This window comes from Pieris brassicae, chromosome 2, assembly GCF_905147105.1.
Source record: "Pieris brassicae chromosome 2, ilPieBrab1.1, whole genome shotgun sequence".
Classification (NCBI taxonomy): domain Eukaryota; kingdom Metazoa; phylum Arthropoda; class Insecta; order Lepidoptera; family Pieridae; genus Pieris; species Pieris brassicae.
This window is the reverse complement of record NC_059666.1, coordinates 11,284,484-11,356,211: the sequence shown is the minus strand read 5'-3', so window position 1 is coordinate 11,356,211 and position 71,728 is coordinate 11,284,484. Positions and strand designations below refer to the sequence as shown.

At 37.3% G+C, this 71,728-nt stretch overlaps 6 protein-coding genes across 11 annotated transcripts; 4 read left to right on the top strand and 2 right to left on the bottom strand.

The window, feature by feature from the left end:
* The first annotated feature begins 431 nt into the window (after window positions 1–431).
* Window positions 432–5,424, top strand: LOC123720106 (G-protein coupled receptor dmsr-1-like). The gene is made up of 3 exons (XM_045676599.1): window positions 432–572; window positions 3,945–4,803; window positions 5,124–5,424. Exons 2-3 carry the CDS (start codon window positions 4,042–4,044, stop codon window positions 5,334–5,336), a joined length of 975 nt encoding a protein of 324 aa, XP_045532555.1. The 5' UTR covers window positions 432–572; window positions 3,945–4,041; the 3' UTR covers window positions 5,337–5,424.
* Window positions 5,425–36,875: 31,451 nt separating this feature from the next.
* On the top strand, window positions 36,876–38,651 carry LOC123720528 (heat shock 70 kDa protein 14). The gene has a single exon (XM_045677177.1). It carries the CDS (start codon window positions 37,197–37,199, stop codon window positions 38,616–38,618), a length of 1,422 nt encoding a protein of 473 aa, XP_045533133.1. The 5' UTR covers window positions 36,876–37,196; the 3' UTR covers window positions 38,619–38,651.
* A 759-nt stretch (window positions 38,652–39,410) lies between these two features.
* LOC123720239 (dynein regulatory complex protein 1-like) lies at window positions 39,411–40,985 on the top strand. Its single transcript, XM_045676778.1, has 5 exons — window positions 39,411–39,644; window positions 39,789–39,891; window positions 40,026–40,132; window positions 40,214–40,327; window positions 40,706–40,985. Exons 1-5 carry the CDS (start codon window positions 39,411–39,413, stop codon window positions 40,967–40,969), a joined length of 822 nt encoding a protein of 273 aa, XP_045532734.1. The 3' UTR covers window positions 40,970–40,985.
* A 1,974-nt stretch (window positions 40,986–42,959) lies between these two features.
* On the bottom strand, window positions 42,960–46,550 carry LOC123720529. 4 transcript variants are annotated; one of them, XM_045677180.1, is made up of 4 exons: window positions 46,231–46,550; window positions 44,523–44,864; window positions 44,217–44,403; window positions 42,960–43,250 (listed from the first exon to the last, which is right to left on the bottom strand). In XM_045677180.1, the coding sequence occupies exons 2-4, from the start codon at window positions 44,782–44,784 to the stop codon at window positions 43,088–43,090; spliced, it is 612 nt and encodes a 203-aa protein (XP_045533136.1). In that variant the 5' UTR covers window positions 44,785–44,864; window positions 46,231–46,550; the 3' UTR covers window positions 42,960–43,087. The 4 variants fall into 4 exon arrangements, with proteins under 4 accessions (XP_045533136.1, XP_045533137.1, XP_045533134.1 ...); XM_045677181.1 differs by lacking the exon at window positions 46,231–46,550 and adding an exon at window positions 45,083–45,345; XM_045677178.1 differs by lacking the exon at window positions 46,231–46,550 and having other exon boundaries at window positions 44,523–45,345.
* Window positions 46,551–46,991: 441 nt separating this feature from the next.
* On the top strand, window positions 46,992–54,503 carry LOC123720526. Of its 2 annotated transcripts, XM_045677174.1 has the most exons (13): window positions 46,992–47,196; window positions 47,273–47,508; window positions 47,589–47,819; window positions 47,947–48,191; window positions 48,274–48,343; window positions 48,488–49,033; window positions 49,115–49,278; window positions 49,606–49,837; window positions 49,938–50,136; window positions 50,219–50,445; window positions 50,523–53,060; window positions 53,130–53,696; window positions 53,771–54,503. In XM_045677174.1, the coding sequence occupies exons 2-13, from the start codon at window positions 47,275–47,277 to the stop codon at window positions 53,960–53,962; spliced, it is 5,445 nt and encodes a 1,814-aa protein (XP_045533130.1). In that variant the 5' UTR covers window positions 46,992–47,196; window positions 47,273–47,274; the 3' UTR covers window positions 53,963–54,503. The 2 variants fall into 2 exon arrangements, with proteins under 2 accessions (XP_045533130.1, XP_045533129.1); XM_045677173.1 differs by having other exon boundaries at window positions 48,274–49,033.
* LOC123720527 (patched domain-containing protein 3) lies at window positions 54,054–71,380 on the bottom strand. Of its 2 annotated transcripts, none has more exons than XM_045677175.1 (11): window positions 71,230–71,380; window positions 61,230–61,506; window positions 60,884–61,101; window positions 60,497–60,675; window positions 59,046–59,389; window positions 57,268–57,468; window positions 57,038–57,175; window positions 56,643–56,956; window positions 56,363–56,575; window positions 56,081–56,290; window positions 54,054–56,004 (listed from the first exon to the last, which is right to left on the bottom strand). In XM_045677175.1, exons 2-11 carry the CDS (start codon window positions 61,504–61,506, stop codon window positions 54,916–54,918), a joined length of 3,183 nt encoding a protein of 1,060 aa, XP_045533131.1. In that variant the 5' UTR covers window positions 71,230–71,380; the 3' UTR covers window positions 54,054–54,915. The 2 variants fall into 2 exon arrangements, with proteins under 2 accessions (XP_045533131.1, XP_045533132.1); XM_045677176.1 differs by having other exon boundaries at window positions 56,643–56,953.
* Window positions 71,381–71,728: the final 348 nt, after the last annotated feature.

The window sequence follows — 71,728 nt, the reverse complement described above, 5'->3', positions numbered from 1 at the left end:
TAAGCTAAGCTTCCTACATTATTAAATATTGTTAATTATTTTATCCAAATGGTATTATAAAGAATAAATCGTAGTATTATCTTATTTTCAAATTGATATTCTGGAAGAGCGAAACTCTATTTTAAAAGATACTCTAACATTCTTTGAAGTTAAGTTAACATGCAAATTGCCTCGGGCTAATTGTGCTTGTCGAGCGTCTTACGAGACTTTACCTAATAAAGGTGGGTTTAAATTACTAACGATATTAATATGTTCAGTGTATTAAAACAGATTTAGTGCTGAGGCCACTATTAGTGGTATTCACTATTAGTGTGAGAAGTTATCAACCGAAAGACAAGTTCACAGCGTAATCCACGCGAAGCTGCTTATGCGTGAGGCGTGTAGCCTGTACTCTCAACTCTGTAGCAGTGCGACCTCAGTCGTGGCTCGTATCAGACGTTTCATTACGAATTTTTTTGTCGCGCTCAAAAGTATTGCTTTAAAAAATGAACTATATTGAAACGGAAATCAAATGTTATCCTATTTAAAGGAAGTAAAGAATGTGGATTAACTCCTTAACCATTCTACGAGAGGTGAGTCGCGGCTCTAACAAATTTAAAGTGGTTTCTGTCATTGTACAGTTAAAAGAAAAGATATATTTCGATGCAAAATGATTATCTCTTGTGTTGGCTTTATCTTTACATGTAAAAATACTATTAATTGCATTTGCATAACATAAAGGCAAACTTATAGTAATTTAACTGATAGATGCACTAAAGCGCTTTTATTTTACAAAACTAAATAATGTTATCACACTTTAAAGTTTTATACTCAATAACGTTTAAGTGAAATGTGAGGCAAATGTGAAAAACTATAATAATCTTATTAGGTTTTATTATTATCAGTTTCTGCGAAAACTATCTACCTATTACGAGCACACCACACACCACATACACTCTTTTCAAGTAAAAAGTATATTGATCTTGGTGAATCAATCCTTGTCAATAATCACATCATCAAACAAAGTCGCCTTTATAAAATGCGTTGAAGGAGAAGTTATTGAAATAGGTCGGTTTTATGTTTTGGCACCAATTCAAAAGTAATCAATATTCTTGGTTGAGAAGGAAAATATTGCGAGACATAAGCAATAAACTGACACTGGTCGTATTAAATCATGGTAATATGCAGTGTTTTGTTTATAAAGTAAGTCGCCTGTATTATGTTTCTACTTAAAATTTATGATCATTCGGTGACACGAGCATAAATAAATTATCAATAAAATTCATTCATTAATTTGTATTAAATTTGAACTGTTATGAACAAACCTAATAATTGTATCAACGAGAGATATTTAGGTGTAAAAGGAGCACATACATCACCCATTCATTAATATGTATGAAACAATCAGCCTGGATAGATTTCTACCTGCATATGGGAAATGTCAAGACTGATTTCGCAATCCCGGGTACGTGTTCCCAGCGCACAGTGTGAATATTATGGTTTTGCACAGTCGTCCACTAACTTTAATTTGAATATTAAGATGGTTTGGTTCTATAAAAAAAAAACATTCTGTATCGTTTCCTACTTTATCCGATTTGCTACGTTGTTCTGAGAGAGATGGTGTCCAGTTTTTGACACATTTTTTGACGATGAAGAAGTTGAAGAATTGCTAAATTGTCATTGCCAGGTTATGGAGCACATCGACCAATAGTATCCGTAAAGTCGTCAAAATCGACAATAATTACAATAGTAGTTTGTATAAGAGAATTGAAACCGTGAATTGAAACTCGATTACAAGAAGTTAGAATCGCTAGATCAGCGTCTGCGTGTTTCAAATGTTTCTTTATTGAGGTGTAATGAGCATGAAAAGGTCCTCTTTTACCCTCATTGATATTTCGATAATGCCTTGCAGCTCCGATCACTGATAACTTGATTACTGACTCTCACCCTCGGAGCTTTATATCAATATTATCTACATTGAAATTGCTTGTATCAAAACTTTTAATAAATTACGGCCGATGAAAATATAAATACTATTTACGCTTATGTTTAAAACTATGCGTTATATTATATTAATTGCTAAATACATGATTTTAATTTGGTGCATAACCAACTAAAGTAGCTATCGACTGCCTGCCGTCCTTCGCATTGCGCAATTTGTTAATGCCCAAAATATGTGGTTGATCTTGTAACTTTGTAAATGTGTAACTTTGAAATGCCTACATCGGTAAGTAGTGATCTTTTATTATTGTTAAATCAGTTATCCTGGCTTTGAATAACTTAAGCATTACATATTATCAATAATAATTCATCAACATCGTATCTAGTTATGATCATTGAGATCTGATGATTGCATAATTATTAGGTTGCTAAAAGAACCCAGTTCATCATCGAAGTGTTATTGTGGTACTAAAGTGTTAATTATTTTGTTGTTCTCGGATGGGATCGGTGAGACCTTCATCAACCAAAAAGATTTTAATATAAGATTGTATACTTAAGTTTTTAATTTACTCAACGTGATAAAAATGAGTAAGCTTAAAATCCTCGGGCCTTCAATCCTAAGGAAATATTTCGTTAAACCTCTTTTAAGTCCGACCTTGTGATCGTCTTTATCTGGCTTTCGACTCCTTTTAGGCAAATTAATACATATCTTTTTTTAAGTAATGGTATATGGTCGTTATTAAAACCCAATTTTAGTATGAAATACATAGGCGGTTAACTTACTTAATAATTCTTCTACCAATCACGATTACTCCAAACACTTTTGTCGAATTTATTATTATCTATAAAATACTTTCTCTCCGAAGCTGTCTTCAACAAAATATAAAGGCAAACTTATATGTAAGTTATTGTTATAAACGCATTTTCACACCCGTGGACTTACCTACCCGTTAGTTTTTCATGAAGATAATGTATCAGACCTTGTTTTTGTGTCGCACCTCGCGAAGTGGCATCGTACATTTCGTCATCGAGAAAGAAAACTTTATCATCATAATGACTAGACAATGATAATCGATTGCCAGCCAAACACAATGTCAATAATATACCTCACTATTATTAATTCTTCATACGATTCCTACTGATACCTTATCCAAATACTGAGGTTAAAACTTTCAGATCTTGACCGTCATGTAAGTAAATAAAATATACTTTTACTTATGCGTTGTAACACAAAAGCTAGCCGGATTGGCTCATTGTACGCACTAGGTTTTGCCAATAAGGCTGAATTAGCTAATAATTAAAATTAATTATTTTAAAGAATAAAAAGAAGTACGATAAGCTGTCGCGTTTGAAACAAACGAAATCGAATACCTACCGAGGTTTTGCAATTTTATTGTAAAATACTTGTTGGTGAATAAAATAAAATAAAAGTTAAACAACAACAAACACCGTCATAAAATCTCGGTTAAAGGTGTCTTAACAATTTTGAGCATTATACAAATTACTGAAGAAAAATAATAATTGAATAGTAAAGTAACAATATAATTGACTGAATAATCTTCTAAATCGTCATTCACTTAATTACAAACTCTTAAGTCTTCATTGCGTTGCGTACAAAGGTATATTTGAGCGTTTTAAAATCGATAATTTTAAACGTTGCTAAGCCCATTATTAGGATGAAGTCGGATCGATACGAGCGAGAATTTTGCGGCTTGCCGATGTACATCTTCTGTCGCCTCCTTTCGGCTAATACATTTTAATGAAGGGATGGGACAGCGGGTCCTCCTTTAATTAAATTTCTGAATTAAGAGTTCATCAAAGACCTGACTCGTGAGGCATACAAGACCCATAAAATAAACCATCCATGCGATCCATGGACCATGCGCGTCTATTATTATCTTAGCTATTTAAAATATTTTTTTTATGTAACGGCTTTGACCTAATTGGCACTACATTGAAAATATCATTTTCGTTGATATGTACCTCTGGTCGGTTACATGTAATAATGTAATATTCTGTTTCAGAGACGACATGTTTTTCAAACAAGTCCCGACGCGTTTATACGCGGGAAGGACCAATGAAATCAATGACTGAAGGCAAAGAAGTCGACAGGACTCGATAATGGCTAATGAGACCGACCTGTATTGTGTGCCGGGAGCGACAAGTTTCAATAAAGTGTACAGCCGTCTTCACGGCTACATCGCCATCGTAATATGCATAGTCGGCTCTGCGACCAACTCTATAAACATCACCGTTTTAAGCCGACGCGAGATGTCCAGCCCCACCAACTCCATCCTCACGGGACTAGCCGTGGCAGACCTGTTGGTGATGCTCGAATACATACCGTATGTGTTGCATATGAATATCAAAATCGGGCCGCAAGTGAATAAAAATACTTATACGTGGACCGTTTTTGTTTATTTTCATTCCATATTCAGTCAGACTTTTCACACGATATCCATCTGGCTGGCCGTTACTCTTGCCGTGTGGCGATATATAGCGATCGCGTACCCCCACAGGAATAGAACGTGGTGCAGTAAGCGAAATACGTCCATCGCCATCGTGAGTGCCTATGTGATCTGCCCCTTTCTGTGTTTACCTATTTATTTCGCAATGCATATAGTGTCGAGTGAAGTGACCGCGCAAAACAATTCCCAGTTCGCGGAGGATTTATCGTTACCGCAAAACCGGACCGTTTACGTGCTAGAAATGTCTAAGAATAAAGAACTGGTGATGGCCATTATGTGGATTTACAGTGTCATACTAAAGCTCGTTCCCTGTATAGCGTTATCGATACTGAGTACGTGTCTCATATCGAAATTGACGACGACCGACAGAAGGAGACAGAAACTACTGAAGCGCTCGAGCGTAGGGCCCAACGAGGCAAGTATTCATTTAATGGTAAATAAAGTTAATAAGGACAAACGATGTACGAACGAGCCGCGGTAACTTCTACAACTTTTCAAATGTTTAAGGGGCCTTGTTTGAGTTGGGTAATCTTTCCGAATTAGAAAACTTGACTTGTTTTTCATAAATGCTGCATATACCTTTTATTTATAGTGATATCATTTTAGCTTGCTAAAGAAATTGTAATATTAATTGTTAAGCGCAAAGAATATTATGACCATGAGAATAGTATAATGGAGAGACGGTATTTGCCGATCGTATACGGAACGCGTACCATAACCATGTTATCTTTACAGGCGGAAAAACAGTGTTTAGCAGAAGAATCAGGTGCAGGGCGGCGTTCGAATCGAACAGACAGAACGACTAGAATGCTGTTGGCGGTCTTAGGGCTGTTTCTCTCAACGGAAGTGCCGCAGGGTTTATTAGGGCTAGTCAGTGCTTTAGCGCCTGACTTCTTTAAAAGTTGTTATAGCATGTTCGGTAAGGGCATTTTTTACAAAGTTTATTAAAATTTATCAGAATACATTCCAAATAATAATTAATTAAAACTTCTTCATATTTAGGAAAAAGTATTTACTTTCAAGTTACGTAAGAGAAATTCTGCTTAACATTTGATTGATGTTTGCTCAAAAGTAAGTATTGCAAGCAAAAGTTTTACGATTTGTCATACTCATTATTAATATATTTCGTCTCACTTACCGCGATAGTCATCTTCTTTTAGTTGCAATCATAATGATTATATGTGTTAGGAAATACATATACCTTAACTATTATGGTTCTAAAATCTAAGATTTCTCCTAGAATTTAAAAAAAATATTTGACTAGCCTTAAGATCTTTCAATGTTGAAGGGTGGCGTCGCATATGTTTGTAATTTATGTCAATTGAAATAATATTGCCCTTTTTATATGGCGCTGAAAATTTTGTCTCATTAATGTCCGTAAAAGCTCAAAACGGCAACGCTAAATAGAATATAAGCAATAAAGTTAGGTAATTGTCGAAACATCAATTGATATCACATAAACAAAAATACATTTGTTGTCGCATCAAAATATGATGCTTTTCTATATTCGGCAACTTTGCAGTTTCCACTCAGTCTGACAGTGTCATTAAATCAAATACGGCACCGAGAAAGCGCCGTTAGGGAAGAACGCATTTTTAGGAGAAATGTTAAGATTGAGGACAACGTGTAGTTACTTTAATCCGAAGGCCTAATCCCTCGGCTCATTTTCTCCGCCGGCTGCCGACAGACACATCTGTAGACGGATCCAATGTAGCGCATGTGGATTACGGGACTACAATAGTACATGTTGAACATTATTGTGGCATATTGTTCCAAAATATGTGAACATACAGTTCGTGTCACATTGCGTAGAGTTAATTATGTTACAGGAAACGGGAAAAGTAGTTTTCGTAATATTGTAATAAATTCGGTCGATTGGGTTGGACGTCCCAGAAAATGTTATAACCGGAGTATTGTTTTTGGATAACATAGCTTTTATAGATTGAAAGAAAACAATTGTTAAAAGTCACCGTAACCACGCACGCTGTTAAGCACGCGAAACGTCGGAAAATTTTAAATTTAAGATTATTTTAAATAATTATAAGTTTATAGTAATACAAATAGTTTTAATCCGATTTAAACATTGTTTTCTTTCAATGTTATATCCGGTTAAATATGTTTATTATTATTAAAAATGATACTAAACTACCTTTCTGCTTACGCCAGTTAAAAACAAACAAATTAAAGAATAAAGATGAGTTAATGGCCAAACTCATCTTTATTCTTCTGATGCTACACTAAGAAGATCTGAAGATTCGACGAGAAAATACAAAATACATTTTAAGAATGAACCGTTAACTTAAAGTCGTATTATAAATATTTTCCACAAGTTGTGCTTAATTCCAACGGAGACGCCTTTTCCGTTAATCAATTTGACGTGTTTATGGATTCTTGAAAAATGAAAAGAATCTTTGCTTTTAGCGCCGTTTACTAAATTCTTTCAACAATAAACAATGCAAAAAGCTGTGCCAAGAAATCGATCATGATCAATTTGATCTACTTTATTTTACACCTATGGCAGATAGGAAGGTTACGAAAATAATTATTACCGAATGCCAGCATTTTTAAAAATACACTCGGAGCCGCTCGTTAGCGCAGCACTAGAAGCGGCTAAAACGATCTGAAAACGGGCGAAATTTCCGCCAATAAGTTAAATTAATAATCTAAATTTTTCCGCGCTATTCGACTGTGTTATTTTCACGTTCACGAGGAAAGGGTTGTTTTTCACATAAACTCTTCCGTAGGTTTTCCTATTTCTGTTGCGTCAGGATTACACATACAAATACCGACATATTTGTTCACTTTGTATGCTAATTTCACTGACGAATATTTTTCTTAACAAGGTGACCTAATGGACGTCCTCGCACTGTTTACTTCATCTGTGAACTTTGTGCTGTACTGCAGCATGAGTCGCCAGTTCAGGTGTACCTTCGCAAGACTTGTTCGGGGTATGATGTCAACCGCTGAAGACTCCCCGAAACTAGCTGTTAAACAGGAACCAACTACACAGGTTTAACTTTTAATATATTTATGTAGTTTATTGGCGCATTAACTAAGCGCATCACCCCATGAAACCCTAGAATTAATTGCATTACCACCTGGATATGCCAATTTGAACCCATGATTTTAAAGAAATATATTTATTTAAACTCGAAAATAATTTGCATAAAAATTCATAAATTATTTCGCAATTGTTGTATTTTCTTACAACTTTATTTATACTTAGTCTGGTCATAAACACAGTTACAATTGAAAATTAACAAAATATTAGGTCCTTACATATGAAATTGGCGTATTTCGTACTAGCCACTTTAATCACGATGTTCTCCTCTTTGGTAAGGAATTCCAAATTCAAATTTGTACAGCGTCGACCGACGGCGTCGGGACGTGACGACCCCATCGCCCACTGATGAAATAACCTGTGACAGAGGTTATTTCACCAGTGCAGTCAGGCAATCCCCTTCCTAGTGGGAGTGCCATGCTGTTGCTTTCGGGCTTCAGCCAATCGGGCAGGCACGACCGGGGCAGTACCACTGTCTCACAGAAAACCGGCGTGAAGTGATGCAATAGGTTCATCTTATTGTACTCGCGTTTCGTGCGGTGAGTGAGACTCCCGGAGCCCATCAATTCCCCCCCCCCCCCCGCCCCCCGAATATGAAGATGCAGTTTAAACAGAGATTACCCCAGGGGGGTACCACACGTTTCCGCTGTGGAGAATCCCCCTCTGAGCGTCCATCATCGGAACAATCAGTATTCGGTGGTGGATGCACAGGCTGCCCTTCGTATTCTGGGGTGGGCAAAAACTGCGCAAAAAGCTATAATAGCTATAATAAACGGAAGAATTTACCGAAGGCATCCCCTTCCACGCTCTCAGTGGACTTTACCAATGTTAGGGGGCTCAATTCTAATCTTAACGCGGTTCACTTTCACCTCGAAACTGCGAAGCCGGCCTTATTCTTCCTTACTGAGACTCAGATATCCTCCCCGGCTGATACTTCCTACCTCTCCTACCCGGGGTACAAATTGGAACATTCATTTGTGCCGCGGGCGGGAGTTTGCGTGTACGTCAGAGAGGATATCGGTTCTCGTCGCCTCGGGTGGCTTGAAGGAAGGGACCTATCTAGCCTCTGGCTGCGCGTAGACTGCGATGACCATCCGCGATTCTACGCATGCCTGTATAGGTCCCATAGCGGAAATACCGAAACTGAGCGACTCATTGAGCATATCCAAATGGCTACAGATTCCCTGCTCGAAGGGGTTCCTACCGCTGAAATCGTGATACTTGGCGATTTTAACGCTCACCATGCTTGTATTCTATTCTCTGCGGTGCCGATCGGTGGCAAGTCACAGCCCTGGTTTAAGCGTTCTTGCAAGGCGGCATCGCGTCGAAAGCGAGAATGCTTTAATGCATGGGCGGAAGCGGCGATATCTCGTGATGCCAATACCAGCGAACATAAAAAAGCATATAACTCAGCCTCCAGGTCCTTCAAACGGGAAATCGCTAAGGCAAAGTCAGAGCACATCGCCAGATTTGGCGAGAAATTAGCCCAACTCCCTTCGGGGACCCGAGCCTTCTGGTCTCTCGCCAAAGCTGTACAAGGGAATTTTTGTCAGCCATCGATACCACCGCTGCACAGAGAGGATGACTCGCTTGCCCACACTGCGAAGGAGAAGGCCGACCTCTTGGGCTGTCTCTTCGCGTCCAACTCGACTTTGGATGACCGGGGGAGATCACCACCGGCGATTTCGCGGTGTGATAACTCAATGCCGGAAATCACATTCCGGTAACGTGCTGTTCGCAGAGCACTATCTTCCTTGGACATTCATAAGTCGAGCGGGCCGGATGGTATCCCTCCAATTGTGCTGCGTACATGTGCTCCTGAGTTGGCTCCGGTCCTGACGCGCCTTTTCCGGTACCTGTACTCGCTCGGCACTGTCCCGAAGTGCTGGAAGACCGCTTCGATACATCCGATCCCTAAAAAAGGCGATCGCACTGATCCATCCAACTATCGCCCAATCGCAATAACCTCCTTGTTCTCCAAAATAATGGAATCCATTATTAATGGCCAGCTCTTGAGTTATCTAGAGGGCCACCAGCTGATTAGCGATTATCAGTACGGCTTTCGTCGTGGTCGTTCAGCTGGCGACCTTCTAGTATACCTTACTCATAGATGGGCAGAGGCAATTGAGTCCAAGGGGGAGGCACTAGCGGTTAGTTTGGACATAGCGAAAGCCTTCGATCGGGTGTGGCACAAAGCACTGCTCTCGAAGCTACCAGCCTACGGGCTTCCTGAGAAATTATGCGACTGGATCTCCAGCTTTCTAGCCGATCGGAGCATCAAGGTCGTCGTCGACGGAGCATGTTCCGACCTTAAACCCGTGAATGCTGGGGTCCCACAAGGCTGTGTTCTGTCCCCGACCCTGTTTCTTCTGCATATCAATGACATGTTGCAACTTAGCAACATTCATTGCTATGCGGACGACAGCACTGGGGATACTCTTTACACTGGCCGGGCAGGTATTTCTCGGGCAGTTGTCGATGAGTACCGGAACAAACTTGTGTCTGAAGTCGAAACTCTACTACGTGGAGTCTCGGACTGGGGTAGACTTAACCTAGTCCAATTTAACCCCAAGAAGACACAAGTTTGCGCGTTTTCCGCGAAAAAAATACCCTTTGTCGCTACTCCTCTTTTCGAAAACACTCTTCTTGAAGCCACAGCCAGCATCGGAATACTTGGCGTTGACATATCGAACGACGTTCAGTTTCGCGGTCATTTGGAGGGAAAGGCTAAATTAGCCTCCAAAAAGCTTGGTGTGCTCAGCAAGGCGAGACGGTACTTCACTCCGGGCCACCGCTTGCAACTCTATAAAGCGCAAATACGGCCCCACATGGAATACTGTTCTCACCTCTGGGCGGGGGCTCCCCAGTACCAGCTCCTTCCACTTGACCGTATCCAACGAAGAGCGGTTCGAATCGTCGATGACCAATCCCTCTCCGAGCGGCTCGATCCTTTGGCGTTGCGTAGAGATGTGGGGTCACTCTGCATCTTCTACCGCATTTACCATGGAGAGTGTTCAGAGGAGTTGTTCGGATTAATACCTGCAGCTGAGTTTCAGCATCGGACGTCGAGGCAAAATACAAAATTCCACCCGTATCACCTCGACGTCCGACGTTCCACGACTGAGCGTTTTTCAAGGCAATTTTTGCCGCGCACCACCGCTATGTGGAACCAGCTGCCCACTGAAGTATTTCCGAACCAATTCGACTTAGGGTCCTTCAAGAAAAGAGCGTACAAATTCTTAAAAGGCCGGCAACGCACTCGCGAGCCCTCTGGCATTGAGAGTGTCCATGGGCGGCGGTATCACTTAACATCAGGTGAGCCTCCTGCCCCCTATTTTATTTAAAAAAAAAAAGCTATTTACTCATGTATTAGTGCTTCGATGACCGTCATTAATTTATTTTTTTCTTCTGTTTTTTTCTGTTTGCGTCACTCATTGTACAAAATGGAAAACTTAAAGTATCGCATTATTTACGAGTACGAGTTCCGCCGTGGCACTAGTGCTGCGGAAACGACTCGAAGGGTGAATGATGTGTATGGCGGTCATGTTGCAAAAGAAAACACAGTTCGTTTTTGGTTCCAACGTTTTCGTTCTGGAAATTTCGACCTGCAGAACAAGCCCCGTGGACGGCCTGAGACCCAAGTTGATAATGAAGTATTGAAGGCTATTGTGGAAGCGGATCCATCGCAAACCACGTCCGAGTTAGCTGCAGGCTGCGGTGTTAGTGATATAAACTGTTTTAATTCACTTGAAGCAAATTGGGAAGATTAAAAAGCTTGAAAGGTGGGTACCACACGAATTGACTGAAGCCAACCGGCAAACGCGCGTCGACTGTTGCGTTACATTACTGAACCGGCACAATAATGTAGGTATTTTAAACCGAATTACATTACCTGTGATGAAAAATGGATTATTTACGATAATCGGAAGCGCTCAGCGCAATGGTTGGATCCTGGCCAGCCAGCCAAATCCTGCCCCAAGCGAAAATTAACCCCAAAAAAGTTACTTGTAAGCGTTTAGTGCCAGTATTGTTCATTGCAGTTTTCTCAAATCTGGCCAGACTATTACGGCTGATGTCTATTGTCAGCAATTGCAAACCATGATGGAAAAGCTAGCGGCTAAACAACCTAGGCTGGTCAATCGCTCCACGCCACTGCTACTTCACGACAACGCTAGACCACACACTGCACAACAGACGGCTACCAAATTAGAAGAGCTTCAATTGGGAAGCTCAATTCAATTCGGACCTTGCTCCAACAGATTACCATTTTTTTCTTCTTCTCCATTTTTTCCATTTTTTTCTTCGGACAACTTCTTGCAAGGGAAAAAATTTAACTCTGATGGGGCAGTCCAAATCGCCTTCACAGATTTTATTGATTTCCGTCCGACTGGTTTTTTTAGTATAGGGATCAATGAACTACCTATGAGATGGCAAAAGTGGATAGAAAACAGTGGTTCCCATTCAAAACGCCAATTTCATATGTAAGGACCTAATATTACATTTGAATTTAGAATCTGTCATTTTTATATTTGTTCATTGGGTATTCTCATTTTGGCGCCAATAGATTTTACAATATTTTGGGATATTAAAATGGAGTGGGCTGATAAAGAATACCGAAACGCTGTGATTGCATTACACAGAGTAGGTATGGAGCCTAATGCAATTTTTAAAACACTCCATACGTTTAAAACATTTTACCAAGGTAAAACATTCACACAAACACAAACATTCACATTCGTCACAGAAAATCATTTTACCAAGGTAAAATGTTTTATTATTGCTTTGTATTAGTAAAATGTTTGTGTACCGGGCTATGAACAGGTCAAAGTAGTAAGTGAAAGAATTCGATGAAATCCTGTCCGAAAGCAAAAGGAGATGAAGTTAACACCTAGAACCATGTCGCGTATTTTAAAAGATCATTTAGGACTTGTAGCCAATAAGAGTCGTACTAGACATTTCTTAACTAATATTTTGAAAAGGAAAAGGGTGGTAAAATGGAAACAACTACTGAAGCGGTACGCAAAGGGACGTCACAGAAAAATGTTGTATACAGATATATATATATTTTTATTATAATTGAGCAACATTTTAACAAACAATATTACCGTATTTATGCTCAAAGCTCGGACGAAGCTTTCCAATTAGTCGACAGAATGCAACGTGGGCACTATCCGACTTCAGTGATGGTTTGTTGGGGTATTAGCTATGAAGGATTGACTGAGCCCTACTTTTATGACAAAGGTATCAAAACCTCGGGACAAGTAAGAATATTCCCATGGAAAGAGTGTGTTCTTCTATAGATATCTCGTCTCAACGTTAAAAGGACTGTATTGCAGCCAATGGAGATCACTTCGATTAAGCTTTTTATATTTTAAATTGTTTTATATTTATTTATTAAAGTAATACACTGTAAAAGTAATAAATGAAATAAATTTACCGTCAAATTTTTCGGTTACGCGTCATCTTTTTCTGGTCCCTACCAAGATTGATTCGAAGAGTACTTTCTCCAACGGAGTAGGGATAGCATGTCGTTTAACAATCATAGTATTAATTGTATTATAATTAATGCAATTCTGTAATAATCTTAGTAGTAATAAGGTAAAATGAAATAATTTTATTATTTGTATTCATTTCTATGATAATAAAAGCCTTTTGTTAAACTTTATCTAATTTTACTTTATTTTACCAATTTCTGAAGAGTTGCATATAGTAGATCATTTTTCGAAAAATAAGGTCATAAAGAAGTTTCACTTCTTACGTGTGTACTAGTACACGCACACATATTTTTTTACTTTGTTTCAGTATTTATGACTAGGTATAAAGCTTTAGTGATAAATACTCAATTAAATAACTGTCTACTGTCGAGTTTTAGCATTCTTCATCTTGTAAGATTAAACTGTAAGAGGAGTTATAAAAGCAAGCTCAAGTGGCAACGTCGGGCGAATAAAAGGAAATGATGGAGTGCGCGGCTTTGATACAAAACCCATATCAACTGATTCCTATTAGCTAGAATGTAATTTTCTGTTTTAGTTATTTTCAAATGAATCCATCATAAGCTCAGTTAACCCGCGTTTTAGCTACCCCGAGATATGTTTCCGAAATATTAGACTACGTTTCTCGAATATCTATGAAGGCAATTGATTTTCAAACGGAAACGTCTGTTCAAAAAGGCTTTTTAAGAGGCTTTATGAATATTCAAATTCAAAAATTAAATGCGGAAATATTTGTAGTTCATACCGAGGTATACACACAATACCAAAACGTCCATAATAGTGTCCATGGGCGGCGGTATCACTTAACATCAGATGAGCCTCCTGTATCATAAAACACCACTGTGTTTGGGTTTTGTTGCATTCTATATAAAGTCGAAGTATTTGCTGCTTTTGAAATTGTCCTTATAATGGACGACCTGTCATTAAGCTCCTTTGTCTCCTGAGCAACTCCTTAAATTTACATTATGCATGCATAAGGGATTCGGTCTCTCAGACAAAAGGAACACTAGCCTCCCTTTCCGAACATTAAGTCAACTTTCCCACTTCACCCTTTTAGGCAGTCGCTCTCCCAGCGTTTAGGGTATTTAAAGCTATTCCACGTAAACAACGTAGGTTTGGTCTAATCGAGTGTAAAGTAGTCATATGTTGGAAAAAGATTTTAGAATATTTAAAGTAAAGTAAATACACATTCGTTGCATAACACATATTTCGAAAGGCAGAATTGTAAAGAATATGAAATTTGTTGTAGGTAACCGGACCTCTTTAGCGACAAATCCCCGCCCTCGGCAGGGTGGTGGAGGAGAGTACTATATAAGTTCTACAGGTTTGTTTTAGAAATATTAATCTGTTGATTCAGGCGGGTTTCACTCCGATTTATACCTACGTTCTTATAAATATGTTAATCTTTGTACGGAATATAATTAGACACTTCGATATTTTAAAAGGTTTTTTAATAAATAAGCAAAGAAATAAAAAACCATTTAAGTCAGAATCTTGATCGCGCTTTATTGCGTAACGCAAAACCGTTTAAACGCTTCAGAGAGCAATTCAATAGAAAACAAATGACTTGATAATGAAAGTCATGTCTCTTTACCTAACTACGCTCAGCTTGCAAAACAGTGCAAATGAAAGTGATGGTTATTTTCTTTGATAGAAAAAGTAAAATTAAATCAGTCTACATCGATTAATTTGATTGATATATCTTATTTCTAGGTATTTAACTAGAAATAAGTAGTTTAAAATATTTCCAATGATGAAACCTCTCGGTTTCTTTAGAGAAATTCATTTATTATAATGAAATATTGGGTATCTATAAAAAAATTTTTTTTCTTTTCAGGTGTTCGCGTAGCACTTTTGCGCCTGGTCACTTGCTACATTTCTCTATTTCTCAATTAAGCATTTTTCTGCGTAAGGAGGGTAAGAGCGTATTTAAATTACGCATCGTGACATCGTTTTTTGTTGTGTCTCTGTTTAGTAATAAACATTTATTAATTATATAAGTGTAATTATAAACACTTATTTTGGTGTATAATGAATGTCGAGATCAAAGGATTAGTTAAGGCCGACGATGAACGTGAGTCTAGTTTTTGCGTCTACTGAGCCATGACGCAAAACCTCAAATTTAGTAATATAAAAGTAGAAGTGGTAACCATATAATTTTAGTGTTCTACAATTAACAAGTAGGGTCCAAATGTAATATATATTTCCTATAAGTTTTGTGGATACATTTCAATTGTAATATTTAATCAGAGAGAGGTCAATTCGAATAAATACATTTTCTATTTTGTTGAATCAATTGTATTAACTTAGCCGTAAATGTTTCCTGATTTAACGTTTGTAAATTACTTACGCTATTTTTGTATTGATAGAGTTAAAACAAATTGTTTAATATATTGTGCGGTGGTACAATACAATAAATTAAAATTTTATAAAGGTAATGTTTTATTTATAGGTATATTATAATAGTTTGGGGGAAAAGTTTCTCCGCATTTTTTAACAAAATTCACAACATTTTTTAATATAGTTTATTTACATTTAACTAAAGTATGTAGGTACCATTTTGTTCGATAACTTTTTTGACACCTTGTTGGTAGGGACATGATCCCATTGCTATAGAAATTTTGGGGCTCCTGAACATAATACCGCGACAATTGGTTTTGGCAGTCCTCTCGTAATGTTAACCTGATGCCTAAAGAATTCTGAAGCGGCAGAAACAGGTGGAAATCTGAAGGATGCAAGGTCAGGACTATACGGCGGATGCATTAACACCTCCCAGCCAAGCTCTCTTAATTGTTGCTGAGTGGCTAAAGATGTGTGAGGTCTAGCGTTATCATGATGAAAAACCACACCCCTTCTGTTGATAAATTCCGGCCGCTTTCTCTCAACTTCTTGCTTTAATCTCATCAGTTGTTCGCTGTAGAGTTCAGAATCGATGGTCCTGCTTGGTGTTAACATCTCATAATGGATAATGCCCTTCCAATCCCACCATACACATAGCATCACCTTGTTGCGAGTTAACCCGGGTTTCGCCACAGTCTGTGAAGCCTGACCGGTCTTTGACCACGACCTTTTTCGCACGTTCTTGTCGTACATGATTCACTTTTCATCACCAGTTATCAGCTTCTTCAAAAATGGTTCGGTTTCATTACGTCGTATCTTCCATTCTTATTCGAATTTCTTCATTAGATTCACTCATCTTGACAGTACGAAAAATAAATAAAAATGACACATTTTCCAAATTTGAATTTGAAATAATCTTCTTTAAAATTTAAAATTTTACTGATACCAAAACAGCCAGATAGTATAGTAACATACAAATAGTATACTTTGTTCTATAATGAGTGGAAACCGCAATACCTAATGGGTCTCAAATATGAACACACACACCCTACATCCTTTATAGAAACTTGACAAAATTACCTTGTTCCATAACCGTTACATAAGCAATCGCAGGCCCCGGACAGCCTTTACGGAAATCAAGAGCGGTTATGTTGAAACTTTCAATTGCTCGTATTTTGATATTATTGCCTACCACGTCATAAAACTTTTCCTAAATTATCCGGTAAAGCCGAAAACATTGGGGTGATGGGTCATCCCGTGGGAAATATCCAAAAATAATTGGACAGTAGTCAGCACCGTTTCAACATTCTTAAATTATGTGTGAAGTGATAAAGTTTGTGTTTAATATAGTATTGATGAATAAATTCATGAATACGCCCGTTCCACTAAATAACTTTTCATTTGCCTAACATCACCAACGGCCATTACTGAAATCTCTGTGTGAGTCCCAAGTCACAATGAATCAGTTAAATGGCCGACATCATTGCTAGGTGTCGCAGCCGTCTTGTGTCATTAATTCATTTTAAATAAATGTTAATGTAATTCGCCAAACCCGTATCGTGATACATATATTAGCTCTACCCACAAACGAACAGAATGTTTAATGAAACTGAAAACGAATTCTGAAATAGATAAGGCAACAATAATACTCCTTCCTTCCATAATACCCTCGCTTCTTTCGCCTTCAATTTTACTTTTAAATAATGGCAATAGGAATACTCGAGCCGAGCCTTAAATTACCGAGTAACTAATTTATTACTACGGTAAAAAGTTCGTGTGGTACATGACACGCCCTTGTATTCGTATTAATTAGCAAATGTAAAATTTCTATGAATATATGAAATTCTTGTATTTGCCAAAAAAATAAAGACGGATAATTTTAGTGACTCTAATTTTAAATTGCGTTTGTTACTTTATCAGTAAGTGCGATAGTACCGACAGACAGAGAAAACACAATAAATGCATGACGATCACTACTCGGTTCTGGTACCACCTTCAGTAAAGCAAATAAAGTAGGTTCTCTATACACAATACACATACATTACCTGGCTTAATATAATTTAATTAAAAGCAAAGATTTAAGAAAAATTCCTTCATTATGAGTACTTTAACAAACGAGTTCCAAATTCATAAGATTTTCAAACGGAGAGTTTCTTAAAAGAACCACGTCATTATATTTTTCTTTTGGATTTCGTCTTGATACCGTGATCCTCACAAATAAATTAAGAAGAAATAATAACTTCCGTAACAATGACTTTCCAATTTTAGGTTATAAATTTATTCTCAAGTCAAAATACATGTTTTTGTACAATAAATAATGTTCAATAGTAATAACTTTTTATCAGTCTTGATATTTAACGTACAGTCAGTCAAGCTATTATTATAAATTATTTTTTAATAAAAAATAAAACCGACGCAGTATGCTCTACAGTATTAAACAGAAATATTTCTTATTTGTATTCGTTGGCTACAATAACTCTTTAACAAGTTGGAATCTCCACGACTTGTATATATGAATAACCGAATAAGAGATGCAATATATTAGGTCCTTACATATGAAATTCGCGTGTTGTCGTCCTGGCCACTTTGACCTTAAATACCTCCTCTTTGGTTAGGAATTCCGAATTCAATTTTATAACATTCCGAACCAGCTAAATCGTGCCTCATGCGAAAATGGACTCCCAATAAGTTATTTGCAAGCGTTTGGTGAACTAGTGCCGGAGTCGTTCACTATAACTTTCTTAAATCTGGCCAGACGATTCCATTTATCTACCAGTGAACTACCTATATGATGGCAAAAGCGCATATACAGCAATGGTGACTTTGATTAATTAAAATTTGTATTATAATTGTAAAAAATCTATTTTGTTTCCTCCCATTCAAAACGCCAATTTAATATAGACCATATGTTATATGAATGATTCATAATAATAATATTGAAGCATCATAAACCACTTTTTCATTTGAAGGAATAAAATTCAAGTTATATTTTTTTGGTAAGATAAACATTCCTTTTTACCGCTAATAATGTGAGTTTGATATCATTGATTTATATATTATAGCAACTACGGCAATAGTAAGTCATTGATGGACCTAAATATTTTTTTGATAAGGATATAACCGTTTACCTCAGTAAGTGTCGGGTATTCAGCAAAGTACATTGTGTTCCTCTCGGTTGAAAGAGTTTGAGACTAATGATGTATGAGTAAGTGAATATGTATTGAGTGTATCAATAAAAGAGAAGTCGTGTCCGTCGATAAAGATAGACAATTAAACAATTTACTTTACTCGACTTTTTTGTAAGAATCTTGATTAATCACGTTATTTGAATTTGTTTTGAAAGCAAAGCCAAACTATTCGATAGCACTTCATAATAAAATATCCTGCGTAATATGCATTTCTGTTAAGTAACATAAAATAGATCACACTTCCAAATTAAACTTCCGATACTCTGCAAGTAATGTTGGAATTAACAATACTTTCAATAGCCACGTATTCATTTAGAATTTAAACATTCAGAAATTTTGTTGTGTGTTTTCACTTTACCTATTCATATAAATATGTACATTAGTTTGTTCCACGACTATCACCGTAATATCCCATTGTTAAATTGCTGCAGGATTAGATTCTTAAAGAATAAGGTTTGCCAAAATAAATGAAGTAACTAAATAGTGTACGCCTTTGTTTCGAAGTCGTGACGCTACAAATCCAAACACTGACCGCTGACCCTAGTTTGCGACGGATATGCTGACTCTTCGAACTTATTTTAACTATTTAACTACCCGAATTTGTATTTTTCTTCATAGTAATACATATATAACCTGAGAAATGTTGCTCTTACTCACTTGAAATCAACATATCTGCCCAATTTAATGTACTTATGTCTGAAAAGATTCGCATGCTAATAACGACTCTATATCCCCGGAGTAAAAAGTGAAAGTGTATTAATATATTTATCGACGCATACATAATGGACATGGGTTCGGTCCTTGTCCCAGGCGGGACAGTAATTATAAGGTCATAGATTATATAAAATAAAAGGTTCAATTTAAACATATAAATTAACTAAACCCATTTCTGATTTGGTCCGCAAAGTTGAGTAGACAACAAAACCCCTCTACTTTCGTCTCATTTCATTCTTCGCAAATACTGGATTCAAAACGGAGTCAATAAAACGAAAAAGATATGTTTAGCTACATTGTACTTACCACACAAAAGGTTAATTTTTATTCTATGAAGCTATTAAGCAATTAACTTTTGTGTTTGTACAAAAATAGCAATAATAGTTGTGGTAACACACCACTCTCGAGGCTAAAGGGCTAAAACGTGCGTTACCGTCCCTTTAAGAATTGGTCGAATTGGTTCGGAAATACTTCAGTGGGCAGCTGGTTCCAGGTCAAGGAGAAAGCGCCAAAATGCGGCGTGGATAAGACTGACTTCGTGCACTAATATTATATGTTTATCTTATTTTATTTATACCCCCCGACACATGTTAACTAACATCCTTTCAATCGACTAGCCCGCAGTATCGAAGCACACGACCTCCGAGGGGACCCTTTGTATCGAAGAAGCCGCCAAGCTTCTGCAAATTTACAAAGTAATATAATCATAATTAACAGAAGAAATAAACCTCCATGGAGTTGCTGAATACCGAGTCATTTTTCATCACAGTTTTATTGTAAATCCGACACAATCTGTTAAAAGAACCATTAAACGATAAGCACAAACGTGGGACAGGCGTGTAAAAGGGTTCTAGTCAACCGTGTACTGCAGTGGATAGGGATTTTAGTAAGCAATTCCGTAAGAATAACACTATGTTGGAATATATTAGATAAGACTTCACGTCGCAATTCAAATGATACGTAATATAAAACCTAGCATTTGGTTAACTTTCCTAATGTTTTCACGAGCTCGACAAATGATAATGGAAAATATTATAACTTTAGGAGATAATAGTTTTTGTAGTGGGAGTGCCATGCTGTTGCTTTCGGGCTTCAGCCAATCGGGCAGGCACGACCGGGGCAGTACCACTGTCTCACAGAAAACCGGCGTGAAGTGATGCAATAGGTTCATCTTATTGTACTCGCGTTTCGTGCGGTGAGTGAGACTCCCGGAGCCCATCAATTCCCCCCTCCCCCAGAATATGAAGATGCAGTTTAAACAGAGATTACCCCAGGGGGGTACCACACGTTTCCGCTGTGGAGAATCCCCCTCTGAGCGTCCATCATCGGAACAATCAGTATTCGGTGGTGGATGCACAGGCTGCCCTTCGTATTCTGGGGTGGGCAAAAACTGCTCAAAAAACTATAAGTTTCGATCTCGGGGCAAACGGAAGAATTTACCGAAGGCATCCCCTTCCACGCTCTCAGTGGACTTTACCAATGTTAGGGGGCTCAACTCTAATCTTAACGCGGTTCACTTTCACCTCGAAACTGCGAAGCCGGCCTTATTCTTCCTTACTGAGACTCAGATATCCTTCCCGGCTGATACTTCCTACCTCTCCTACCCGGGGTACAAATTGGAACATTCATTTGTGCCGCGGGCGGGAGTTTGCGTGTACGTCAGAGAGGATATCTGTTCTCGTCGCCTCGGGTCGCTTGAAGGAAGGGACCTATCTAGCCTCTGGCTGCGCGTAGACTGCGATGACCATCCGCGATTCTACGCATGCCTGTATAGGTCCCATAGCGGAAATACCGAAACTGAGCGACTCATTGAGCACATCCAAATGGCTACAGATTCCCTGCTCGAAGGGGTTCCTACCGCTGAAATCGTGATACTTGGCGATTTTAACGCTCACCATGCCGATTGGCTCGGTTCGGAAACCACCGATCACGCGGGAAGATCCTTTCACGACTTTGCTTTAGCTTACGACCTGTCACAAATGGTCCCTGCGATTACGCGAATACCAGATGTGGATGGTCATAAACCCTCTTTGTTGGACCTTCTGCTGACCTCACATCCGGAGACCTATCAAGTCTCTGTTGACCCGCCATTGGGTTCATCGGATCATTGTGTGGTCCGGAGTACTGTGCCTACTACGCGCCCTCCTCGGCCCCGTTTTTCGGGTTGTCGTCGTATTTGGCACTATCGGTCAGCAGATTGGGATGGGATGCGGTCTTTCTTTGCGTCCTACCCTTGGGGGCCTATGTGCTTTTCGTCGGAAGCTCCAGATTCCGTCGCTGCCTCTGTCGCCGAAGTGGTTCTGCAGGGCATGGAACTTTTTATTCCATTCTCTGCGGTGCCGATCGGTAGCAGGTCACAGCCCTGGTTTAAGCGTTCTTGCAAGGCGGCATCGCGTCGAAAGCGAGAATGCTTTAATGCATGGGCGGAGGCGGCGATATCTCGTGATGCCAATACCAGCGAACATAAAAAAGCATATAACTCAGCCTCCAGGTCCTTCAAACGGGAAATCGCTAAGGCAAAGTCAGAGCACATCGCCAGATTTGGCGAGAGATTGGCCCAACTCCCTTCTGGGACTCGAGCCTTCTGGTCTCTCGCCAAAGCTGTACAAGGGAATTTTTGTCAGCCATCGATACCACCGCTGCACAGAGAGGATGACTCGCTCGCCCACACTGCGAAGGAGAAGGCCGACCTCTTGGGCTGTCTCTTTGCGTCCAACTCGACTTTGGATGACCGGGGGAGATCACCACCGGCGATTTCGCGGTGTGATAACTCAATGCCGGAAATCACATTCCAGCAACGTGCTGTTCGGAGAGCACTATCTTCCTTGGACATTCATAAGTCGAGCGGGCCGGATGGTATCCCTCCAATTGTGCTGCGTACATGTGCTCCTGAGTTGGCTCCGGTCCTGACGCGCCTTTTCCGGTACCTGTACTCGCTCGGCACTGTCCCGAAGTGCTGGAAGACCGCTTCGATACATCCGATCCCTAAAAAAGGCGATCGCACTGATCCATCCAACTATCGCCCAATCGCAATAACCTCCTTGTTCTCCAAAATAATGGAATCCATTATTAATGGCCAGCTCTTGAGTTATCTAGAGGGCCACCAGCTGATTAGCGATTATCAGTACGGCTTTCGTCGTGGTCGTTCAGCTGGCGACCTTCTAGTATACCTTACTCATAGATGGGCAGAGGCAATTGAGTCCAAGGGGGAGGCACTAGCGGTTAGTTTGGACATAGCGAAAGCCTTCGATCGGGTGTGGCACAAAGCACTGCTCTCGAAGCTACCAGCCTACGGGCTTCCTGAGAAATTATGCGACTGGATCTCCAGCTTTCTAGCCGATCGGAGCATCAAGGTCGTCGTCGACGGAGCATGTTCCGACCTCAAACCCGTGAATGCTGGGGTCCCACAAGGCTGTGTTCTGTCCCCGACCCTGTTTCTTCTGCATATCAATGACATGTTGCAACTTAGCAACATTCATTGCTATGCGGACGACAGCACTGGGGATACTCTTTACACTGGCCGGGCAGGTATTTCTCGGGCAGTTGTCGATGAGTACCGGAACAAACTTGTGTCTGAAGTCGAAACTCTTTTACGTGGAGTCTCGGACTGGGGTAGACTAAACCTAGTCCAATTTAACCCCAAGAAGACACAAGTTTGCGCGTTTTCCGCGAAAAAAATACCCTTTGTCGCTACTCCTCTTTTCGAAAACACTCTTCTTGAAGCCACAGCCAGCATCGGAATACTTGGCGTTGACATATCGAACGACGTTCAGTTTCGCGGTCATTTGGGGGGAAAGGCTAAATTAGCCTCCAAAAAGCTTGGTGTGCTCAGCAAGGCGAGACGGTACTTCACTCCGGGCCACCGCCTGCAACTCTATAAAGCGCAAATACGGCCCCACATGGAATACTGTTCTCACCTCTGGGCGGGGGCTCCCCAGTACCAGCTCCTTCCACTTGACCGTATCCAACGAAGAGCGGTTCGAATCGTCGATGACCAATCCCTCTCCGAGCGGCTCGATCCTTTGGCGTTGCGTAGAGATGTGGGGTCACTCTGCATCTTCTACCGCATTTACCATGGAGAGTGTTCAGAGGAGTTGTTCGGATTAATACCTGCAGCTGAGTTTCAGCATCGGACGTCGAGGCAAAATACAAAATTCCACCCGTATCACCTCGACGTCCGACGTTCCACGACTGAGCGTTTCTCAAGGCAATTTTTGCCGCGCACCACCGCTATGTGGAACCAGCTGCCCACTGAAGTATTTCCGAACCAATTCGACTTAGGGTCCTTCAAGAAAAGAGCGTACAAATTCTTAAAAGGCCGGCAACGCACTCGCGAGCCCTCTGGCATTGAGAGTGTCCATGGGCGGCGGTATCACTTAACATCAGGTGAGCCTCCTGCCCGTTTGCCCCCTATTTTATAAAAAAAAAAAAAAAAAAATAATAATAAATAAAAAACTAACATAATAAGTTCTAATTACTGTCTTATAACATTTACGTATTGATGCCTCAACAAAATAAAACAAATACGTTTCTTGGTTTTGGTGGAGGTGACAGCTAATTGTGAGTTAATCATTTAAGAATAAGAAATAGAAATTCCATTCAATATATCACTTGGTGTATACCAACACTATACATTTGCGATTTTTTGACTTATAACAAAGATTAATTATTCGCTATAAATAGATACTTGGCTTACTAAAATAGGATAACTAAAATATTACACGTAAACTCCATAACATCGTCAAGCATTTTTATTGATTAAGCAGTAGGGTGATAGGGAAAAGTATAAATATTCTAAGACACTATTCAAAGAAGGTAATATTGACCTATTTTCATATCGTTAGTTTGCAAGACCAAGTTTCGCAATATCACGGTCTGAATTCCCTTACGAGCCCTTTAAGGATGCCATTCTTATAAGTTACTAGTCAAATACAAAAGTCGGCCATTAAATCACCTTTATCTAGATCATAAAATAAATAATAAAATATTATTGTAAAAAATTACACAAATTTAGTCCCAAAGTTGATATCATTTCATTGAAACGACTCTTGCTGAGTTTTGGTCATAAGTTTCAGTTGCTCTCTAAGGGGGACGAAACGTTACCGAGAATACTTCATAAAGTTCAATTTAGAACTTAACTAAATAATTCCCCTTTCAACCTTCGGCTTAAATTTTTAGATATTTTAAGTCATTTGTAAACAGAGATAGTTTTAGTAATCGATAAATCGATTTGGTCGTAAAAATATAGTTAATTGTTATTAATAAGTTTCGTTATAAACTCTAATTTAAATATTTTCTAGATTTACATCGAACTTTTAAAGCAAAAAATAACTATATAAGGATATCTACTGAATGTACTTAGATCAGCTGTAAGATTCAATTAGTAATTCTGTAGGCTGTGCAAATTGGAACCAGCGGCACACTTCGCAGCTTTCATTTAATTAGTGTCGCCATTCAAGCTACACCTCCAACTTCCTTCCCTTCTAACCACTTAAACAACTCTTAAATCAATCAAAATGACTTCCCGTATCTATTACCTACTGTAATGTGGGCACGTTGAAGGAGTAAATAAACATTTAGGTTTAACCAATTGAATACCTTAAAAAAATAAGCCTTTATTTCTGTACTTAGTCTAAAGTATTTTTAAAATTCTTTTATACATTATTTACTACTGTTACAACTAATAAGCTTGTCTCTCGACCAAAGCGTTCTTCAAATGTGGCCATGCTCTCCTTCGCTATTCTTTACCATTCTACCCCCGCTGCTAACCTTTTTTACTCCTACATTGCTTCTAAGTATTAAATTATTTTGGCATACGCTTATTTTATTTTATAAGAAGTTTTGCAAGCCTTTGAATACGTGAGTTATTAACCTTTCTTTTAAGTTTCACGGGCACGTGATTGTGTGCCTTGGATTACCTCACAAGAGACTTTTTCAATGATTTTTAATTTCTTCTATCTACTCTTTTTCCATTGTGTTAATATCTGCAACAGGCTGCCCCAAGTGTACATGATTTTCAACATATTCTAATGTCACACCGCTTACTTTTACATTTTGTTTGTAAACTTAAGCATTAAGGGTAAGATCTATAGAGCGCACTTAGACTTAGCTCAAACTTTACTTATGAAAAACTATGCTTAGTGTACACTAAGCATAAACTATGATTTAGTATGTATAGACATTTTAACGGTGAGATTAAGCTAAGCACAAGCTCAGACAGAAAATGACAAAATACAAATTGATATTTCATTTCATGGAATACCTTCTTTATTATCTTATCCTTTAAAAAAGTATAACAATAACAAATATTTAAACGTCTGATACGGTACACATCAGTCTATCTTCTATTTATTATTATTATTGCAATAACTAGAAATTTACGGGTAACTTTTAGAAAATGTATTAAAGATGACAATAATTGTGTTATGTAGAACGGATCGCATATTTTGAATTTTGTTGTTGCTTGTCAATGTCAACATAAGCCAGTGCTGCCAGGTGACAGATACGATATTACACTAGTTATTTTTAAGATCTCTCAAAAATAGGGTTTAAACACTTATATAAATAATGAATACCATAATAATGTCTAATTATTTTATTTCATGTATTTGATAGGTATTTATCAAGATCATTTATCATTTTTTTAAATTCAAATTCTATTTTTCCCAAAGCCTATGGAACTCCAGTATAAGATGGCATCATCGTTAATTGTATATTACGACAAAAATAAAAAGTCAAGTAAAAGATATAATGGTAAAGTAAATTTTGGGCCATTATTTTTGTTAGGCTTATAGTCAAAGTTTTTAGTAAGTCATCATTTGGTGGACTTGAGATTAAGCTAAGCACGCACTCAGAGAGATTTTCAGTTTGCTCTATAAATACCGATTGTGACTTAACTCGAAAGTTAAGTCTGAGCAAAGTCTAAGTGCGCTCTATAGACCTTGCCCTAAGAATGTAAATTGTATTGCCAAAAAAGACTTAATAAATACAGGTTTTGCTGATGTTAAGTATTTATCAACACAAGAAATGGTGGCAGATATACTAAGTCTTTAAGTTTCATGAAGCATAAAATTTTGTAAGATGTAGCAATAAGGGCAAGTGATAGAAATATTATTTATTATATTCATTCCATTATACATATTAATTGGCTGTATAAGCTAAAAGGTATAAGCCTTCAATAGTGTAAAGTTTATTAAGAATAGCTGTCACTCACTGGCTGTCAAAACTGTCTGCCGGAAGTGGCAGACAGTTTTGACAGTTAACAATGAATTCTAGTTCAAAATTGAAAAGCAAGTGTAACAGTTGTAAGTGGATGAAATGGGTTCCAGATTTATGTGAGTTAACCTCTTCACGCAGTTTTATTTCCAAGTGACTGTGTAAAAGTAGATTAAAGTAAATTTTATGTTGATATGTACATTAATTCAATTAAAAAGAAAATATAAAATTATATGCGTTATAATAAATAAGTACAATATACGTAAATTCCTATATTGAAATAAATAAATATATATTTATTTTAAATATTGTACCCGAATTCGATGAAGATCAGAAATTATTAAATATGTTTTTAAGAAAAAGCGTATCTTATGTAAGTTTATATAATTTGAGCATTTAGACTAGAGCCTCCAAATGTAGCTCAAGACATACACATTTTTCAACAACATTTTTACAAATCACAAGCAATTAGCGAATGACTAGACAAATCTAAATGTGTTATCATATTCGCTACAAAATAGTGAAAGCCAAAGTGATAGTAAAGTGAATAGGTACCAATACTGTCAGTTTAGGGACATTAACCTTATATGTAATTTTAGTTTTAGGCCTATATCCTGTCTGGCATACAAAAAAATAACATGTAAAATATTTCAAGGCCAAAATCATGCACCGAAATTGTCAATGCATAACATTGACAAAACGTTTTTTTTCTTTGTGTTCTGATTGAAATGAAATAATGTAATAGTACTAATAAAAATGAAATAATTTTATTATTTGTATTCATTTCTATGATAGTAAACGCCTTTTGTTAAACTTTATCTAATTTAACTTCATTTAAACAATTTCTGTAAAGTTACAGAAATTATTATAAAGAAGTTTCACTTCTTACGTGTGTACACTAGTATACGCACACATTTTTTTTATTTTAATATTGAATTGATTATCACATAATATATTTAATAGAAGAATCGAAATAAGGTCATGTTTCTATCAAATAATATAAATAAAGAGAAAATTGGTTTAATTTAGTCGATTAAAACATTTATACCAAGACAAAGCTATTTGATATACTGATGCACTGATTTCTACCACCACAAAGGTATGCACTTATTTAGTAAATCTACGTAACACTTTTTAGTCTTGTTGGAATAATTATTTGAAAAGATAAATACCAAAAATGAAGATATTAAAGCTCGAACGAACACTCGAAAGGGTCTGAAGCCTTGCAGGGCTTTCAACGAAACTGTGAATACGTAATTTTATTCAGTGGTTTCCACTGAAGGGCTCCCTCGGATTCGTTATATATATGTCAACAACCCATCATAAAACACTGACATGTAAGTGGCTACCGTTTCTACAATTAAGTAAGTATATAAGTAAAGTCCATAAATGTCTAGATATCATAATATCAAATTATAAGCACCAAGAACCATTTAACCCGAGCGCATAGAAAATTGCCTTGTGTAATAACAAATACACAACATAATATTAATGACGCAGAAATAAAAGCTTCAAGTTGGAAAGCTGCGTTCGGAAAATGTAAGTCGCACTCGGAGTAGAAATTACTTTGGTTGAATAAATACAAGGAGCTTTGTTTCCTCTTCTCTGCCTCATCCTTTTTGTTCTGAGCTACTTATCCCCGTTAGGATACGTACCTCAATATTACGTGTAGGTAAGCGATTCACTTTATTAGTACCGACTAATTATTGACTTCGTTTAGGACCTCCGTAAACTTAAAACAACCGTTTAACCTGTTCAATCTCAGTATATTTAATATACCTTAAATAATCCATTCAACATATAATAATTTTGTTTAATCTAACATATTGGCGTAGAGAATAAAGTCATTAATTATTTTTTACTAATACAATGTTACTTAAGAAGAATTATTATGTTTTGTCCCTTCTCTTGATTGCCATTAAAAAAAGTTTTTTTTACATTTGAATCGGTTCGATTCCCAGGCGTGACGAGTATAATTTATTTTGCTTAAATACTTTACATACACTAATCATACTACGAATAATCGCGTTAATTAGGCATAATACCCTTTTCCTCAAATTCACGGATTTTAACCAACTATAACTGTTAAAATCAGTAAGTAAAATGTCTGCCCTAATGTCCTAATAAATTTTAGGATGGACTCAATTACAGCTACAAGCAAATGCTTTAGCTTTTTTTACATTTTTACATCTACCTTCTGTGACAATGCAGTGCCTACATTATAGATTTTCTTCGTTATCTATATGGTATTGACGATTATACCAGAGGCAGACAGCCCCAGTAGTTTAAAAACACTGCAACGTACGACCTTAATTCATTAAGAAAATTTTGTCGTATTGATCCGAACTTTAATTCCTATCAAACGAAAATGAAATAGCACATCATATACTTAAATGCTCGCCAGCCCCATAGCTATAACCTTACATTGGGTATTTTACGTTCCATGGCTCTTTGACACATTCCTGTTTTCCTTCTAATATTTGAATATTAAATCCAAATTTGGTTTCTAAGACTTTATTTTTTAAGTTACTTGCAGACTTTAGTGCTCACTTGTAACTCCAAAACTTGTTCCAGGTTAGAATAGCTTCTTAAACAAGATCTATTTGCCTAGATAAATATATTGTCGAACATATATGAACAAAACAATGAGTTGTATTTGAAATCAAAATGACCCTTACATACTGATTCATATAAAAATAAAATATTAATTATTAAATATAGTATTTCAGATAGCGTCTCGTTTTCTTAGGCAACTACCGATTAATATTTATCATTTGTTCGCCCCGTTAATTGCCAACGGGTAATAAAGAGCGAATAATAGGAGTAGGATTGTAGATGTCAATCAATCAAGAGGATATCGGTTGCGGGCCACTCTCGTCGATCTCGACCGAACTAAGTTCATAATCACGGATTAGCTCAAACTATATTTCTCATCCCAGATATATATGAAAATTGTTATTAGAACATTGTTTCTCTTTGAATACATTATTTAAGCAATAAATATTCGGGTAACTATGAACATGTTTAGAACTGGCCAGTTAGAGACATTGCTAAAGATTTTTTTTTAAATTAAATTTTAAAACTGGAAACTTAATATAGTATATGGCGTTCATTTGTCATTTGTTTTTTTGCATTAGCGGCCAATCTAAAACTCTTGTTACACGTGTAAAAATGAACCTAACGCGAGGAAATTTTCGGTCAATGATGTTGGCTTACTCAACAACAAAGCTATGATAGGCTGCGATTAGTATTTCTTAATGAAGCCCCATCTCGTGCCACTATTTACAATTGGTTTAACGAGTTTGAGCTTGGACGTAGAATTCTCAATGGTGATCCGCGTAAGGGACGTCCTTTAATAGCGACTACTGAAGATAACATCAGTGGTGTGCGACGCATGATAGAGGAAGAAAAGAGAGTGACCTATCAGCAGATACGGGAAAACCTAGGTATTGGTATGACAATAAGTTCAAAAATATTACACGAATATTTAGGCAAAGCTTTGTACCAGATGAATTCCCCATTCTTTAACCGACGACCAGAAACACCTTCGCATGGACTGGTCTCGCCAAATGTTACATAAGTTCAACGGCGGTGATTAAAATTCTGTATTTGACATCGTCATGAAGATGAAAGCTGGATATATTGGTACGAAGCCAAAACCAAAAGACAATCAGCTCCGTGGTTGTTTCCTTTCGAGGATCGGCTAACAAAGGTAAAGAAAGAAGTCAAGGAAAAAAGATGATTGCTGCATTCTTTGGTCGGAAGGGCATTTCGCGACAGTTGTGCTAGAAGATGGAACGACAGTTCCTGCAGACTGATATGTCAATCGCTATCTGCCTGTTGTCTTGGAAAAATTCAACAGCAGCGCCCTCGAAGCAGGATCCTCCTTCACCACGACAATGCTTCAGCGTACTCCTCAAAACGGACTATTGAATATTTGACTATGGCAGGTGTCGAGATAATGAGTCATCCGCCATACAGTCCTGACCTTGCGCCCTTTCATTTATTCCCAAGAAAATGCCATAGAAGAGACCTCTAAGGAAGAATGGGCCCACTGCTTTTCTCAGTGGTTCAATCGAATGCGACGATGTGTAGAGAGGAACGGAGATTACTTCAAAAAACAATAAAAGTATTGGCAACTTTCTACATTAAGCCATTTTTAATTTTCTAAACATTTTCAGTGTTACCTAGGTAGTATAAAAACTAATGGCAGGATTGTGCCAACCGTAAGTGTTCGTCCAATGTTCATTTATTGTAGGTGCAAACCTTTATCAACTTGATATTAAAAGTTTAAAAATAAAATTTACAAAACTGATGCACTATGGCAGGGGTCAGGCTTCACTTTTTAGCTCATCGTTAATTTTAGTTTTAAATAATCAAACTCATAATATAGTGACACGGGATACAATAAGCGACGCCATGGAAGTGCTCCGAAAATACATAAAAAGTTGACGTTCACGCTTTTTGATAGTCAACCGACAAAGATCAGTTATTGTGTGACAGTGTGATAAAAACGTCGATTCTCTTCTATGGGAACTTTCTCGAGGCTCAGACACCCCTATGAGAGTTTTTCAATTATCTGGTACAATAGTTTTTTTAATTGCCAAAGTAAAATTTTCAAGCTTGCAGCTTAGTCAATCCATAATGAAGTTTTAAAGAAAAATCCTTAACATATCAAGGATATCAGATATCGTCGCCAGTTTGATCTAAAAATTTGATATTTATCAGCATTTGTTGTCATCTTTACACCTTTTGACACATTTACATTACATGTAAAAAAATGATATGCACTTAAAATAATATCATCGGAATTTTTACCACTAATAAAAAAGTAATTTGTAATTTTATGTTTAATGGCCAATACGACCGGCTTTCTTGTAAGTGTTGGAATATTTTGGAAATCCTAAGTGTATAATCTATATCTATATATATATCTATATCTATATATATATATAAAAGAAAGTCGTGTTTGTTACAACACTTATAACTCGAGAACGGCTGGACCGATTGCCATGGTTTTTGATTTGTTGGATTTGTTTCCGTCCCGAATAGCAGAATACATCTTAAAAACAATGAAAAGTCGATATGTGTAATGAATACTTAAACATTTCAATAGATGCTGATTTGTTTATTACATGTCAAACATTTGTTGTCCAATCCTGTCAAATAGTGTAACAACTATTTTTTTTTGGAGCTTATGGCCTGGTTGCTGAGACCTTTAAGCCACAACTTTATTTTTTTCTGAAGAAATCATGTGTGCGTTCAGAAATTTATTTTTTGTAAAATGTCTACAAAGTTCAGGTACTGTTATATTTGTTTGTTTTAGACATTAATTTTCGAAAATTATTCATTAATTATTTAATTTTTAATTCCCGAAAATAATACAGTAAAAACATAAAATCATCGGAAAGGAACGGAAGTTAGGGAATAAAAAATCAGTTGGTAAAGGTTATATGATTAAGGAAAAAAAATCTACAGGTTAACAAAAGTGTAAATGTCTTTTTATAGGTTGTCTATGATTTTTCTTGATAAGCTATTCATACCCACTACGTATTATATATTCTTTGAGCTATTGTCTATGTCTCGAAAGTTCAGGCACTGTTATTATATTTGGTGGTTTTATGCGAGTGCACATTTTAATAACAATGCCGCGTCCTAGAAGATCTAATCTTTCCCAGCGAAGCCGTAATGCAATATCCATTTACGCGATGCAATTAGCACAGAAGGAGATTCAGAAAATGTTGGTCGATTGACTATTTTACCGGCGGCATACATAGGTAGCCCGCGCCATTTGCATGAATATGCGCAAGATGCAATGACATATGTTCGTCATTATGGTCGGCCAGATCTATTCATTACATTTACATGTAATCCGAAATGGATAGAAATTATTCAATTGCTGCTTCCCGGACAAACATCAAGTGATCGACACGACATCACCGCACGTGTTTTCAGGCAAAAAATTCGGTCACTAAAGAATTACATTGTTAAGCAACACGTCTTTGGGAATACTCGATGCCGCATGCCCACATTCTGATTTGGTTAGTCGAAATAATTCGGCCAGATCAAATAGATGACATCATATGTGCGGAGATTCCTGCTCCTGAAACCGATCCAGACCTACATGATGTTGTAGTCACGAATATGATTCATGGACCGGGTGGCACTATCAACCGACAATCACCGTGCATGGTCGACGGCAAGTGTTCCAAACGGTATCCACGAAAATTGACGGCAGAGACCATTACAGGCAACGATGGTTATCCATTGTATCGGCGTCGATCGCCCGATGATAATGGTAGAACTATTACAACTAAAGTGAAAGGAAACGATTTCGTAGTTGACAACAGTTGGATTGTTCCATATTCGCCACTTCTTTCCAAAACATTCAAAGCACATTGTAATGTTGAGTATTGCAATCCAGTCAAGTCAATTAAATACATTTGCAAATATGTCACGAAAGTGAGCGACATGGCGGTTTTTGGTATCCAAACATGCAATACCAACGATGAAATCACGCGCTATCAAGTTGGTAGATATGTGAACTGCAATGAAGCAATTTTGCGTATATTTTCATTCCCTATTCACGAACGTCATCCCACTGTTTTACATTTGGGGGTGCATCTAGAGAACGGTCAGAGAGTATATTTCACAGCGTCGAATGCTGCTCAACGTGCCGACACACCTCCAGCGATAACACTGACCAGTTTCTTTGCGATTTGTCAAAGCGATCCGTTCGCACGAACTTTGCTTTACTCAGAAATGCCACGTTATTACACTTGGAACGCTACATCGAAGAAATTTCAACGTCGGAAGCAAGGCGATGCAGTTCCTGGTCATCCAGATATGCGTTCTACTGATGCTCTTGGTCGTATTTACACAGTTCATCCGAAGAATGATGAATGTTTCTATTTGCGGTTGTTGCTGGTACATGTTCGAGGGCCAACATCATTTGAATCACTACGAACTGTTTATGGTATCGTGTGCCCCACATTTCGTGCAGCATGTCAAGAGCTAAATTTGCTTGAAAACGATACTCATTGGGACACGACAATCGCTGAAGCAATTATTTCTGCATCTCCAAGTCAGATACGCACATTATTTGCTATCATCATTTCAACATGCTTCCCATCGAATCCACGTGACCTGTGGAACAAATACAAAGATAACATGTCAGAAGATATTTTACATCGAATTCGCGTCAGCTCAAGAAATTCCGATCTTGAGGTGAATGAGGAGATTCATAACCAGACTTTGCTCTTGATCGAAGATATGTGTTACCTCATGTGCGGCAGTTTGTTAGTTAGGTTAGGAATGCCAGCGCCAGATCGCGGAATGAATGACGCATTGACGTGAATATGATCCACATAAACTAATCCAATCAGTTCAAACGAATGTACCTCTGTTGAATCCTAAGCAGAGGGAAGTCTATGATACACTGATTAATGCAATTGATGATGGAAATGGCGGCTTATTTTTTTTTGGATGCCCCCGGTGGAACTGGGAAGACATTCCTCATGTCATTGATTTTGGCCACTGTACGTGCGAGATCCGAAATTGCGGTAGCAATTGCTTCTTCTGGAATAGCGGCCACATTGTTAGACGGATGCCGTACGGCTCACTCAGCGTTAAAATTGCCATTAAACCTTCAAACAACTACTGAACAACCGACATGTAACATTTCTAAACACTCCGCAATGGCCAAAGTTTTAGTAGCATCAAAAATCACCATATGGGACGAATGCACAATGGCGCACAAACGCGCATTGGAAGCACTAGCGCATTAAAAGATCTGCGCAATGACTCGAGATGTTTTGGTGGTGCAATGATTTTATTATCTGGCGATTTCCGACAAACACTACCAGTCATTCCAAGATCTACTGCTGCCGACGAAATAAACGTTTGCCTCAAAGCATCAAATCTGTGGCGATATGTAAATAAACTTCAACTGTCTGTAAATATAAGAGTTGCTTTGTTGAACGATCTATCTGCTGATGATTTCTCGAAGCAATTGCTGACTATCGGTAATGGCCGTGTTCCTGTTGACAAATCGAGCGGTTTGATTTCTTTTCCTCCAAATTTTTGCAATTTCGTATCATCAAAAGACGAGCTTATCAACAAAGTATTCCCGGATATCATTGCTAACCACAAAAATACTAAATGGTTAAGTGAGCGAGCAATTTTGGCCGCTAAAAATAAAGATGTAGATGACCTCAATTTTATAATACAAAATCAAATCGTAGGTACTCTGTATTCATTAAAATCTATCGACTGTGTAACAAACGAAGAAGAAGCCACTTATTATCCAACTGATATTTTAAACTCCTTGGATATGCCTGGTTTACCACCGCACAATTTAAAACTTAAAGTTGGCTCGGTAGTCATCATGCTTAGAAATTTAAACCAACCAAAACTGTGTAATGGAACGCGTTTGAAGAAAACTGATGAGCAATGTGATTCACGCGTTGATACATAAAGGAAAATTTAAAGATGAGGAAGTTCTTTTTCCAAGGATTCCGATGATCCCAATGGACATGCCCTTTGAGTTTAAACGAATTCAATTCCCGATTCGTCTTGCCTTCGCCATGACGATCAACAAATCACAGGGCCAATCCTTGACTATTTGTGGCCTCAATCTAGAAAATGCATGTTTTTCTCATGGTCAATTGTAGGTGGCATGCTCACGTGTCGGCAAACCATCCGCTTTATTTGTTCTTGCGCCTGACCAAAAAACAAAGAATGTCGTTTACCACAAAGTGCTTGAATCAGAATCCTATTAATGAATTAATCCGAGTTTTATTTTTTTTCCCAATCTGCACAACATAGTTTTCAATCATTTTTTTCTGACATGAGTTTGAAGTACTTAATTATTATTTTTTTTATTTTTATTCTCATTCTGTATGTATGTTTTCATCATCATTCATCATAATAAAATACTTTTTTGTTTCTATCTATATAAATATATTATTTTGTATCATTGTTTTACGTTCATCAAAACCTAAATTAGTTCAGCTAAAAAGTAACACGACATTCATTGACTGTTAGGCGGTACGAAGTTCTCCGGGTCAGCTAGTAACAGTATAAAATAGACAGTAAGAGAATTTTGTAAGTTCATCAAACCACAATCTATAGTTATCTGATGGCATAAATTTTGTTATAAATAATTTTATATGTATTTTGTTGTTAATCATCCTTCATATTATGAATAATATAAAAAGTTATATAATACATACATCACTACTAAACATACACATACACACACATAGCATATTAATATATGCATACATCTGTATAACACTCATGCTGTTCTATAAAATTGTTCAAATCCTAAAAACTGACTTTATTTGTTGTGTTGATTTAACAAAATTGTTTACTTAGTTTGTAAGATAATATACCTACCTACCTATGAAACGTGAGTACAGCCCTCCAGTTTCAAAGTTTCATAAGATTTCTCATCATCTGCCTGAGCCTTTTTTATAAAATATCATATGATGTAAAAAATATCAATAGCATGGCCTTAAAACAACACTTGTAATTAATAATGGTTATTTTAAAGATATAATTCTTCACAAAAAAATTCATGTTATTTGAAATAAGTATCTCGTTTACATGAAAACGGCTATTATTATTATTAAGAACATAGTTCGAGTTACTTTGAGATCCTAATGTAATATACTTTAACCAACCTCTATTTATCTATTAGATTATTCATGACATACAAATGTCCCTTATTTTATATAGTTATAATATAGATTAGGTTAGTATTTTATATACACTCTAGGGGTGCTCAAATTCGGTTTTGGATATTAAATAAGTAAGTAAACAGTTAATTGTAGTAAGAATTAGATAATACAGAAAGTTACAAACAAAGAAATAAATTTATTATATTTTATATACATATTTAATCGCAGTTAGTAAGTATTTCTTCGTATGCATCCAAATGATTTATCAAAATTCTCAAAAAAAAATATGGGCATTTAAATCGATGATCCATATTAGAAAGTTTATCGTGATACCTGAGTAGTATTGATACTTTCAAAAATTTCGGAACCCTCCACTAAGTGATTGACATTTGACATCAATTATTTGTTAAATATATTTTGTAATTGCGTGTTATTTACCAATGTGTATGAAAAGTTTTAAAAAAATTATCTCGTGAACCGTAAGTTTGCGCAACCTAAAACTTTGCAAAACTCTTTCTTTTAGTGAATACTATCTACAAAAATAAATATGGGCATTTAAATCGACGGTCCATATTGGAAATTTTATCCCAAACCAAAGTTAATTTTAACATGCAATTTAAATTCATATATTATGCCAATTTGCATTTTTCCATAAATTCCACTTAAATCTAAAATTGTTCGAACCTTACTCATTTTCTTATGTCCATTTTGCAGCTTCCTATTGCAAATGTACAATAATATTGTAAAGTTTTTACTTTTATAACGAACAGCAGCTCGGAGCTACGCTGTTGATTTTGCGGTAGTGTAGTAACGTGTCTCTTGGCTCCGAATGAAACGTTTTCAACAATACAATTACACTAAAGCGGTAGTGTATGTCGAAAACTAATATCGTTAGACCCCCAATAGTCACTAGTTAATATCTGTGTAGTGTAGTGTAGTGTAATGTGCATTTGTATTATCTATGGTAAATCTTAATTTGGAAATTTGAGGTTAGTGTTCAATTAACACTACGAATTGTAGTTGGTTATTTATACTTATAAATCTAATTTCAGTTCTTAGTTATATCCATTTTCAAACTGTATATATTCGGGGTTTTTTTTTATAATATAATAATAATGGCCGTGGCGTATGGTATCCATTTGGGAAATAGCTCTGGATCCTTGGGTGCTTTAGCAAATGGTACATCTTCGGTATTGGCAAATGATGCTGGGGATAGAGTGACTCCTGCTATAGTAGCCTTACATGGTTCTGAGTGGGAGGTCGGTTTACCAGCTAAATCAGGTCAAGCTGCTTCAAAATCTATTATAAAAAATAACAAAAGGCTTATGAACTGTGACTGGAACGACGAAGACCTTAACTTTGTAGAAAAATCATCTTCATGTCGTATTCAAAATGAAGAAAAATTGGTGTATGAGTTTGAAACATCTGAAACAAAGATATATTCAAGTCCTGATAGTATAGCTACAAAGATTTATGCTAAGCTATTTACAATTGCAAGCCATTCTGTTAAAGATGAGGGTGATTTAAAGTTAGTATTAGCTGCTCCACTGCATTGGTCACATTCAAGCCGTGAAAGACTAGTGAAATGTGCTGAACTTGCTGGCTTTGAGGTGTTGCAAGTAATAAGTGAACCAGCTGCGGCTTGCTTGGCCTATAACATAGAAGAATCTATCACTGATATTAATGTGTTAGTTTACAGACTTGGGGGCTCAACTTGTGATGCCTCCATAATAAAAATATCAAATGGTTTAATAAGCATTGAAAAGAATATTTATAGAAGTGACCTGGGTGGGCAGTGGCTTACAAAAGACTTGGCAGATTTTATTGCACAAGAGTTTAAACAAAGGTGGAAACTTGATCCGCAAGAAAGCCGTAGAGCTATGGCTAAACTTTTACATCATGCTGACAATTGTAAGCATGTCTTGTCGACCTTAAATTCTGCTCATGTATTTATCGAGTCTTTAGTAGATGGTGTGGATTGGAGTCAGAATGTTTCTCGAGCAAGATTTGAAAATATAATATCATCAAAAATTTCTTCTTATATTGAACCAGTTCAAAAACTTATTGAGGCATATGGTGCATCCATAAGTAAAATTGTTCTATGTGGTGGAAGTATGAAAATTCCAAAGTTGCAGTCAGCAATTGCAAATTTGCTTCCAAATGCAGAAATATTGTCTGGAATTAACCCAGATGAGGTTATAGCAGTGGGATGCGCTAAACAAGCTGGAATGATTTTAGATTTTTCTAATTTATCTCTCACTGATGTTAATACAGAAGTAGAATTTTTAGGCCAAGACATTTATCTTAAATATTTAGATCAGACTGTTAAACTTTTTAAAGAAGGAACATCACTGTATACACAATTTACTTGTGATATAGAAGCACCCAAGAATTTAAAAAACATTTGTTTTTCTTTGCATACTCTGCCAGAGGAGGATGAATTTGCAAAAGAAGAATTCAACATAGAACATTTAAATAAACCTTTTAAGTTAAAAGCGGTACTTCGTGATTCAAATTTTATGTTACAAGTTGAATAACAAATTAATTATTAAAATATACTTTAAACTATTCTCTGCTGATTTATTTTTATTCCTGTCGATAAATTTTCATAAAAATCTGGTACAAATTAATTAAAAGTATGGACTACCTTGATTAAAACTGTTTATTGGTTGTTGTATATTTTTAAGACGTATTATATAGTCAATTACAAGTTGAGTGAAACGCCGCTAGTGTGAGAGGGCTGATACGTCTACCGATGTACAATGTAGTTGGCTAGGTGGCGCCTTAAGCAATTCTTAACCGCAAGCTGAGTCCATTATTATTTTTTGCCTAGTTTTTACATTATTATTTTACCAGTCACTCCACAGCTTTTTAGTAACCGCACTAGCAGTAGATATTCTAATGGCTTTTCTACAACTCATAATTTAGATATAGAAACTAGGCATTTAATAAACGTTTCTAAATTCATGCGTCATGTTTGACATTTTGAACATCTGTCAGTAATTTATCATATGGCGGGAAACTTAATATTTCAGGTAAAAAACTATAATTGTGAAAATAAAGAACAAGGTTTATTAATACGAATACTTGAACTGAACAATGGAGGAAAATAAAACTGAAAGTAAAAAATCTTTAGATGGTCGATTACAGAATATTTTAAACGACTTTTCAAAATGTAAAAAGGTACTTGGTTAAGTGTACATTTATGTTTTATATTACATATTATATGTATTAGATGATAAGAATTGTGTGGTATGCGCTGTACTTCCGTAGATGTTTGAATTGGTTTTAAAAATTAAATTTTACAATTCAATATTCAACAGACCTTTATGAACGAGGGCGAGGAATGCAAAAATTTTAGAGAAATAAACACAAAGTTACTAATAGAATTAAAGGAAGCCAGGGAATTAGAAAAATCTCACCGTTATCATTTAATGTCATCGCGTGAAATGATAGCCAATTTGCAGGAGACAGTTTCACACTTGGTTTATCTTAAACGTGATGTGAAAAAGATTAAAGATGAACTAGTTTCTAAAGATTCTATTCTAGACACATTGGAAAAGGTTCGTTTTTAAAGTTTACTTTTGTATTCCTCATTCATAATGTAAGTTCATAATAAAACTGTTTGTGAGTATTTGTAATAATTTATGTTGTCCTCCTAACGAATTACCGGTTAGGTATGTATAAGTTGATTCGGGAATTTACAGGAAAAAGAAAATGTTTCGAGGAAACACAACGAAGTCTTAATAGAATTACAAGCCGCACACGACAAAGAAATTAAGGACTTGGTGAAGGATAACGACAAGAGAGGTAACTCGTTTGACTTCAAAGTAAAACAACGTCAAAGTATTCTTTTTTTGTTTTTAAAATATAATATGAATATAAAAAAAATCTAATTGTTCGATAGTTTGAATTTCCACGATTTCATATTGCGTTTTAAACAGCTCAACAGGTTCAAATAGATTTAGATACCCAAATTGCTCAGGTGACGTTTGTCGCCGAAGAATTGCGCAACAGGATCAGAGAAATAGAAAACGAACATCAAGAGAAAGTCGGTATCGTTTAACTGTTCTCGTTTATCAATTCAATTGGTTAAATATTGTTTAATAGCGAAAATTAAATGAAAACATAGATGAATGCGGTGGTGCTGGATTACGAGGAGAAGCTCCAGCACCAGGTCCGGCTCCAGGAGCGAGCCACGAAAGAGGCGGAAGCCTCTCGGGCCCATCTCCAGGCCTATCAGAGGGTGAGGCTATGCGCCGTCTATAATTACGTATCTTATTGCACAACGCATTACTTGAATTGTAATCCGAATTCGCTCTAATTACTCCGAAGCGAGTTTTGTCAGAAGGCAATACATAACAATAACCCGTTTCAGTTAACCCACTAATTAAGAATCATATCAATTATCAGTCCATCAAATTGCACTGACATGAGGCGGCGTGACTCGTTAGCTGTGTTTTTGTGGAATTTAGCTCTCTAGCTAAAACTACTCTTTAATTAACACAGTATGAACATAATATGATGAGAAACATTTCTTACATTTCTAATGTTAAAGTCATAGTTTCCAAAACGTCAGTCGATCATTTAATAACCGTTTGCAAAGTAAAATTTTAAATTACAGAAATTAGAAATCCTAGAAGAGAAAGTCAAGCAAAGTCAGTTCAAGGAATACGTAGCTCGGAGCGTATACACTCCGGAACGCGAGAGTAAAGCGGAGCGGCCTTATTCCGTCGAAACGAATGCGACGTACGGGTACAATGCACCCGGACAGCTCACGGCACGGGCTACACATTCGGAGAATAAGTCCGAGACGAACGAGAAGGGCCCGTTTAACATCATTAAGAAGAGGAAGCTGTACACCGACAAGGGCTTTTTGAACATGTGATGCTTTATTTGATTGCTACGTTCAGAATAAAGTGCATATTCATCGATTATTCCCCTCACTTTCACTGCGCAGGGCATTTACCCTGCGCTTCTTACCTCGCGGTCGGCAGCGTCGACAGGTGTATATTCACACGGACCGTACGTCCGACATCTCGGGTGAGATGCAGGAGAGTTCACGTCTGTTAAGAAAATCGAATATAAAGGGCGAACGAGTCTTACGTATTATCCAAGGGGCCTACGATAAAAAGTGGCCATGGATACGGTGCAATTATCACTCATTAAACGTTGTTATATCTTTAAACGTAGATTTTATATCCTTTCTATATCATTCTCTCAAGAACTAAACTTCCTGGTTTCTTAAAAAATAGTGTACCGCGGCTTGTGAAATTCTCAGTCTCCTTTAGTTCTCCGCGTAAGGAATCAATTTGGGTACTCTTGTTTGATATTAATATGGTTGTCTATAATATTTTGGACAGTTCCTATTATTCACATCACAGAACTATTAATTTATTCGGCTTTAAAAAACAGTTTCACACGATGCTCCGTCAAGACATTGTTTTCTACTTATTCATTATTTATTCAGTTACTACTGAGTACGAGTAGGGCGTCCCCTGCGGGGTCGGCACGCCGAACGGCTCCCGCAATCGTAGTGTATGGATTAGCGAGAGCTCTCAAGTGCTCGCACGAAATTAAATTTTACCCATTTTTAAAGAAACCGTCGGACCTTCGCTTACAAATTATATAATTTATTTTAATAAATCAAAATGTGATTACTATTTTTTCTTATTATTATATCTAATGTGGCAATCTGGGCAATGCCTGATAGTATTTTTTTCTTTACAATGAATGTATCGCTCTATTATCATTGATTGAACACCGCTCGTAGATATTAACATGCTATGGTCATCAATGTATTCCATTCAGTATCTAGTTAAATGTTTTCTACCATTATACTTATCTACATCTTGTGGCTTATAATGTGGTAACGGTGTTTTAATTCAGTTACATATTATACCCAATTATTATAATAATCAAGCAATTTATTGCTTGCTAGGAATAGAACTTAGTACTGATAAATAATTTATTTGTAATTACTCGAAATTAAAAGAGCATTCACAAAAGCAGACGATCTGATTGTTGCGCGTTTCGTTTCGTGCGCTTTGAGTTAACACTTAGGGCGATGGCTTTTGTGGTACCCAAACTTAAACTATAATTTATAAATGTCATTTGGTTTGCTATACGAGAAACTACATTATTGCAATCTTAGCCACACTAATGTTATTATCGTAAACAGAAAATTGTGAGACCTCTCACTTTTTCGCATTCAACCGTATGGTTAAACACAGTTTATACTAATAGCAATGCAAACCTGAAGAGTTTGTTAGATATGTATTATTCTTGATTTTAAAACTGCAAAACCGTACAAATTCGCTTTTTAAACAGTGTATATAAATTTTTAGGTTTTTATTATAATCAAAATTTGTTATTCACGAAGCGATAAACGTGATGGTCTTCCGAATATACGTTAAACATGACAAATACATATTTAATTTTTAACAAAATTATCATTGTCACCATTCGATGGAATATATACGTATTAGGTATTAGGATTGCATTGAATATCAGTAACTCCGTAACAAAATTATGGTCAAGTACCATGAGCACATTAATGTGCAATGCTGGTCTCCAGATAGACGTACCTAAAAGTACATGCCGTCTTCTTTTTCTTCATCGTCCGTGTCCTCTTGATAGAGTGGTCGTGGTTGATATTTTGTAGAAATGCTCTTAAAAACTCTTTCTTGTTTATTTATGGAGAGAATGGTGATCTCCCGACCATTCGTCTCCAGCACCACATTTCGAAATACCTCACACTTGACTTAACTTATAGATATAGATTTTTGTTTATTTTGTACTTCAGGTAAGGTTCTCGGTAGCCGTTATATAATTGACATTATTCTGCATTTCGAATGGGAAAATAATTAAGGCCATTAGACTTTCTTTGGTATATTTATTCAAAACTTAGGAATATTGACAATATAATACCTATTATATTTGTTACACGAATATTTGTGCATCTAAGCACTAACTACGAGTACAGTATATACAATGAATTATGGTTTTAATGATTGCGAATGAGCCTGTCTAAAGTGTTCCAGCTGCAGGAGTAATCGATCTGCAAATGTCCGTACCTCGAAAGGTGGAAATTGTTAGGAGCCGCGTGAGGCATCGGGTGAGCCCAATCCTCATAGTCCTGTGGTAAACTCTCGTACGCATCTGCCATCCTGCGGGGAAAGAGTATTGATTACCAAATGTGCTGATGAAATACACCAATAAGTGTCGTTATTGTGTGTCTATCGCTTAAGGAGATTATCACATATGTATGTATTTTGTGTACGATTTTAGTTTCTATGTTCGTGGAGAAGGTTGAGAACTAAGTGACTTGAAATGTTGTGAAATAATTAATTCGACTCTACGCAGAGCTAATGCTCATCGCATGTAAAATTCAACCTTTATTTCGCGTTTCACCTACATACCACAAGGTAATTACAGAAGATATTAAGTTACTCGCAATTGTAGTGGTCTCTCGAGCATGTCAATACAATATGATAGCACGGATTAGATAACCATCCATCGAGTAACTTCGTTGCCACTTTGCTGTAAATCGCGAGCATTATGATCGTGTTATGAATATAAGGCCGATGATGTGACTTTCTAAACCTTGTTGGGTTTACGTAAGTGACAGACATAATATTTACATATTTTTAATATGTTTATCGTACCGTACACACTATTATCGTAAATACATAGCTACTTCTTTGTGATTTGTAGAAGTTTGAACGTATTCCTTCACGTGATGGTCATTGCCAGGGTCAATCCTAGGAACTAGTTTCTCTTAGTAAATAAGAAACGAACAACTTTTCTCACAGATTCAACTTTCATTTGTAGTAAACAAAAACTCACGCACGTTCACACGATGGATGGTAGACTGCACGTCATTTAGTGTTCGGAATAAGACCTATAATAACAGCTCTAAACTACGAATTGCATTCTGTTTTTGCACGCAATTTATGAGAACGGGATGCGAAGATGTTTTTATATATACTGAAAATATTTATTATAACTTTTATTTTGGACCACAAAGAGTCAACAAAAGTAAAACCAGACTAACGCGATACTTACTAAAATTCAAAGAGTGCGATTTGTGTATCAATAAATACGAGAATACATCTCGTTGTAGGCACCCTCACCTTGACTGTCTTCTACTCCTGTTACCACTTGCTGGTATATAGTCAGGGTGAAGTGTTAATGACACTCGGGGTCGCAGAGCTACGTAACCAGGCGGTGGCACCGGGAGAGGACCATACATGCTTTCATACACCAAAGGATGTGGTATGAATTGAGGTTCTTCTACGTACATGGACCGTCTTCTTTCTGCTTAAATATTTTTTAGTTTAAAATACAATTTCAACTACAACAAGCATCCTTGACATAATCGACACAATTACAAACAATCATTTACATTAAAATTGCTTCAGGTAGTAAAGAATACTTACCCACGGGTCTTGGGGTGTAAACCGGCACATCGTGAGCATCTGGCGGTACACATCTTGATCTTCTTCGGCCATAAATTTCTTCTGGGTTAAGGGACCGTTTTTGTGGTTTCTCCTCCGAAGAGTCATAATTTTTTGTTGGGACATAGTAAAAGCTTGCACTGACCGGCTCACCAGCGAAGGAGTTGAACTGCTCTTGACCGGAATTTGGAGAGTCTCCGGGAATTCTCGCTATAGCATCAGTGTCCCATGGATCGAGATACATTCTATTAGTGGACGGTGGGGACCGATCGTCTTCTTCACTGTCAAAATCAACTGCGGTCCAGTATGGGCTGTTGGCGTGTCCTGGCATTTTAATTATTTATTAGGCAATAGGTATCGTTAAAATAATTTATTGTATCCTTGGCAAAATAGCTGAGCACTTTTCCATCACTAGACACGTTCTATCCATACTTGGGTAGTATTGTTATTCAAAATCGTTTGTTTGCTAACACTTTTTATTATTCGTATCACGCCACTCACATACCTCGACCAAATATCATAAGTATGTTAACACTACGCACCGGACTGCTGAGCAGCGAGTTGCTAAAGAATTTGTGACGTTTGCGTGCGCACACCGCGACACCTTCGTTTAAATGAAATTAATGCTTACTGCTTAGACTTCAGAGCTAGAAGCGATTGCTGATTGAGCAAGGCGATGTAAGCGAACTTGCATTTATTATTAATTAACTACACGAGTTTTCTAAATCTATTTGAAATTTGATTCTTGTCCAGCCATAAGTTCTGGTACAAAAGGAAATGCATTAAAAAAATGTAATATTATTAAAATTTATACGTACATATTTAAAATCAAAGTCACAATCATTTATTCATATAGATAACACAATATACAGTTTATGAACGTCAAAAAAAGTACATATCAAATCAAGGGCATAGAAGAACTGACAATAAATACTGGTATAATAAAACCGCCACTCTTTTTAACCGCCAAGTTTTTCTGTGTTACACAGCGTTTGTAAGGAGCTACAGCCATTACTCCGTGTTCCACATGACGTAATACATAATAAGAAAATACATTAAAAATAAAGACTATCTCTAATTGTGAAAGATCCTCTATCAGCTGAAGGCCCATGCCTCAGGAGTACGCACTTACATTCTCGTGGGAACAACACTCGAATATATATATAATACATTGTCGAATTATCTTACTTCACCGCATACACAAATTCAATACAACCAGTCACCATAAGTAGCACCCGTTCACAAGTATGACTTATGGCCAGCCATCGGCCCCCTCGCCATATTTTTGGGAGAGAGACAACCCGACATATGGACGCCGCTACAAGCAATGATATTTAAGCGAGTATACGATCCTTGACATGTGAACTTGGCTACATAATAAAATATAATAATACTAATTATACTGAAATAATTACAGTATATGCAGCCTATTTATAAAAAATATAAAAATATTATTTTCGAAATCGCCACCTTTGGATCTATGGATTAACGCATTGTTTCCAAGGGAAATTTTGCCACAGCTTGCTCCAAATTTTTAAGAGACTTAATGTCGCCGTGTCGCCGGCGGACAAATTATGGTCACTTTTAGAGGACCCTAATTTGTAGTCTAAAAAAATTCCGGCTATTCATGAAATATAAAATACAAATCGAACAAATATCACAACGATTACATAAAATGGCCGACTCGTACCAAAGTTTTGAGATATTTATTCCGCTTACTACTGCTTTTCTCCATAGAAGAAGGCATGTTTTCGACGATTAATTCGACGCATCACGGTTCACAGTTCTGAGCAGTGTATTAACACTTTGTTGCGGGTAGGCGCAAGATGAATATAGAGTACTCATAATAACAAATAATAAAATACACAGTAAAAAATATATAGACACTTGCTGACGATAATGTCAATCGATTTTGAGGGTGCTATCTTCAATGACATGAAGTAGATTAAATATTAAGATGTAATATGTTTATGTACATATTTTGTTTTTAACTAGCTTATCCCTTTGTTTACTATTGATGTCTTTGTATATTTTTTCTCACGTGTAGTTTCCCAACCTTTTACTTGAAACTGACATAAAGTCAAAACTATTGCCATAATATAAAAAAGAAGATTAGCACGAGCTAATTCAAAACCAGGCTAAAATAAAAATGTATTTTACCTATCAAATAAAGATGCAAATTGTGCTTTTGAATATTTGAAGAAACAAACGCATTAAAAAGTAATAAATAAAATTTAATTGATTTCATTATACAATATGTATTCATTAAAAAATATTTATTTATTTATTATTTGTGTTATGGCCTTAGTGTATCAATCTTTTAGCGTGAACAATAAAATAATCCAAGATTATCGAAATGATTGATGGTAATTTGAAATTCTTAGCATACGCGTTTTGGTAGTATATTAGCACAACTACCTCCAGGTAGCGATAGTGCGCTACAATGCCGGGTGTTGACTCTATATCCTTTATAATTATTGTACTCTATGGTTCTGAGTTTACACACAGCTTTGTAAGTTTACCGCGTTGTAATATTATGTTTGTAATTGATAACGATATTAGTTCTATTTGTTAAATTTTAAAAATTGTTCAACTAATCCAGTTCTTGTTGACACTTTTACACGTTCAATAAACACATGTCATTTTACTTTTTAAGGTGAGTGGAAAAACGACATTAATCTCTGTTTACTGTAGTAGTCACTACAATACAATACTTACTTTTAAATTTTTAGCCATGGCAGACACACAGGTCAACAGCACTCTCGGCGATCTCTTGGAAAGTATAAAGGATTATGATGTAAACAAGAGGACCTATGCTGCAATACTTAAACACTTAGAAGCAGAAAATCGACTTAAGTCATCGGATTTTGAAAAAATAATAACACTCTGCTTACATGAATACAACAAAAAAAATATATTTGCCATTTCGAGTTTAAAAATCTTATCAAGTCTTTTAAATAAAATTGACGTAAGTATCATAAATACAAAATAATTGTAACTATAAAGTATGATTTTTGCACACTGGCTAAAGATTTTTTTTTCTTACAGAAGGAACACAACAATTCATCAGGATTAGTTGCATTATTAGCCGCAGTCTTGAATAATCTTAAAACAAATGCCAGTGTTGTTAAAATTAGTGCTTTAAAAACATTATGTTTTGAAATTGTTTTATCATTTCCTGATAAATGTTTGATAACAGCAGTAGATGAATATGCCAAGGAATTTTATATTGTTATGGAACAATATTGCCAGGAATCATTGGATGAACTAGTAGAACAAGTAAGATGCTTATAACTCTTTTTCATTTTCATTTATGAAAGTGTTTTAGATATTGATAGAAAATTTGATCAAATAATATGATATATATATGCCATATTCATACTAACTAATAAAATTTAAATTTTAGATTCTAATTTTAATATTGAAACTGTTAACAATTTTGCCTGCTGCCAAAAAGAGCAAATTTATTAGAGATGGGATAAACACCTGGTTTTCAAGCCTCATACCAACAATTTTTAACATAGCAAAAGAAAACTCTTTAGGATTAAATGCCGCACTGGAGTTATTAGGGGTTTTATCAAAAGAACTTCAACCAGAGGACTACATTGAAAATAAACATTTTAATAGTTTCCTCTCAGACATACCTTCACAGTAAGTTATGGTTATCCTTGACAACATTTGGCAAAAGGTCAGTTTACAAAAGTTTAATGTTACCAATGTCGGTTAATTCCAGATATGTGCCAATAATCTTAAATATATTAAATGAAGAGCGAGATCACTGGGCTCCACTGTGGATTGGCACGGTAAATCTGTTGAAAGTCAACCTAACGGCTTCCACCCTCAATGCCTTGTTAAAAGTGGTAGAAAACGCTTTCAAAAATGACTCAAAGAACAGATGCTTGGCATTTGAGTGCTGGAAATTTTTTATAGATAATTTTTCTTCACAGAGTCAGAGAATTTTGAACAGAAGAATTAAGCTTCTCGCGATTCCGCTTCTTTCTTTCAACGCCAAGTCCGAGGAGATTGCTTTGGTAAAACTCGACACTTGGTGGCATTTCATTGTCAGACTATGTGGCAAAAGTGACATTTTAACTGAGTACATTCAGCCATTTCTAACATTCTGCTTTGGATCTCCGCCGCCGTCGAACCAACCGTCGGCTCCGGGAATGATTTCCAGTCGCACTAAGAAGGCGGGCCTCCAAGCTTTGGCTAATATTCTCGGGCCCTGCGATTGCGACTGCTCCGGCGAATTGGAAAGATTAGAGACCGCACTCATCACGGGAGAACGTTTAGTTAAAGATGACAAAGATTGGTTATACTACTTCGGGTTCGCTCTGGACATTTGCGTGGAATTGGAATCGGTAGAAGCGAAGGGGTATTTAAAATGTGCTTGGAAATCGTTTTTACTTAAAATATGTGACCTCCCGAGCGAAACGTTCAGAAGAGAAGAAATGTTCGGTAAACTGTTAGATGTCTTAGAAAGATCCCTTCAGGTAATGCGACACGCCTTTCTCGTTTAGTTAGCGAACGGAGAACTGCACAGTTTAACGATGATTCGTGAATACTATTTTTAGAAATGCTGTTTCAACACTTCCGAAATAATAATCGACGAATTGATTCCCGCAATTTTTGAGCTCGACAAGAGAACGTCTACGATGCTCATGGGCAGCGAGAGTGGACTCTTCCGCAGGATACAAGCCATCTTGGCGGATTCTTGCAATAACAATTTTTATTTAAGGTAAAAGTTTTTTGCTACATTTCGTTGAGAAACGTTCCTCGTAAGCTAACTTTAAACCCCGTCCCGAAATAACGACGTTCCGGGAGAGACCCGCGGAGGCGGACTGACACTAAAATTAAAAAACGTTTAACGAGGTAGCTGAATACCTGATATTTAATTTAATTGAGTTTAGGTTAGTTTACAGCCGCCACAATGGTTCGGCTGAAATACGCGTGAGGGAGAATTCTCTCTGACGACTAGATGACGGACTCTTTCCGGAACGTGGCTATTTTAGGCGTCGAGGAGGTCGTTTGGGCTCGTTTTAATCGTACCGAAGCCTTTTTACAGTTGTAATATCGACAAAACGACGGAAAAGATAGGAGCGTTCACGGATTACGCCACGGAGAACGGCAGAAGCGTGGGGTTGGAAAATTTACTCGAAACCCTTCCGAATTCGGAATCGGGAGTGCTTTTGTGGACCTGTTACGTGGAATCCACGATGAAATATAAACATTTTTCCAACTCTCGATGGATCGTCGCCCTAGTGATGTGGCCGATCAAGCAAAATATTATTTCACACGTGAGTAGAACTCGCGGTCGTTCCGTCCGAACGAGAGACATCACCGCGACATTGATGTTGCATCGCGATAGGATCTTAATTTTTTTATTACTTTTGACAGATAGAAAAACATTCAGCGACTTGGATCAGTTTTTACGATCTTCTCGATGAAGAAAACGTAAAAAACGAATCGAGCACAAAGATAACTCACTCGGTTAACGATAAACTGTTGCTGTTCTTGTCGGGAAACAAATCGGTGAACACGCCGTTGAGGCTGACGAGCATCGTTTCCTTGATAAAGCAAGATTTAAAAGAGAGAGGTTCGTCCCCTATCGCCGCCTCGATCTGTTCTGTATTCAGCGTTTAAAAAAATAAACTTGATCTTTAGATTGACATTTTCAGGAACGAGTCCTCGGAAATCGGAGCATTTGACCCTGAAAATTCTGGCGAAGCAGCTGAACGACGAACTTATCAGTCCCACGATTTATTGGCATTTGCTCGACTGTTTGAAGTTGCTCTTCGACGCGTTCGTGCTTCACAAAGACTCCGTCGACGTGAAAAAGTTGCTGCTCGTCGCGAACACTACTCTGAAAGTGACGCCGAAAATACTGTCGACCCTCGAAGCCGCAGTGAGTTTGACGGCTTTTCGTGTCCTACGCTCGTTCTAAAAAATTTCAATTGTTTTATTATTTTGTTGTCATTTCAGGATACCGATTCACTTCATCGTGTGGAATTTTTCTTGAAAAGTATTCATAGTTTAATAAAAATGGACGAATACTCGAAATCGAGCGTCATCATCGTGGAAGGAATGAAGCGTGTCGCGTCCTATATCGCGAGTCGGCCGTCGGTGCTGTCGAACACCGTGAAACTAATATTTTCTTCGTTGATTTCACACGAAGACAGAGAGATCAAGAGTCTCGTGAGGAAGATGTCGCCTGACGTCAACGTCAAAAAGTCGACAACCTCTAAAGACAGTAAAAAGAGTGTCAACATTGTGAACACGGTCGTCGAAAACGGAGAAGAATTTGTCCAAATCGAAAGTAATTGGAAATTTAATCCGAAAAAATTAACCGAACATCAGAAGGAAAAATTGCAAAGGAAGCGAGAAGATATTCCGGCGCTGTATCAAGACTTGTCTCAGTCACAAGACGAAATCAAACTGAGGACGTGGAAAAATGATACCACCGAAACGACCTCTTCCAGTAAATCCTTCGGTTCCTCCGCAGCCGTCTTCGACGTCACGCGGAGCCCTACGGCCGTTCCCGAAGTGATAAAAACTAATGACTCACAGTCGGCCGCGCCTAAAATTTCGGACATCTCTAAGGTGACCCCGAAGATCAAAGACTCCAACTCTTCACGAATACTTCTCAAAGATCGCGTGTCTCGAAACGTGAAGAACTTAGCGGACAAATCTTTTTCGAGCAAAGACAACGTCAGTGAACTTGTGGTGGTCTGTGAAAAGTTGCAGACCATTATACCCGCCGTGGCGAAACCCAACTCTGAGAACACGCTCAACTCTGCCGTGTCGGTGGCCTCTTCGACGAAAGAGCAAATCTGCTCCAACGACAACGTCGCCAAGTCGACGTCGCCTTTGCCGATCGCGGCCGAACGGCCCTCACGTAAAAGAAAGCCGCCAAATAAATATATCGATTCGAAGATATTTGTACACAAAAGAAGATCAAACCAAAACACCAATTCCGCGGTCGATACAATACTGAATTCTGACCCGTTGCGAAAAAACTCCGACGACAATTTAAGATTGGCAGACGAAGCTTCCCGTTTTAGCAATAACGACTCGCCGATCAAAACCGAAGACGTGCCCAATAGAGACAAGAAAGAGGTCACCACTCCGAAAACTGTTAACCAGAAAAACGCAAAGGAAAGCGGCTCAAAGTCATTTAAAAGAAGTGGCTCAAAGGAATCACGCATTAAAAAGCTTTTGGCTATAGATATGGTGAAACCGACGGTTTTGATCGTACGAATCGATGACGGCTGTTACGCCACGAGGAACAAATCCAAAATGACCCCGGCCAAGTGCATCGACGTCGATGCTGCTAAGGAATGTCGGCCGGCCCCTGACTCCGCGTCCCAAGACATCATCGAGAGCTCGCAAGACTCTTCGGTCACGGCCGTATCGGTCGTTTCGACGAAAAACAGCACGAACAGAGCGACGGTGTCTTCTCATAACAAAGATATTTCGGATTTCCCGGACAGCTTCGAAGACACCTTGTTACTGAGCCACAAAGTGTACGATAGCGTATTACCCGAAAACGATACCGTACTTCGACCCAACCTTTCGGCGGATGAAGCGGACTTCGAAGTCTTCGACGCGCAGACCGATTTAACGGAAGCTTTAGACACGGAACCCACGAATACACAGTATTGTGCACAAATTGACGACGGATGTGGCTCCTCCGAAACTAATCACTGTTTAGAATCGAGTACGCAGTGTGTTGCAGATGCCGACACTAGACCCGTAAATTTTACGATTGACATAGTCAAAGAGGAAGTCAACGATTCGTTTTCTAAAGAAAATGAATTCACGAAAATGTGCCGCTCGAAGCCCACGAAACACGTCGAAGCGTCGAACGCTCCACTCGTGACTTCCGTCGACGCACGACCGACGGTTGTGTCGACCGAAACGACCGAGAGACGAGACGAGGCCTCTTCTCCCCTCAAAGATGACGAGCGGAGGAGAAGGGACTTTCTCGACGACACTTTAGAAATATCTCCGATCAGGACGATGAGTCCTCTGATGCGCGAGAGGACGCCTTCGCCGGAGACGAGCGGTGATTACGTAGTCGTTAATCTAACGTCCTCGGTCCTGCTCAACGGAGAACCCGCGGATGCGGTCGATTCCCCTGAAGTTTTCACGGAGGACAATACGGAAGTGAGAGATCTGTCGCCTCCCAGAGGGGAGCCGGCCGGGGGCGAGGGCGTCTCCGGCTCGGGACCGTCTCTGAAGAGAAAGCCGCGAGTGCGGCCGGCCGGAAGGGCGGCGCACATGCTGGGCCTCTGCGTCGACAACGGAGACGATCTCTCGCCGGACGAGACGACGAGATCGACGATGAGGAATCTCAAGAGGACCACGGACGTCGGCAGCTCCGACGAGGCTGACGACGGCGAACCCTTTCTGCGGCTGGGGCGCGTCCTGCCCGCCGTCGACAGCAGCCCCTGCGGCCCCATTCTCAAGAGAAAGCACGCCGTCATCGCCGAGGACTCCACGCCGTCCCCCGCCGGCAAGGTAGGCCTTCGACGTCGCTCGTGGGACTCGTCGGTTCGACTCTATCACGATGCCGATGTCTATTTTCAGAGAAAACGCGTGAGCTTCCACGATCCCCCGGTGTCCACGTCGGTCTGCGTGAAGAAGTACATCGACCCCTGCGCGCTCCGCTCCCCTCAGTGCTCCGCGCCCCGACGGCCGGATAGACCGGACGGGTCGCTCCTCCGCCCCCTCGCCCAGACGGCCGCGTCTCAGAGGCGGCTCGACAAGATTCTCGCCAAAACCGTCGAGAGCATTCTGTCGGGGTCGCCCGACGTCCCCGACTCGCCCTCGGGTCCGTCGCCGACGGCCGAGGTCGACCCGAGCGACCTCGACGACCGCGACCCTACGTCGGCCCGATTGACCGAATGCGAAGACTCCGTCCGGAACGTAGCCTCGGATCCGTCCTCGCCTCCTCTGCGGACCGATGCGGGGGGCGACGGGCCGGCCGTCGAGAGGCCGCATCGGCACCCTTCGGAGGTCGAGTCGCGGAAGACCGACGCGGGAACGCAGAGCGACGTACCCGAGATCTCCTCGGTCTCCTCTCAGACCGACGGAGAGACGGAACGGGGCGGGAATCCCATGAGAGAGAGCGACGTGGCCGAATACTTGAGTGCGGTGAGCGACATCTCCGAAACGACGGAGTCCGAGGACGAATGGCCTCTTTGACCTCGTAAAATTTACATTTGCAGAATCCCAACGTCGCGCTGGCCCTGGACGAGAGAGGCCTGGAGGCCTTGAGCGCGGCCTTCGTCCGGAGATTGCTGCGAGACGAAGGGAAAATGGCAGCGTTCGTGGTCACTTTGCTCCGGGAAAGGTTCGAGACGAAAGACGCCATCGCCTATTGGTGTAATATCTTGAAGACGATCACCGACACTCCTTAGTCGTTGGACTTTGAGGATTCGGCCGATTTTATTATTTCTCATTCGCGTCTCAGATCGAGATTTCTCTTTTATGGCTCCAATAAAACGAATATTAAACTTTTATATTAACTTTAATATTAAAATAATGTATTTACAGTTTTCAGTCGTCGGTCGACGCCCTTGAGGTGTAGACGTTTGGGAACAGTTTTTATATAAAATGCAGGGAATTTTATAAATCAATCCCGTTTCGTGCGGTGCCTTAATACTTACGGATCAAAGATACATGGCATCGAAATCTATCACAAAATATCAACCTTTAAAGTATATACAAAATCGAAATAACGACGTCACGACGGACCCACCGAGAAATATATTGTAATAATATAGCAACTGTATGGGTTTTTATGAAAATAATATTGTAAATATTTAAATGTACGTGAGTTGACTTTCGGTCTGAAGTTCTGGACTCGGCCTTCTCTTTTAGTTAATGGTTTGCGAACGCGACCGGTACGTCGATGACATAGATTAAGGAACTGATTGACGAAATAAATTATACAATTGACATATTTTTTTACTACACCTATCCTATTAAAAACAATTCTAAAAGAACGCTCTCTAAATACTAATGATAACAGACTTATCTCGAATCCTTTACTAACGCTATTAACCCTATTAATTAATAAAATTAAATCCAAATCTATCCAATCCAGACTAAACTCAACAGTTCTATTAATGATGTGTACTTGTTTCATGTTTTTATTTTATTTTCAATATTTCTTTCAATTTGATCGATGCAATCGTTCCTTACATAACAGCTCGCTGGACTAGTAGGTACACCGTGTCTCACGACCTACCTAGTCTACGAATTATTGGATATCTTCCCGTAAAAATAATACTTTGGTCCACAAATTGAGCACAAAGAAACGTGTTCTCGTACAAACGCTTCAAAAGAAGAAGGAATTAATTTTTTTCTTTCAAGGAAAACGCAACTCTGCTATATAGTTATGGATTTCTAGATTTTGGTGTGAGTTTGAGCGCCTCGGAGCTCGGGGCCTGTGTAAGTTATGGTGCGAATGGGTCCGCGTAACCCTGTACTGGTTCTCTCTCCGCGGACTCGTGTCGCTCGACTTTCGCGACATCACAACTTCGTCGTCACTGAATCCCGGTGTTCGCCTGTAATTGTCGAACGCTTGGCGATTCGCTTCATATCGTTGTTTTTGCCAAGTTCTCTCGCCGTCCCGACCGTACATGTCTAATTCTCCCGACGGCTGAAACTCGCTGCTGCTTTGGCCGTAATTAAACTTAGCCCAACCGTTTTCGTACTTTCTTTTACCGTCTTCGTTTATTGCTTGTCGACGTTGAGATTGATTGGAACTGCTCTCGCTGGTGTCCTCCCCGGATGTTCCTATTCCGAGATCTTTGTCTTCGCTATAAATCTTATAGATTCCGTGAGGGCTCCCATTCTTTCCACTATAGATTTGATCGTTGAGCGTCAATTGAGGATGCGGTAAACAATACGGGTTGGGATAGCATTTCTCAATCTTGGCGAGTCCAATCTCGTCGTGCTCGCGCGTACACGAACCCGGTCCAAAGAGAGACAAAAGCACCGGCAAGAGGAATAGTCCGTGCATAGCCCCGAAAAATATCACCATAAATACCATTTTGAAGAATACCGAGAAAATATAGCTGTCCGCTAATAGTAAGGCGACAACTCCTAAAATAGTACTGAAGGAACCTTGAACGATTGGCAACCCTAGAGAGTATAAACATTCACTGACGCGTTCTTTCGGATATTTCGCTTTGGATGACATGTACGCGTAACAAATATGTGCAGTAAAATCAACTGAAAATCCTATACACATTATTAGGTTGATCATTGATATAGAGTCGAGGTTTATATCCCACAATGCCATGTACCCTACGACTCCGACTTCTATGGATATTATACTGAACGCTACCCACAAAGAACATAAAATGTTTGGAATAAAAATAAAAGACGTTATCATCATCATTAGAGCTCCGTAGCAGAGATTTTGTATGGACGTCGGGCGCACTAGCTCGAACTGAAAAGGAAAAAAATTAAAATCAGAATTTCTAGCATTTTATAGTATATTTTAATAAAAATCTTTTATACAATACCTGGTCAAAGAATACGAAATAAGGATGAAACACTGAGACGTTTAATGAAGATTGTGCAACAACTTCTCTCAGGGCTTTCACCATTTCCTTTTCGTGATTAGTCCCACTGATGTTTATAGCTTGAATCAAAAATCTCGATGCGATAATCGTTTCTCCTGTTTCATCAAATTTAACGTCCAACGAAAACGGATTTGCTGGGAAAAGCCATAGCTGAAAAACGGAAACAGTGGTTTACATACAGTACATTTTATTTCCTTTTCTTATTTTGTGTATTTAACTGACCTCTTTCAGATTCTTTATGAAATCTTGCTCCGTATCAATGGAAATGTTTAAGTAGTCATTATTCCTCTCCACATATTCCACAAAAGTCCTTAACCAAGACTCGGTATACAGTGAGTTGGATATGTAGGAGGTGTTTTCTAAACTCTTCGTTAGGATGTCAACCTCTTTTTGGACCATGGGATCGGAGTAATTGTATTTACCACTTATTATAACCTAAAAGAATTGCGTTTTAATAACATTTAATAATAGTTTTGAAAGCCTATCAGACAGAGAGACTTACCTGTATTCTGTAAGGAAATTCTCGATAGTAAAGGTCCTCTCGGTCGAAAAACTCCACTGAATATGAATCGTTCTTAGATAACTTTCTTCTCTCTAGGCCCTCTTTAAGGTTAGTTACTCCATAACCTGCCCCAGCCAAATATGCCAGAAACACGATAATAACCACAGCTTTCATATAATTATTATTCAGTATATCTGCCATAGTCGTTTTGAAGAACAACATTATGCAGTGCTCCTTGTTGTCGATGGAATTGCTTGGATCTGCCGAGTCCACTCCTCCGCTGCAGAAAATTCTATAAAGCCAAGATCTTTCTTCTGAAAAAATTAAGATCGTTTAAAACAAAATACTGAATAACCCCTGCTAAAATGATAAAGCAACTAGAACCATTACTTTACCTTTTCGAGCTCTGGATTCAGGTAGAACCTTGAGCCACGTGATTGTGTGTCGGTTCTGCTTCTCTCTATATCCAGACACTGCGACGCAGCCGGCAAAGAAAGTTAAGTGCCACACAAACGTGAAACATACTGCCAGACCTTGAATTTTAATAAGATAATGTAAGTTATTCGGTTGGAGAGAACTATTGGAGAAATATCGCAGCAATTGTGATTTTAATATTATGAAATACCTGAGTACATGCAGAAGATCTGAACAGATGGGAACGGGGAAAATACACCAATGAAGAACGACAACATATCCGTGACAGAAGTGATGGTTATGGACACGGCGGCTTCCGACAACATGATTGCCATACGTTCCGGCACGGAGAGCTGCGACGAGGTGCGTCGCCATGCCGCCAGCATTACGAAAGTGTCGTCAATGCCGATGCCTGTAAATAAATACGTGGATGACGCTCGTTGCATAGCTACTGTCCAATGCCTAAATTAGCGGAAGGTTTCAACGGAATAATTATAACATATTAGTATAACAAATGATCATGAAACATATACAGAAATCTTAGGCCAAGACCTAAACAGCTTGTAGCGCCATTGATTTAATTATTATTTTTTAATTATAACATTCAAGCGTGGAGACAACCACTTACACAAATCTGTAGGTCCCTTACTTACAGCAAATTTTTGTTTATAAAAATAAATTTTAGTCTTAAATATCAACAGGTACAACGCAACAAATGTTATAATAGGTTGGGGAAAAAGTTTCTTCGCATTTTTTAATATAGTTTATTTACATTTAACAAAAGTATGTAGGTACCATTTTGTTCGATAACTTTTTGTAGGGATATGATTTTGCCATAGAAATTTTGGGGCTTCTGATCAAATTACCGCGACAGTTAGTTGTGGCAGTCCTCTCCTGATGTTAACCTGACACTGCCTAAAGAATTCTGAAATGACCGAAACAGGTGGAAATCTGAAGGTGCAAGGCGGATGTATTCTCTTAATTTTTGCTGAGTGGCTAAAGATGTGTGGGGTCTAGCATTATGATGATGAAAAACCACACCCCTTCTGTTGATTAATTGCGGCCGCTTTCTCTCAACTTCTTGCTTTAATCTCATCAGTTGTTCGCTGTAGAGTTCAGAATCGATGCTCCTGCCTGGTGTTAACATCCAATCACACCATACACATAGCATCACCTTGTTGCGAGTTAACCCGGGTTTCGCCACAGTCTGTGAAGCCTGACCGGCCTTTGATCACGACCTTTTTCGCACGATCTTGTCGTACGTGATCAACTTTTCATCACCAGTTATCAGCTTCTTCATAAATGGTTCGGTTTCATTACGTCGTAATAAAGAATCACAAATGAGTACACGGTTCACTAGGTTTCTTTCAGAGAGCTCGTGAGGTACCCAAATATCGAGCTTTTTTGTGTACTCAGATTTTTTTAAATTTTCTGCGCGGCTGGCTTTGCATTTTTATATCGAATTTCTTCATTAGTTTCACTCACAGTAGTTTTTTGTACCGATTTTTTTCAAATGTGCCAAAACTGTTTTGTGGTCAATTCCCAGTTCTTCAGCTACGTCGTAATTACTCATATGCCGATCTTGCTCCAATTTTTCAAAAATGGCATCCATTTTATCCTTAATGCGGGACCAGAGCGACGTGATCAGTGACAGATCTTCGACATCAAAATTTCCGGATTGAAAAAGCTTAAACCAAATTTATGCTACTCTCACAGTCTGCGCTAGGTCCATAAACATCGCTTTTTTTCGCGGGTTGCCATGCATTTTTACCTTTTTTGTAGTAAAATTTTAAAATGTATCGAATTTCTTCATTAGATTCACTCATCTTGACGGTACGAAAAATAAATAAAAATCACACATTTTCCTAATTTGAATTTGAAATTATTTTCTTTAAAATTTAAACTTTTGATTATACCAAAACCAGCCAGATACAAAAGTATTTTGTAGACTTTTTCCCCAACCAAACAAAATAAGTATCATCAACCTACCAATCATTAGAAAGGGTGCAGCCAAGTTAATGCCGATGAATGAAATACCCAAATAAATAGCACAACCGAAAGCGGCAGCTGTTGCCATCACGGCCGAAATGTTTCCCAGCAGACCAAGCCACGGCTTAGAGCGCACCCAGTCGCCCATCATGCAAGTTACGAACGAGAAAATTCCCATTAAGATAAATGTGGAGCTGAAGAACGGTATGACGGTTCGGGTGTTCTTTTCGAGCTCGTGGTCGAGTGTTCGTGATGCGAATCTCGCAACGGAGATGTGCTTAAATCTTCCAGTGTCTTCTGCCACACCAACGGCTTCTAAAAACGCATCTTCCCAAGCCGCACCTCTGAAAGCATTCGAATAATAATTAAAGTTATAAATACAATGTCTGCTTTGTTTGGATTTAGACAAGAAGAATAAAAAGATAAACAGAAAACTGCTGCATATTATAATTAATATTTAAATTCAAAATAGGTTTCTTGGCGTTTAAACAAATTAAAGAATTTTCATTTATCCTACACCTACCCACCCATTAAATCAGGGCTGGAATAATAATACTACACAGACGGAGAAAAGTGAAATATTGCGCAGCTTTAAACAGTATTTAAACGAGTTTATAAGTAATAAAATAAGAATTATTTTAATCTTATTTCCCAATTGCACTTGCGCATTCTTAAAACGTTTAATTGTGATGTATAGCATTCTAAACGGTTTTAAAACATGTCAAGATCATTGCTTAGGGCAATCAGCATACATTACAATTAATTTATAGTACATTTGTATTGAATCGGAAACAATAACTCGATTGTAGAAATGAAATGTTTCTACGCAGGTACCTAAACAATTGTGCACGGTATAACAACTTCCGTATATTACTAAGTTTTCTATACCTCTTATTCTAAACGTAAAAAAGACGAATCGTCCATTGTTTTATTACTTTATTCCACAAGACAAATACAGTTACATGTTATTTTGGTTGTAGTGTATAGTACTCAACCTTTATACCACCAATGCATTTTACTCTTTATGAGCGACAATGAAAATGACTTTAGACATGTGTTGTTTTTACCTAAAATTATTTTTTAGGTAAGATAAATAAAGTCTCTTAATATGTTTTGTAACGTGGAAAAATCTGAGGCAATACTATGCTACTGGATGATTACTATTTGTAAAACACATATTAAGTGTAAATATTGTATTAATGGTATTCGCAATGTGAAAATATATGTAGAACGTATGTTACAAGTCTAAACCTACTCAATACAGCCTATTGTCTAAGTTTTCTCGGAACAAAACAAATAGCTGTGGATATTGATTCATTGTCTTTTGACTAATAACTTTTACAAATATACCTACTATTTGGATGGATCTACTTTTATTGGGTAAAACTTCTTAATACAACCTTACAATGTGTCTGTTATCCTTAGTTAGGGCATTTGGCAATGTTACCTACCGTTGTTCCTGCAGTTTAGTGTCAGTCCTCACGAACCAGACGAGCTGCACGGCGGGTACAGACACTATAGTATCATCCACAACCTTCGACCCACCGAAAAAAACAGGAAAAGCGTGAGCCTCCCACGTCACCGGGTTAAACATTATCGGAAACGTTAAGTTCAGTTCCCCGGCTTCTACCTGCGAATCAAAGCATACTTCATTTAGTCAGCTCGTAATGTTCATTCACCTTTGTGAAAATTGGAGCTAATTAGATATCACATACTTTATATATTCAAAGTTTTATTATAAACAGGTGAATTTAATAGAATATTATTTAAACTTCTACTACACAACACAAGTATAGATAACATGTTGTTAGTGATTTTGAGAAGAAGGAGCCACAGACCTCGCCTATAATCTTATCCAAGTTAAGGATGTCGTTAACGAAGCACTGGCCCTCCCAACGCGCGCATTCTTCTCTGTACGTAAATGTTTCCCCCGTCGACATGGTTACCGTGATGTTCTGCACCAGGTCGTCCAACTCACGTAGCTCCTTCCACACCTCTGTTCGAAGCATGTTTCTGTCATTGTCCTTAGCTACGATAATAACTCGGCCGAATCTACCTGAAAAATGGTACTCACCAATTAAGAATTATTTTTAATAAACTGACTTCAAAATTAACTAAGCGTTTGGTAACGTTCATCTTCGAATAACATTCTCGCTTTTATCTTTATACATAATGATAACTCACCAGGCCGTGTGATTCTCCCGACGTTAAACCGATTAGAATAGTTAACTTTAAAGTGTTCCTCAACTATCCGCCTCTCTAATTTCCCTTGTCCGCTGACCGGCGAGAAGAGATATTCTGGGTCCATTTCATAGTGCACGCGTTGATATCCTGTGACCATTAGCAGGGTGAGCAGAACCGGAATGATGATGAAGTAGCCTGGCTGCTTCCCCACGATAAGCCCGAGCTTGTAGAACGATCGATTCAGCACGTCGTCAACGAACGTTAACTTGCAACCCATCTGCAATAAAACTTTATTGATTACGAAGAGTAAGCGCAATCACGTCGTAGCTTTTATTTAATTGCCGCGATGTTTTTAATATCTGTTAAGGATTCCAGTAAGCATTTACTTGAAGGCATTAGAAGCAATGTCCGCGGTACCTAGCGTGTCCTCGTTTCGTAATCAAAAACATGTTTCATGTGCTCAAATACATGTTTCGATGTTTTCGTGTTAAGTAAAATCATACTAGACTTAACTGCTACTAATCTTTATATTCGACAGACTTTACCTGATTAAAGAAACAGGTTACTATATAAATAAATAAATATTAATTTATACTGTATACCGGACGTAACAGGATTCGCTGTGTGTTGGAGGGAGTGGCGTTGATGAACAGAAGCCCAGTGGCTGCTCTTGTTATGTCACCGTGTATATCTTTAGACTGACTTAAGCGTGATGATAACAGATTTCGAATGACAATTAATATAATATGTGTCAACTTTTGTGTTACCTCTTTAGGCGAAAAACTGGTTCAAATTATTTTAACCTTAATTTTTGTCGCCTGCCTTGATTACAATTCTTACTCACGTCGTACGTTTTTCGTATAAATTGAGTATACTATTGAAGTAAATGACTATAAATTGGATCACAGGATCATGAGTCATAACATAACATATTAACAATAATGTCCAAAGAACAAGAAATATATTTACTTAAAACTGTTGTGTCAACTGCAACTCATTTTTAATATATTCGATATAGTAAGTAACAAACCTACAGAATACTTTTAGATGCTAATATTGCCTATAATAGTAGTACCTATGTCAAGCAACAAATACAGAGCAAATAATAACCAATTATGCCTACATTCGAGTAGGTATGCAGTTCATGTATATTAACACTTGTACAAAATACATTAGACATAAATCAGTAGTTGGTTACTACTACTACTACTACTACTCAAATCAGTATCAAAAATGCCAAGAATGCGGTAGTAGTTATAAAAAAATCTTTCTCACAGTTCAATGATATCGAAGCGGTGGAATCTTTTTACAAAACTATTACTATTTAATAACTTTAAAAGTTTCATAATAACGTATATTTAGAATAGTAGTTGGAAACCAGTCTCCCAATTATTTTTTGTTACATTACCTTTGAACTAAAGAATTTCGCACTTTCGTGATAAAGATACAAAAGCAATAAACTTGAACAAGTAAGTTCAATTCGATTAAGGGGATATATCCTTGATGGAAGCAAAACGCCATAATATAATATTACATTCAGTAATTGTTGTGATAAAAATCACCATTACTCACTGCGCGTGTCATTGTTCGTATGATACGTTAAAACTATACATAAAATATAGGTACTTGAGTCATTTGTAGAATCATGTCAGCCGTGTCGTAGCCCAGAATGACTTTAAAAGAAAATACTTATAAAATGGCGCAATTCGTTTGATTATGATTGGTTAACAGCATCAACCGATATGTGTTTTTGCCTTTAACCAATAATGCGAGTTGTTATAAAATGTACAGTAATACTCCAAAACATTTCTTAACGAACGAGTATAAATCTGTAGATTGTATATTTTAGTTATCAGAGAATAAATATTTGTAATTAAATAAATAACTATAACTATGGTACTTTTTGTATTCACTAAATTGTTTTATTAAAAACGATATCTCGTATTGTTCTTATAATAGATCTTAGATCACGTATTATACACGTTGGCCTCAAAAGGTTACAAGGATTTGTTTCTGACTGTTTTTGTTTCAATCAACTTGTTTCTGTTAGATTTACTTGTTAATATTCAGATAGCTAAACATCGGTTCTTGGTGCTTCTCTATATTACGTCGATCTCCTGCTACGTAATATTACGTATATAATAGTGTGGAGTACCTTGACCGACAACAACATTTCACTTTATAGTTTGTTCTTATTTAAAACTGTATGAATTTAATTGTTTCTCTTGAAATTTGTTTAATCTGCAATTGCATAAGTAAATACTATATTCTCTTCATTATTATGTTATTATTATCCAATTTAAAGAGTCTTTACTTAGTAGGCATAATATGTAGTCACAAATTTGTGCGAAAAATACGTAGCAACGTAGTTTACCTAATAGAACTGTAACAATAATGATTAAATAGTAAACTAAGCCGCGATCTCTTGGGCCTTATTGGAAATTTAACATATAAATATTAGAACAGTGTACTTATTCGCTATACTTTAATTTTATTTAAATTATTGTTAAGGTATTCGTTTTTTATATCAATCCCATAGTAAAAATAACCGCTATTTGTATGTCTTTAGTACGCCAATGTTATATACATCCGTTCGTTCGTTTTTCTTAAATATTATGTCTCGTCACTCAATGATAGTTGCAAATAAACATTGCATGAGTGTCATGTCTAACAGCATATACAGAAAAGGGTGTAATATTATGTCAAAAGCTCCTTCTCTTGTTCTCGTAGACTGGGCGCCAATATTTGTTTTATAATATTATTTGTTAAATAATAACCATTTAATTAGCAATCGAATTTAGATTCGGCGTGGTGAGCAAATGTATCGCAATGGCAATACAAGTGATTATTTAATATTTTACATCTTATTAATCCGTTCATACAGTCCAGCGTCGATCGTACTAGCCCCGTGGCGCAATATAAGTGTAAAAAGATTTTTTAACACTTCCTAGATCTTGTAGCAAATTGCATGCTTGTGAAAGTAAAGAACGGTTCAATGACACTGCCAGTGCGGAATCGTTAAATTATTGACTACTTGAAGGCATAATAACTGTCCATTCATCAGACTCGTAATCAGAAGATCCATCTCCATAAATGGTCCCACTAGGGTTTGACAATGCCATATAGATCGTTAAAGTAAAAAGTAGAAATCAACGCAATCGACCCGATTCGCATCATTGTCTCACGGAACTCTTATATAACTGATCTTTTTATTTTTGTGTATCATTGAATGCTAAACAGTGTGAGCTGATCAAATTTATTGTAGGTTCTCACAGTCAGTTAACGTCGCTATATTTTTTCTTCGTTCGTTTATAAATGTAAAAAAAACATTCACTTGGTTCGGTCGTCCTTAATAATAACATTTCACACACATCAGCCACCTAAAAGTTTACAGCAGACAATATGTTAAAAACTGGAATTAATTACATTGCTTCATCTAGCTTGGTCTTTTCCTTTCCACTTCCATTACCTAGATTCATACTGCGCCTACGCTACCCAGTGCGCAAAAGACTCAAAACGAGTCCTCGAAACTTATGTTTGCGCTCACGGTTGAATTTATTATACATTCCCGGTGAACCACAGGAGTGAAGCATATTGTTTTTTGGTAAATTCAGGAGGAATAAAGAAATATACGAGATCGACTTTCACGTTTTCTGAACCTAAAAGCCGCCCCATTTCTATAAAAACACGAATTATTTTAGAGTATACACCATAATATATATACAATTTATGCGCCAAACAATGAAACCATTACTCGACCACCATTAGCCATTACCTATAATCAACTCAACCGATTCAGTGCGGAAGCAATTGTTATATTTTATTAACCGCAATTCAAATATCGTACATGGTGTTTGTGTCGATATCTACTTTTCATTTTTAAATTGTTTCTATCGGTTACTGTCAATAATTTTGTTAAATGTAAAAAATAAGAAAACCGTTGCAAAGTTCATGACTCACTTGACACCAACCTTGACATAGGTCGATCAGCTTTTAAACTTGATTAAACGACAATTTCGCAATGAGATTGATAAGGTTCTAGGTGAATAGCGTTAACTCGTGGAGGATTTTTCAGATACTGTGCTAAGGTTACACGCATTTGCGTGAGTCTAATTGTGTACAATATATTATATCTGCGAAAATCCTATCGATCCGTTATCTTTGCACGTTAAATGTGTTGTTTGCATGCAGTGACGCTGTTGCTCATGAAATAATTAATTTTTAATTAGTTTGCTATAATAATGTACTTTAATCCAGTTGTGAGTGTGAGTGAGTTTTTCTTTCTTAGGTCTACAAAGCACTAAAAACCGTAATAACGAAACAGTAATGAAAAAGTAATGGAATCTTATTTAAACATCCTTCGATAATAGTAAAACAATATTTATCCAGGATAATGGTTAATGTACTAATTTACATAAAGATAACTGTTTAGGTCAAGTAAATATAATTCCACACATTAAAGTATCATTAGCTGTTCTTTTGCGAAACATAACTAAAGTTAACGTTTGCCTTATTTTGTTTAAGGCTGATTATTATTAATGTGTCCATGAAATGAATAAATTTGTGTTGGGAAACAACTAAATAAGTGCTGCCTTAAGGTGAGGTCGACGATTTATGTTACAGGCCACGAAATATTCTTACTTTTATAGATATAACTTTCTTTATTACTAAGTGCTTTGACGTCTTACTTCATGGAATGTTCATACCTAAGCATAGCTCTGTTAGCTTTTAAAGGTATTTACAACGGTAAGTGGTTCATAGCAGTTTATATTACGTATTTGAATTAGCCTTTTACGCTGCTTGCTTCTAAATTCTTGTGATATTGCCGTATGTTGCAACAAGGCCGGGCAGATGTGGTAATTACAGCATATCCTGCCTTGCTTAACAACCTTAGAGTCGAAAACATCATAAAGTCAAAGTTTGGCTCTGACACGATCCCGTAATAAGGCACCAACGAAAAGTAGGAGGTCGTTCCAACTTGGAACTTTCAAGGGTAACCCTATGTTGAGGATATATCAAAGGTAACGCTGAGCCGAGGCTACGTGGCTTTCCTCAAAGATATTTCCTATGTCTAATACAGATAAAGTGTTCGCATTCTTAATGTTAATTGCACGTTTAAGAACACTTCAGAATTCTTATTACCAGTCTTCACTAATATATTTTAATTGGAATTGTCTTATGGCGATTTTATGCCAAATTATTTAAACTTGTTAAAATTATGGTACATATCCAGTATTATTCAATTGCTTACTTGGGAAATATAATTGTTATTAACTTCTGAACAACTATGCCATCATTTATACTATTAGAAGTTAGGCGAGTCGCTGAACAAAACAAGAGTGAGTCGCGGTATATTGTATTATTCCTGTCTATGGCTGATTTCTTTCTTATAAAAGTAAAGGCTAAATTTTTCATTCGAATATTGACATGTTGACTCGTTCGCTTTTTAAATCCTTTTGGAGAATAACTGCTTCAAGGCGCACAGTGAAAGTTGCTTTCCGCCTTAATTTGACCTGTGACCGATTACGTTTACATGTCACGTACCATAAACTTCAATATAGGTTCTAATAATTGAATGCTAATACCTATGTATGTAGATAATTCAATAATTGTTGTGTTAACGGAGACTTGGTAAATAAAAAACCGAAAAATAACACACATTTCTCGTTTCAAATTGTAAAAGCAACTTCTTGAAAAAGTTATAAGATTTATACATAATATGTAATTATTACACAAAAGTGACATAAAAAGAAACAAGAAAGAACCTACTTTTGCCAATCGCTCGTCATTATTCTATTGTGACAGTTTATTAGACGTAACGTCCTTTTAAGTGACTCTTTTAAACACCCACACAAAGCATTCAGAGTAATGACATTGAGAAGAGAGATTTGCGCGACGATTCTGACCAAAAACAAGAAGGCTTCTCATCTTTATTACGTCCAGTAGAAGTACGAAAAAGCTTCCTGAACAGCTTATTTTCATTCAGAAATAATAATAACGTTAAATATATTAATAAAGCACTTTATAGTAATTTATTTTTTCCACTAGCATTAAAGGGGTAATGGCCACTGTCGCAAGCCACGATTCTGCAATACTGACGTAACGCGGACGCGATCGCTTATATTCCTCATAGAAGGGGAAATTGTTATATTAAGAACTCCCGTTACTAAAATAAGATTACCATTTATTTTAATTACATTAGTACTCACAAATATAATAGCTTTAAAATGTATGTATTTATACTATTTTTATGAAAGTAGCTGGCGGTGAGTATTATGCAGACTGGTTCCATTTTTTAAACAAAGATACAAAATTCACGCGGATAAAGGCGCGGCCGAAGTACTGGCTAGTAGTGTAATACGTCGAAAAATGAGAGAAGCTTCCGGCTTGATTAAAATGATGACTTCTGAAATTATGCTTAATTTATCCTAATAACGAAATTTAATATCCAATTTCGCCTAACGAGGAGAGCAAATGCAAGTGTACGGTTTCTCGAGTTCATCACAATTCAGCAGTGTGTGACTATGTCATTTAAGTCCACAAATTTTAATTTTATACAAAATACATAATATATAATATTGGATGGTCGCAAATATATCATCGGCTTAGCGACCGTCCAATAATATATTATTAATTAAATAATATTTTATAGGCCCCTTGTATAAAAAAAAACCCGTTTAATGTTAATAAGGTATAAACGTTTAAACTATGAAAATGAGAGGGCCTCTCAATTTAAAGCCTTCAAAATACATTTATATAGGTTATACTATTTACATGAAAAAGGTTCTCGTTATCTAAACTGTCACAGTGACGAAGGCAATAACAAAAAGCTCTCGTCTTGTTAAGGATTTGTATGTTATTTTTATTACGACATTAAAGAAGGTCATAATTATATATGGTATATCGGTATAACTAATTTAATCACCCATTTATGTTTAATTGAAATACATACAAACATTTTTACAAACATAAAACTATACGGTTCTAACATAAAAAATTACGATGAGAAATTGAGACTGTCTTCCTCTGCCCTGCTGGAAGTTGTTAACTATATACACGGATGTACCGATTAATTAGTCATTTTTCATCAACATCAAGTGCTGAAAGTTGTTCTCCTTCAATGTTCAAAAACCAGCGTCAATAAGGTGTTTCGTAATTAAGTACTTCCTCGTTATTGGCTTCCGTTTTTTTTTTGTATTTATATAAAATATTTTGTATATTGAACGATTTATCCACATTTGTTCTTGAAAAAAAGCTGATATTGAGTTGATAATTAAATTAAATATATCAAAGAAATAAAGTATTAAGTGCAAATTAAAAAATATTATAAATTTAGCTGCTGTATTATAATTAAAGTTTAATAATCTGCAATTGCAGCTGTCAAAATTGACTTGAAACGAAAAGTTATTTGGCGAGTCTTTTCCAACTTTGCAACACGACTAATATTAATTATAAATATTCAATAGGTTAATTGCGTCAATTTAATTCAAAAGTTCGTATTGAGTCCTTGAAGTAAAGCAAGGTTTAAACGTTCACTTAAATAACTTTAAAAAAATATACGCACGCAAACCATTAATGGCCAAGTATTAGGTACCGACTGGTCTAATCTTGAAAATAGTAATTAAGATTTATAGAAGATAAAAAAGCAAACCTATTCGTTATGCTTATTTAGAAGCCTTGTGCGTTGTAAAATAAACTACTGTATTAAGAAGTTTATAAGAAAACATACAAATTTTCTAAAAACTAGTGGCGCAGTAGCTTTCTTTGCCTGACACACGCCGTCTTTACGGTGATTGAGATAGAGCTCTTCCGGGGTTTGAACGCACAGCCTCAGCGTCGCCGAGCCTAACACTGCACTGCTCCTATTATTATCATTCCCAGAAATGCTTTCCGGAGTAGTATTCTTTTACGACTTTTACACTATTATAACATTTATAAAAAAAATATCTAAACGACCGTTACATTTCTGCAATCGCTCTCCAAAGTAGCCTTGATACAATACTGAGGTCGTTTTCGAAATAAAGTCGATGTGTATGCGCCTAACTTTTTAATCATATAGCATCACAATTATACAAAATTACGTGCAGAGGGTCCTAATGAAGCCGTATTGTTCCGTTACTAAATACGGACTGCGAGGATTGAACATCTTTTGAAACATGATTCGTTACGAGGTTGGAGGAATGGCTATTGATGTGTCCATATTTATTTCAACGTGTCGGTTGCTTTTAAGTATTTTAGTTTTAAAATAATCTAATTTCATAGGGAACTGTCGCTGTATATAAAAAAGATGTTTAACCGCCTTTTGCAACAAGCAGACTAAATTGAAAAGGCATCTTGTAACTTTATAACGACATAAACCCATCTCCTAATGCTTTTACTTTGCGCAACTTGAACTGGATATACAAATCTCGAAAAATTTGCTCTGTCTATGGAATCTCTTCTATACAGTTTCTCACGCGTTTAAAAGGTCGGTGTCCATAGATAATAATTTCGATACCAATTTTATAGTCAGCGTAACCAATTTGGCTAAGAGGTGTCGCCCGCCACAAAAGGCAGCTATCGGACACCTGACAGAATAATAGGCATCCATACTGACACCCATTGTCCACACAAAGAATCAATTTACTGTCTGCCACGATCGTGTCTCTCTTCCGACGTCTACCTGCGTGTTTACGCACGTTTTTTCCCATCGTAGGAAACTTTTTGGTAAACACCGCAAGTCTCAACTCTGGCTATGTGTACTTTGAGACTGGTTTTGCATTTATATCGAGGGAGAGACAGAAACTGTTTTTTTAAGCACGTTAAAATGCCTTTTATCTGCGTAATATTTTCTGTAATATAAGTAGATAAACTTGGTGATTAAACGTTTCGGTTAGGTATTATTACGATCGCTAAATGGTAAGTAATTTAGTAAGTAAAAAAGTACTGAATATTCGTGTGTTGGAAATGAATAAATTAAGTTTTAGTAAGTTAGTTATGAGATACATAATGGTAAATTTTAAAGTTGTAAAGTTTTAAATATGTATATACAAGTAAGCTGAATTCTGGTTTTAACAATTATTTATTTTGTATTAGGAAAATCATAAAACTGTTATGCCATTCTTGTAACGCACTAAAACACTTATGTAGAAATTCTAAATAAATAACGTTTTGTTACAAATCAATACTTTTCTCGTAACTTCTCTTAACTCGCGTAAATTAAAACGTTGACAAAAATTATTTATTTTATTACTCTAATCAGGAAAACCTTAAGAAATGAGCCATACTTCGTGCCGCAATAATGAAAATAAGCTTTCATTATATACGCTCTAGGTCATTAATTGAAGCTTAAACTATTTACTTTTAATATATTAAGTAACGTTAGTAACAAATTACATAACGATCATAAGAAACCGTCAATTTAAATACCCGAATTCTTTATAAATTCGGTAAATTAATTCTAAATGCCTTGAATTCGTAGTATGCAATAATTGTTCTGAAGGTAATATTTCATGACGAAAGACTAATGCACAACATCAACGTATAAACTTTCTCTTGTAACTAATAACCACTGAAATAAATCGAGGTTTTGCCATAAACGTAGCGAAAACAAAATATGCCTGACATTATTCTCAAACACTAATTTCAATATATTTACTACACTTCAAAATAATGATATATTTATATTAACATATCTCTCAAAGAGAAAATCTTACAAAAAATGTGTCGCTGAATCGATAATAGATTGAATAAAAGCAAAACGGGAGAAGCTAAATTGTAAAACGTAGGTGGCCGAACCAGTAATTGTGCTTCAAGTTAATAAAAAATCATCTGAACACTGAATAATTAAGATACTATATTGTAAATTTCATTATTATATTATTCTTAATTTATGAATATCTCAATAAAAATATCGTCACTGATAAGCGTGAAAGTATTGTCAGACGCGCAAATGTTGCAATTAAGTCGCAAATCGAAACTACTCTTAATAAGACTTAGATAAAAAAATTTAATAACTCACCTTTATAAATGATATTTTCGCACAAGAAAATCCTTTATCGTTAAGCACTAAATCGAACTCACAATTTCACAGTTGTCACTTCAGCACTGAAATCGAATTCATATTTTACTCGGTCGGATCGTATGCGCGGGCGCAGCGCGGCGAACTATCGTCGCGGTAGAGCGGAAAGTGGTCGCCGTAATACTGGGTGAGCGTGCCTTGCCCCACTACACGCCGAGATAAGGACCACCTCCACAACGGACCCTAATCCCGAACAGTGAATTTTTTTATACGTCGATTAAGATTTGAACTATTGTATAAACTTAAGTGCCTTCTCAGAACAAATAGTGCTTTTTGCCTCATAGATAAGGGTACTTAGTTCGTCTTACGTTTAATATTTATTCAAACATTAAAGTTTTATACTTTTATATTCTCTAATGTTTATAATTAAATGGGGTTATGTACATTGTAAGTACATCCATAATAAGTGGAATGGAAGCGTGTTCAAGAGGACTTCTTC

Bases quoted from the DNA above. Each gene is read 5' to 3' on its own strand.
- LOC123720528 (XM_045677177.1), top strand. From the start codon at position 37,197: ATGGCCGTGGCGTATGGTATCCATTTGGGAAATAGCTCTGGATCCTTG.
- LOC123720526 (XM_045677173.1), top strand. From the start codon at position 47,275: ATGGCAGACACACAGGTCAACAGCACTCTCGGCGATCTCTTGGAAAGT. The intron at 47,820-47,946 runs GTAAGATGCTTA...TTTAAATTTTAG, and splicing joins TGGATGAACTAGTAGAACAA to ATTCTAATTTTAATATTGAA. The intron at 49,838-49,937 runs GTGAGTAGAACT...TACTTTTGACAG, and splicing joins AGCAAAATATTATTTCACAC to ATAGAAAAACATTCAGCGAC.
- LOC123720106 (XM_045676599.1), top strand. From the start codon at position 4,042: ATGGCTAATGAGACCGACCTGTATTGTGTGCCGGGAGCGACAAGTTTC. The intron at 4,804-5,123 runs GCAAGTATTCAT...TTATCTTTACAG, and splicing joins CGAGCGTAGGGCCCAACGAG to GCGGAAAAACAGTGTTTAGC.
- LOC123720529 (XM_045677178.1), bottom strand. From the start codon at position 44,871: ATGCCAGGACACGCCAACAGCCCATACTGGACCGCAGTTGATTTTGAC. The intron at 44,404-44,522 runs GTAAGTATTCTT...AAAATATTTAAG, and splicing joins TTACACCCCAAGACCCGTGG to CAGAAAGAAGACGGTCCATG. The intron at 43,251-44,216 runs GTGAGGGTGCCT...CTTTCCCCGCAG, and splicing joins AGGAGTAGAAGACAGTCAAG to GATGGCAGATGCGTACGAGA.
- LOC123720527 (XM_045677175.1), bottom strand. From the start codon at position 61,506: ATGGGTTGCAAGTTAACGTTCGTTGACGACGTGCTGAATCGATCGTTC. The intron at 57,176-57,267 runs GTATTTCATAAT...TTAAAATTCAAG, and splicing joins GATCTTCTGCATGTACTCAG to GTCTGGCAGTATGTTTCACG. The intron at 56,957-57,037 runs GTAAAGTAATGG...TAATTTTTTCAG, and splicing joins TGAATCCAGAGCTCGAAAAG to AAGAAAGATCTTGGCTTTAT.
- LOC123720239 (XM_045676778.1), top strand. From the start codon at position 39,411: ATGAACGAGGGCGAGGAATGCAAAAATTTTAGAGAAATAAACACAAAG. The intron at 39,645-39,788 runs GTTCGTTTTTAA...GGGAATTTACAG, and splicing joins TTCTAGACACATTGGAAAAG to GAAAAAGAAAATGTTTCGAG. The intron at 40,133-40,213 runs GTCGGTATCGTT...ATGAAAACATAG, and splicing joins AAAACGAACATCAAGAGAAA to ATGAATGCGGTGGTGCTGGA.